At 44.1% G+C, this 72,089-nt stretch overlaps 2 protein-coding genes, 2 long non-coding RNA genes and 1 pseudogene across 7 annotated transcripts; 4 read left to right on the plus strand and 1 right to left on the minus strand.

Annotated features, from left to right (window-relative positions):
* Positions 1-24,341: 24,341 nt before the first annotated feature.
* Positions 24,342-27,728, plus strand: LOC123428437 (methylthioribose kinase 1). The gene is made up of 6 exons (XM_045112649.1): positions 24,342-24,678; positions 24,752-25,061; positions 25,185-25,359; positions 25,442-25,643; positions 26,548-26,762; positions 27,228-27,728. Exons 1-6 carry the CDS (start codon positions 24,490-24,492, stop codon positions 27,400-27,402), a joined length of 1,266 nt encoding a protein of 421 aa, XP_044968584.1. The 5' UTR covers positions 24,342-24,489; the 3' UTR covers positions 27,403-27,728.
* Positions 27,729-29,565: 1,837 nt separating this feature from the next.
* LOC123428920 lies at positions 29,566-40,763 on the plus strand (annotated as a pseudogene).
* On the plus strand, positions 40,763-41,237 carry LOC123431240. Its single transcript, XR_006623068.1, has 2 exons — positions 40,763-40,842; positions 40,964-41,237. It is a non-coding gene; the product is annotated as an uncharacterized LOC123431240 (long non-coding RNA).
* A 1,237-nt stretch (positions 41,238-42,474) lies between these two features.
* On the plus strand, positions 42,475-44,967 carry LOC123431241. 4 transcript variants are annotated; one of them, XR_006623072.1, is made up of 5 exons: positions 42,475-42,518; positions 42,745-42,820; positions 42,913-43,028; positions 44,299-44,486; positions 44,587-44,967. It is a non-coding gene; the product is annotated as an uncharacterized LOC123431241 (long non-coding RNA). The 4 variants fall into 4 exon arrangements; XR_006623071.1 differs by having other exon boundaries at positions 44,590-44,967; XR_006623070.1 differs by having other exon boundaries at positions 42,913-43,041; positions 44,299-44,967.
* A 2,261-nt stretch (positions 44,968-47,228) lies between these two features.
* Positions 47,229-50,247, minus strand: LOC123431242 (GDSL esterase/lipase At1g28610-like). The gene is made up of 5 exons (XM_045115066.1): positions 49,917-50,247; positions 49,576-49,791; positions 49,314-49,462; positions 47,824-48,100; positions 47,229-47,732 (listed from the first exon to the last, which is right to left on the minus strand). The coding sequence occupies exons 1-5, from the start codon at positions 50,182-50,184 to the stop codon at positions 47,443-47,445; spliced, it is 1,200 nt and encodes a 399-aa protein (XP_044971001.1). The 5' UTR covers positions 50,185-50,247; the 3' UTR covers positions 47,229-47,442.
* Positions 50,248-72,089: the final 21,842 nt, after the last annotated feature.

The following is a 72,089-nucleotide window of genomic DNA, read 5'->3' on the forward strand; positions in this document are numbered from 1 at the left end:
TATTTGGTGGCTAACTTACGAGTACAAGAAATAAGAGGGGGGAGATCTACGCATAACGGACGTGAACTACTGATGATCAAATGAATGATCCTGAACCCCTACCTACGTCAGACATAACCCCACCGTGTCCTCGATCGGAGAAGGAACTCACGAAAGAGACAGTCACGGTTACGCACACAGTTGGCATATTTTAATTAAGTTGACTTCAAGTTATCTAGAACTAGTGTTAAACAAAGCTTCCACGTTGCCACATAACCGCGGGCACGACTTTCCGAAAGATTTAACCCTGCAGGGGTGCTCCAACTAGTCCATCACAAATTACCACAAGCCGCATAGAAATCCTCGATCACGAAGCTCGCAATCTTGTCGAATTCCTTAGTGGAAAACCTCAACTCTGAGATTACTCAAAGCATCACCGGAATCCCGATGCACAAGATATCTCGTCAAAGGTAAAACTAATCCAGCAAGGCCGCCCGACGTGTCGACGATCCCGATAGGAGTCGCGTACCTCGTTCTCAGGACACGACAGATGAGCTATGGTTACCACACCAAACGCCGAGTTGCCCCGGGTAGCGTTAATAAGCTGCTCTATTTTGGACCAACACTCATGAGGAGCACTGGCCCGGGGGTTGATTAAAATAGTCCGCGGGTGCCCGCGAGTCCCTATGCATTATTATTAGGTGATTAGACAAATGTAGTACCAAAGTTGGGCCTCGCCAGACCAGCTTCAATCTAAAACGAATTATCAAGGGGGTCCCCATAACAACCCCGATCGTGTTAGGAGCGCTCAATTACGGAACATAACACTGGTAGCCGAAAACTAAGGGGGCAAAGGTGGAACAAAACACCAGGCTAGAAAGGCCGAGCCTTCCACCTTTTACCAAGTATATAGGTGCATTAAATTAAATAGCATTAATATGATGATATAACAAGGAACCCATGCTTTCGCATGGAAACATCTGCACCTGCAACTAACAACGCTAACAACAGGGTTAAGCAGCAGTAACATAGCCAATCAGTGGTTTGCTAGGTTGAACAGGTTGATGGTTTTCATGGCATTGTTGAGAGGCTCATATTTAACATGTGGTAGGCAACGAGACATAATCGATAGAAGTGATAAAACTAGCATGGCAATGATAGTAATGGTATGTGGGGAAATGATCATCTTGCCTGAGATCCCGCTTGGAAGAAGAACAACTCGGTGAAGCAGACGAACCAACGTGGACGAACGAGTCCTCACATTCCGACACGCTTGCGGAACTCTATCGAGACGGAAGGAAACGGAAACAAGCATCAACACATGATATACACCACACGATGCACAACACATATGATGCATGAACGGACTAATGCAAGGCATGACAAACACCACAACCAAACACTACACATTAAGTGAAGCTCGATATGCAACGAGTTGCATATCGACGAAACTCCACGTCTAATTATTTAGTTCACTCCCGTTCAGGTACACGGATATATTAAATGTTGTTAAACATGGCACGAGGGTGAAGCACAAATTAATCTACCTAGCTAGGCATTTTAAATGAGATCGGAAACGACATATAGCATCTCCGAAATGACCCCATGTGTTAAATCTTAATTCTGTCCAGATTTGTCCTAATCACATTTTAGGTTTGTTAAACGGCAAAACAAAGTGGTTCACGTGTTTCTACTCGTCGTTCTGGCCCATTTACATATATGGCAGATCTCCAAGAGAGATACGGTTAAATAGTTACGACCCAAACCGTTTATATTACGTCGACATGCAAACCGAAGCAAAACAGCACACCTAACAGTTTTAAATATGCATGGGAGATGGTTATTGTGAAACTACAGAAAATTCTAAGCAACTTACATGTTGAAATCATTTTAAACCGGCGCACGGTTAAATTTATACGAATTTTACAAAAGGGCATTTGAATCTGTCCAAAATAAAAAAATGGAATTGCTAGGATTTGAACCCCAGATCCCTTGGATGGACAGTAATAGCCCTACCACCAGACTAATTAAGTGGTTGTGTCAAAATTGACAAAACAACACATCCACAAGAAAATAATATGCACTCATGGGGATTTGATCCCTGGACCTCTCATTTGAAAATAAGGTTGCTAGCCACTGCACTAAACTCTGTTAATGTATATCAACTAACCAAGACGGGAACAAATATGAGCTGGTGCACAACAAAAGAAAATGAAACATAAAATCTGGGGCGCACGGGAGTCGAACCGAGGACCTCCATCACAGCAGTTGGCTGCGCTAGCCAACTCAGCTAGCCTACAACTCATTGACAGAACCAGTGCCCACTACAGACAACATGTCCTTGCCAGAACGGATCTAGAGGAGACTGAATTCAGATCGGGAGGACTGCTCACAACGGGGATGCAGAGGCCGACGGCGCGATGCTTCGGCGAAGATGGCGGACTCGGAGGCCGGGAATGGATAGGGGGGAATGGTCGGGTGCGGATCCGGCTGGGAGGGCTCCGACGGTGAGGTTCACGGTGACGAGACGGCAGCCATGGGGCTCCTGCAGCTGCTGATTCAGACAAGTTCAGAGAAAAAAAATTCAGAAAGAGGGGGAGAGCAGGGGAGGAAGAAGAAGAGAAGAGCGAGGCATAGGGACCTGCTGCTGCAGCTGGTTGGTTCGTCGGCACATCGGCTGAACGGGTGAGGAGAGCACGGGTCCAACCATTCCCGAAGTCAGTCGGTGGCGGCGTGGTGCAGCTTGAGCATCGGGCCCTGGTTGGAGCTCCTGCAGCACGAGAGGGAGCACAGGGCACGGTCAACAGCAAGTTGACCCAGCCGGCAGCGCGTGACGGCTTGAGAAACGAACGGGAAAGGCTCGGGATGGGCAGATCCGGGCTCGGGCCACCCATTCCCGATGGCGAGGGATCTTGGGGAGGCGCGGACGGCGACCTCCATCAAGGTGGCGACGGGTTCCTCTGCCCTGGTCAATGAGAGAAGAGAGAGCTTAGCAGAGATGGGAGAAGAGAAAAGCGGAGAGGGTAGGGGAAGGAGAGGCTCCGACGTGCCGACCTGGGAGGTGGCCGATGCCCAGGGCGCGGCTGCAGGGAGGCACCTGAGGTGGGGCCTGCCTCACGAGCAGAGGATCTCGAGAAGCTCGTGGTCGATCCCCTGCTAGCGCCGCACGCTGCTTGGACGAGGTCGGGGTCACCGATAGGCGCAGCTGGCGGAAGGGGTGCCGGTGCCCAACCGATACTAGCGGCGAGGTGCACGCAGATGGGGCCGCTGCTGCGTCCATACGCTGCTGGCGGTGCTCCTCCGAAGATGTTGCTGCAGCGCAACAGGGGGAGAGGAATGAGACACAGCGAGCAGGAGGGAAGGGAGCAGAGGAACACAGGGAGGGGGGACGAAGAGGGACATGGCCGACCTGGAGGCTGGCTGCTGCTACTGCACGCGGACGCCTACGGGGAAGCGCCGGCTGCACGCGAGCGCCCTGTTGGGTGCGAACGCGCAACGAGGAGGAAGGGGGGGTTGGTCGGGAGGAGATCCCAAGGAAGATGGTGGCGGCGGCGCTGCGGGAATTGGGGAGGGAATGGATGGGACAAGGATCCTAGATTTTAGGATTTGACTGCTTAAATAGGTAGGTGGGTTTGGATAGGGCTGATCTGGACCCTCCGATTCAATCGGACGGCCGAGAAATAAAGGTTAGGGTATCCAATGGACAAACCGATGATGATTTGCTATAAAACGGGGTTGATCCGGATCCAACGGTCACGACCAACCGGTTCGGGTTTTCGGGAAGTTTTCGGACTGGGCTGCGCGTAGGGTCGATGCACTGTGCAGAGGGGCTAGGCGGAGATGAGAGGGAAAACGGGTGGCGCCGCAACGCGATTTAAAACAACGGGACACGTTCGACGAATAACTGAAGACGGTGCCGCTACGGACGACCGTTCGGGTACCAGACGGTCTCCGATTGCGACAAAACTTGACAGGCGGCCTACCTATATTAAAATACGACCGCACGTCAAATATCAACCCAATCAGAGAAGGTTTTACGCACACTTTTAAAAACAGGGTTTGACGGTGCCGCGGGCGCGTGCGTGTGCGGTCGGGCTCAGGACGGACAACGACGAGAACCGGTAACTAACAACGGATGCAAGTTTTGAAAACTGGCGGCAACGGAGATGCCGATGCAATGCTCATGATGCGCATGATGCGATGATGATGCAACAAATAAAAATACCCACACGAAGGAAACGGAAAGGAAAGGGGAATCTTCTGGAACATCGGTCTCAGGCTGTCACAACTCTCCTACACTACAAGAGGATCTCGCCCCGAGATACAAGAATGAAAGGGGGGAGAGGATGAGAAAGAACAAGAGGTAAAAAAAAACTTAGTCGCTTCTTTGACAAACGAGTGAAACCAATGATCTTTGAAGGTTGCAAAGAGATGAGGAATGATATGAGAAGCAAGCAAGAATTCACAGAAAATTTCGGCAGCACTTCAGTAGGAAAATGGGACAAAAAATTCGATAAGAAGAGAGAATTACACAATATTCATAACAAACAACTAAATAGAGCAAGGGACACCATGATCTTGATAGAACAACATGATAGATCGAAAATATCAACCTCACAATGCCTCCGAAACAATAGAATAGGAACTAGCTCATACGGAAGAAGAGAATAAAGAAAGAAATGACAACTATCATCACGATAGAATTGAAGAGCCTCCGGCTAGAGAATTGACGGAGTAGTTGGAAAATCAACAACGAAAGAACAAGTTAGTAGTGGGCTTACGAAAATCATCTCAACAAATATGAGGTGACAACCAACCACTCAAAGAAACAAGGATAGATTGGGAACAACAAGATAAGAACAATTCTTACACCAAGAGGATATATTGAGAACTTGGATTAAAGACAAGCACCATAATAGCAACAATCCATAGGAAAAGCTTTAGGTGAAATCCAAACCAAGATAGCTCAATGAAGAAATCATGGGTTAAAAATATCTCATGATCACAGAATCGATGGATTTAATTATCTCATTCTTGAAAGGAAAACTCTTCGAGGCTCCTACACTAACAAGAAGGCTATAATACCACCTCAAAGAATAAAGGAAGAAGAAATGCACTGGAGATGCAAGAGAAAGGATACTTGAGGTACTCCAACAAGAATCTTGAAGAATACTTTGAGAAAGAATTGAAATCTTGATGAACCACCATGAAGGACCACCGTATACAAATGAATGATGCAACGATATGAAGGTAGAAAAGAATAAGATTATGACCTTGCCAGGATTTAGATGATGCTTCATAAAGAGATACTAAAAGAACTTGGAACTCTGGAAAAGAAAAATAAGAACACTTGAGAAAAGAATTGATGTCATGAGTCACTCCGGAAGAAGAATTGAAATCCCTTGAAAGAAGGAAGAACAAGAATAAGAATTATGTTATGCTTATCCTTCATCAAGTTAAATTGATGACAACAACGGATTTAACATACAACTTATTATTCTTGAAAGAAACTAGAAGAGATAGATAGATATGCACCACATGAAGCATAATTGAAGGAAGCACCGGTGAGAATTGGATTGAATGGGGATACCAAGAATTAATGGAGATACATGAGAATGAAGATATCATGAGCCACCTCAGAGAAAACTAGAACAAGGCACCCGAATAATTGAGAGACGAACGAAGAGACAACAATGGAGAAGAATTGAGGATGACAGCTAAAAGCTGAGAACGAAGAATCTTCTGAAATGATGGCCTTCGGAGGATCGAGAATTAAAACAACTCAGAGAAGCACCGGGTAGCGAGAAAGGTATTACTCATGATTGGAACAAATAAGATGACGACACCAAGCTGAAATGACAATCTCCACAAGAATGAACCAAGATTTGAGAGAAACACTCCTTCCAATGCAAGATGAGAATGATGACGAGAACAACACCAAGAATTACTGAGACACTCCGGAATAGCGAAGAATGAAAGGTTGAGCCAAATAAGAGAATTAATTCAAATTGATCTTGAAGAAGGAATATGACTGATGAAAATCATACTTACGTCATAGTTGAAAAGATTTAAGGATCTCCGGAAAAGATTAAAGAGCCAGGTAAGATCCTAGGAACAACCTGTGGGTTATGGGCCCACTCAAAGAAAATCAACGTTGAAACAATTGCTAGAACGAGAGATATTGCACCGGAATAAGAAAACTAGATGAGGTTAGCACCCCGAAATAATTGAAAAGATTGGAAACAAGAACTACTCAGATAACTTCAACGCTCCGGATCGAAAAGAGAGGAATTAATAAACAAGATAGGCTAAAGAATTCCCAACGCAGGAAAGAATTACAAGGATGAATAGGATATAATGAACACGGACAACTGAATTAAATTCACCGAAAAAGATGACAAGAATGAACAAATATGACACGAATCTCCTGAGAATCTTCACAATGAATCACCGGCTACGAAAGGAAGAAAAGATAGCGGAAGCACAATGAAATGAATGCGCTTGGATGAAATCCAATCACCGAAGAAAAAGGGCGGGAGGGCGGGGAAAAACAAAGACGACTTGGGACAGATGAGATGAACTCCGGAATAAAATGAGAGAACGACCTTGCAAAATAGGAGAGGATTGAACCCACTTGGAAAGAAACACACCGGTTGAAAAGACTTGACATGACGACTCTCGTTGACAAAATTGATGAGACAATTGAACGAACAAAAGAATTTGCATTCTCACATAAAAATATGAGAACACCTCTTAGGAAAGATCTGAAATCACCATTTGACATCGAAGCAACTTGAATTACCATATTCAGCAAAACAAAGGGTGCGGCTTATGAAACAAGCCAGAACAAACTCATGAGAAAGATTTCCGTTCGATATTTTCATGGACAGGATCGCACGGGCTCGATTTTACAGTGGCCATCAAGTGCAAGGAAGTGCACCCGACATACGAAGCGTCCCCGAGTCGTAGCAAGCTACAAGGACTCTTTAAGACACAACGTGTACCGCTGTAAGTCGACCGTGAACAAACGAATCCACTAGATGTCGAACCCCAACCTAGCATCATGCATTTGTTGGAAGATTATCCTATAAGCAACTACTTGAATTCCCACCTATGAATTCCCGAAATACCTGGTCATGCAATCTGGTACACGAATACAAGGAGTAATAATCACACAACTCCTATACTAACCCATCACCTGTATCACATCTGTCAACACACGACCAGAATCTCGGACCTTCATCTACAACAGGCCCTCGTGATCATAACGATACAAAGTATGGCAGTACACCCGAACAATCTGCACCAGTACTGGGGACATCGGGGTTATCTCGCCACTACTAGTATTGAAGCAATTACGAACATCCTTCATTCCGAGATACTAAGAAATCTGAATGATAACGATGTGCTCAAGAATCCCCTCGAGCTCAACTCCCCGGAAGAAAATCAAGTCAGACAGGAGGCACCAAGACAGAACTCCGTCACATCGGCATCATATAGATTCCAAGAATATCCGCGTGATCCTAAATTTTTTTTTGAGTGGGAAGAGGAGTAGAATTAAATTATTACGTCAAGATTCCTCACCAGAGCATAGAAGAGGAGAAAAAAGAATCCTACTCTTCGATATATAACTAGACTCAAATTAGTTTTTTTAATTAGACTCAACTCGGCCATGTTCGATCAATCAAGGGGGCTCCTAGGTCAGTCCTTGCTCTGATACCAACTTGTCACGCCCAAGATGCGACCCTATCCTCAATTTGGCACGAATGCCTCGTCAGGGATAGAAGCGCATCTCGTCGTGTCGCAAGAATGGATATCGTTACAAGTACATGTACTGAAAGGAAGAGATATATATACAGAGTTGGCTTACACTCGCCACAAGCTACATCAGAGTCACATCAGTACATTACATAATCATCAAGAGTAAGAGCAGGGTCCGACTACGGACGAAAACAAACGAGAAAAAATAAGAACGGCGTCCATCCTTGCTATCCCAGGCTGCCGGCCTGGAACCCATCCTAGATCAAGAAGAAGAAGAAGAAGAAGCAACTCCAAATAACAATCAACGCGCTCACGTCGAGTAACCTTTACCTGTACCTGCAACTGGTGTTGTAGTAATCAGTGAGCCACACGGGACTCAGCAATCTCATTTCCAAAGGTATCAAGACTAGCAAAGCTTAATGGGTGAGACATGGTTAAGTGGTGAGGTTGCAGCAGCGGCTAAGCATATATTTGGTGGCTAACTTACGAGTACAAGAAATAAGAGGGGGAAGATCTACGCATAACGGACGTGAACTACTGATGATCAAATGAATGATCCTGAACCCCTACCTACGTTAGACATAACCCCACCGTGTCCTCGATCGGAGAAGGAACTCACGAAAGAGACAGTCACGGTTACGCACACAGTTGGCATATTTTAATTAAGTTGACTTCAAGTTATCTAGAACCAGTGTTAAACAAAGCTTCCACGTTGCCACATAACCGCGGGCACGACTTTCCGAAAGATTTAACCCTGCAGGGGTGCTCCAACTAGTCCATCACAAATTACCACAAGCCGCATAGAAATCCTCGATCACGAAGCTCGCAATCTCGTCGAATTCCTTAGTGGAAAACCTCAACTCTGAGATTACTCAAAGCATCATCGGAATCCCGATGCACAAGATATCTCGTCAAAGGTAAAACTAATCCAGCAAGGCCGCCCGACGTGTCGACGATCCCGATAGGAGTCGCATACCTCGTTCTCAGGACACGACGGATGAGCTATGGTTACCACACCAAACGCCGAGTTGCCCCGGGTAGCGTTAATAAGCTGCTCTGTTTTGGACCAACACTCATGAGGAGCACTGGCCCGGGGGTTGATTAAAATAGTCCGCGGGTGCCGGCGGGTCCCTATGCATTATTATTAGGTGATTAGACAAATGTAGTACCAAAGTTGGGCCTTGCCAGACCAGCTTTAATCTAAAACGAATTATCAAGGGGGTCCCCATAACAACACCGATCGTGTTAGGAGCGCTCAATTATGGAACATAACACCGGTAGCCGAAAACTAAAGGGGCAAAGGTGGAACAAAACACCAGGCTAGAAAGGCTGAGCCTTCCACCTTTTACCAAGTATATAGGTGCATTAAATTAAATAGCATTAATATGGTGATATAACAAGGAACCCATGCTTTCGCATGGAAACATCTGCACCTGCAACTAACAACGCTAACAACAGGGTTAAGCAGCAGTAACATAGCCAATCATTGGTTTGCTAGGTTGAACAGGTTGATGGTTTTCATGGCATTGTTGAGAGGCTCATATTTAACATGTGGTAGGCAACGAGACATAATCGATAGAAGCGATAAAACTAGCATGGCAATGATAGTAATGGTATCTGGGGAAATGATCATCTTGCCTGAGATCCCGCTTGGAAGAAGAACAACTCGGTGAAGCAGACGAACCAACGTGGACGAACGGGTCCTCACATTCCGACACGCTTGCGGAATTCTATCGAGACGGAGGGAAATGGAAACAAGCATCAACACACGATATACACCACACAATGCACAACACATATGATGCATGAACGGACTAATGCAAGGCATGACAAACACCACAACCAAACACTACACATTAAGTGAAGCTCGATATGCAACGAGTTGCATATCGACGAAACACCGCGTCTAATTATTTAGTTCACTCCGTTCAGGTACACAGATATATTAAATGTTGTTAAACATGGCACGAGGGTGAAGCACAAATTAATCTACCTAGCTAGACATTTTAAATGAGATCGGAAACGACATATAGCATCTCCGAAATGACCCCATGTGTTAAATCTTAATTCTGTCCAGATTTGTCCTAATCACATTTTAGGTTTGTTAAACGGCAAAACAAAGTGGTTCACGTGTTTCTACTCGTTGTTCTGGCCCATTTACATATATGGCACATCTCCAAGAGAGATACGGTTAAATAGTTACGACCCAAACCGTTTACATTACGTCGACATGCAAACCGAAGCAAAACAACACACCTAACAGTTTTAAATATGCATGGGAGATGGTTATTGTGAAACTACAGAAAATTCTAAGCAACTTACATGTTCAAATCATTTTAAACCGGTGCACGGTTAAATTTATACGAATTTTACAAAAGGGCATTTGAATCTGTCCAAAATAAAAAAAATGGAATTGCTAGGATTTGAACCCCAGATCCCTTGGATCGACAGTAATAGCCCTACCACCAGACTAATTAAGTGGTTGTGTCAAAATTGACAAAACAACAAATCCACAAGTATGACAGAAGCTGGTGCGCTGGAGGCAAAATTCCTAAAAAAATAAAAAAAATATGCACTGATGGGGATTTGATCCCTAGACCTCTCATTTGAAAATAAGGTTGCTAGCCACTGCACTAAACTCTGTTAATGTATATCAACTAACCAAGACGGGAACAAAATATGAGCTGGTGCACAACAAAAGAAAATGAAACATAAAATCTGGGGCGCACGGGAGTCGAACCGGGGACCTCCATCACAGCAGTTGGCTACGCTAGCCAACTTAGCTAGCCTACAACTCGTTGACAGAACCAGTGCCCACTACAGACAACATGTCCTTGCCAGAACGGATCTAGAGGAGACTGAATTCAGATCGGGAGGACTGCTCACAACGGGGATGCAGAGGCCGACGGCGCGATGCTTCGGCGAAGATGGCGGACTCGGAGGCCGGGAATGGATAGGGGGGAACGGTCGGGTGCGGAGCTGGCTGGGAGGGCTCCGACGGTGAGGTTCACGGTGACGAGACGGCAGCCATGGGGCTCCTGTAGCTTCTGATTCAGACAAGTTCAGAGAAAAAAAATTCAGAAAGAGGGGGAGAGCAGGGGAGGAAGAAGAAGAGAAGAGCGAGGCATAGGGACCTGCTGCTGCAGCTGGTTGGTTCGTCGGCACATCGGCTGAACGGGTGAGGAGAGCACGGGTCCAACCATTCCCGGAGTCAGTCGGTGGCGGCGTGGTGCAGCTTGAGCACCGGGCCCTGGTTGGAGCTCCTGCAACACGAGAGGGAGCACAGGGCGCGGTCAACAGCAAGTTGACCCAGCCGGCAGCGCGTGACGGCTTGAGAAACAAACGGGAAAGGCTCGGGATGGGCAGATCCGGGCTCGGGCCACCCATTCCCGATGGCGAGGGATCTTGGGGAGGCGCGGACGGCGACCTCCATCAAGGTGGCGACGGGTTCCTCTGCCCTGGTCAACGAGAGAAGAGAGAGCTTAGCAGAGATGGGAGAAGAGAAAAGCGGAGAGGGTAGGGGAAGGAGAGGCTCCGACGTGCCGACCTGGGAGGTGGCCGATGCCCAGGGCGCGGCTGCAGGGAGGCACCTGAGGTGGGGCCTGCCTCGCGAGCAGAGGATCTCGAGAAGCTCGGGGTCGATCCCCTGCTAGCGCCGCACGCTGCTTGGACGAGGTCGGGGTCACCGATAGGCACAGCTGGCGGAAGGGGTGCCGGTGCCCAACCGACACTAGCGGCGAGGTGCGCGCAGATGGGGCCGCTGCTGCGTCCATACGCTGCTGGCGGTGCTCCTTCGAAGATGTTGCTGCAGCGCAACAGAGGGAGAGGAATGAGACACAGCGAGCAGGAGGGAAGGGAGCAGAGGAACACAGGGAGGGGGGACGGAGAGGGACATGGCCGACCTGGAGGCTGGCTGCTGCTATTGCACGCGGACGCCTACGGGGAAGCGGCGGCTGCACGCGAGCGCTCTGTTGGGTGCGAACGCGCAACGCGGCCTCCCACGCGGCCCCAATTCGGCCCACCTCGTCCAGACCGACCCCAGGCCCACCTCGAGCCGGCCCAAGAGGCCTTCGCCCCAATCGTCGGCCTGTGGCCCGAGGTGAGCTATCCCTTGCGCGTGCGCTGTTTTTTTATGTAGCGCCTGCCACTTTCGGCCCGTTTAGGGTTTTTATAATTCTGTGATTTAATTCTTTTCCAGAAAAATAGGCGTATTTTAAAATGTTCGTATCTTTATAACCGTAAGTCGGAACGAGGCGTATCTTATATGGGTTTGGGGTAGTTTTGCGAGTAGAACCCGATTATAAGACTTGCATAATTATTTGAGGTCATTTAGCGTGTCGTATGCCTAGGTTTGCGTGCTGTCCTAATAGGTTTCGAACCGTATCCATTTTTCGTGCAAGTTCGGATTGCTCGAGTGCTGTATTAGAAATGCCTTTGTTTTAGGAACTATTTTTCCGTGTATTTTAGAGCGGTCACTCGTATTTTTGCGTGTAGGATTTGCCGCTAGTTTATTTTCCCGTATATAGGTGATTATATCGCATTTATGTGTGGCATTATTTTGTGTTGCAAACCCCACATATTTTATATATTCCCGGGGTAGAAAAATTCATTGGATTTTTCTGTGCAATTAGTTTTAGCTTTTAAGGAAGTTAGTTCGCGCGATATTTTGCCGTGTTGCCCTTTTGTTTAATTCGTAGGATTTATTCCGTGCCTCGTTTGAATTAGTTGTCAACTAGGGAGTTGTTCTTTGATGTTTTGTCTAGCCCCTGGTATTTTTAGTTGCAATAGAAATACATGTTTAGGTGTGTTTTGATTGCCCTCAAGTTGCTAGAAATAGTGCTGTTTTAGAGGAGCTGAAATATTTCTAAGTCTGGAATCTGTTATATTTTGTTGCTGTCTTGTCTTGCTTGCATCTTGTGATCTGTAGCTCTTTTGAGGTTGGTCCAATGGAGTTAGTTGTACCCTTTGTGTTTCCCTAGCATGCTGTAAAGTTTCATGCTATTTGGAGTCATGTAGCTTAGGATTTTGCTGCTGTCAATATTGCTTCAGATCGAAAACTGCACTTTCATGAGGTGCAATTTTCACTAAGTCTGAAATAGTGAGTGTGATGCCATTTTGTGACTTCTTTCCCTAGTGTTCCTTGCTGCCATGCTAGTGGTTGTTAGTTGTTCGTAGTAGTGCTTCTTGCCCTCTTCCGTGCCATGCCTTGCTTGAGCATATCGGATTTGTGTAGCCGTAGTTGTGGGGCGTAGAAAATACTATGTGGCTGATTTTGGCAGATTGTAGTCATTTCTTGTTTTGCTCGTAGTTTTTGAACCGTAGCTCCGATTTGATCGTGTCCTACATGAAACTTACTTAGAATCTCGTGTAGTTTCATTTTATCTTGCTGGTTGTATGTTTTGAAGTGCTCGTAGCCATCGTTGCACACATATTGCATTCATGCCATCATATCTTGCGGTGCTTGTATCTTTTGATCTGTAGCTCCGTTGGAGATGTTCTCTAAGTGTAGATTGCTTGCCCTGACGCGTAGAATCACGTGAACCTATTTGTTTTTCTGTTTAACAACTAATTAAAAGCATTAGGCCAGATCTGGACAGAATCATAAATTAACTTGTGAGGTCGTTTCGGAGGTGCTATAAGACATTTCCGACCTCATTTAAAATGCCTAGATAGGTAGTTTAATTTCCGCTTCACCTCTTGCATGTTTAATCACATTTAATATTGCCGTGTACCTAATCGGGATAGAACTAAATAAATAGACGTGGAGTATCGTCAATATGCAACTCGTTGCATATTGAACTTCACTTAATATGTAGAGTTTGATTGTGTGATTGGTCATGCCGTGACTTGCATGTATTCAGCTGCTCATGCATCATATGTGTTGTGCATCGTGTGGTGAATATCGTGTGTTGATGCTTGTTTCCGGTTTCCCCGTCTCGATAGAGTTCCGCAAGCGTGTCGGATGTGAGGACCCGTTCGACTACGTTGGTTCGTCTGCTTCACGGAGGCATTCTTCTTCCAAGCGGGATCTCAGGCAAGATGACCATTTCCCCAGATACCATTACTATCATTGCCATGCTAGTTTATCGCTTCTATCGTTTATGTCTCGTTGCCTACCACCTGTTAAATATCAGCCTCTCAACAATGCCATGATTACCTTCAACCTGTTCGACCTAGCAAACCACTGTTTGGCTATGATATTGCTTGCTTAATCCCGTTGATAGCGTTGCTAGTTGCAGGTGCAGTTGCTTCCATGTGAAAGCATGGGTTCCTTGTTATATCACCATATTAATGATATTTAATTTAATGCACCTATATACTTGGTAAAAGGTGGAAGGCTCGGCCTTTCTAGCCTGGTGTTTTGTTCCACCTTTGCCCCCCTTAGTTTCCGGCTACCGGTGTTATGTTCCATAATTGAGCGCTCCTAACACGATCGGGGTTGTTATGGGGACCCCCTTGATAATTCGTTTTAGATTAAAGCTGGTCTGGCAAGGCCCAACATTGGTACTACATTTGCCTAATCACCTAATAAAATTGCATAGGGACTTCCCGGGCCCCGAGGATAATTTAATCAACCCCCGGGCCAGTGCTCCTCATGAGTGTTGGTCCAAAACAGAGCAGCTTATTAACACTACCCGGGGCAACTCGGCGTTTGGCGTGGTAACCATCGCTCATCCGTCGTGTCCTGAGAACGAGGTACGCGACTCCTATCGGGATCGTCGACACGTCGGGCGGCCTTGCTGGATTAGTTTTACCTTTGACGAGATATCTTGTGCATCGGGATTCCGGTGATGCTTTGGGTAATCTCAGAGTAGAGGTTTTCCACTAGGGAATCCGACGAGATCGCGAGCTTCGTGATTGAGGATTTCTATGCGGCTTGTGGTAATTTGTGATGGACTAGTTGGAGCACCCCTGCAGGGTTAAATCTTTCGGAAAGCCGTGCCCGCGGTTATGTGGCAACGTGGAAGCTTTGTTTAACACTGGTTCTAGATAACTTGAAGTTAACTTAATTAAAATATGCCAACTGTGTGCGTAACCGTGACTGTCTCTTTCGTGAGTTCCTTCTCCGATCGAGTACACGGTGGGGTTATGCCTGACGTAGGTAGGTATTCAGGATCATTCATTTGATCATCAGTAGCCACGACCGATATGCGTAGATCTTCCCCCCTCTTATTCTTGTACTCGTAAGTTTAGCCACCAAATATATGCTTAGCCGCTGCTGCAACCTCACCACTTAACCATGCCTCACCCATTAAGCTTTGCTAGTCTTGATACATTTGAAAATGAGATTGCTGAGTCCCCTGTGGCTCACAGATTAATACAACACCAGTTGCAGGTACAGGTAAAGGTTACTTGACGCGAGCGCGTTGATTGTTCATTTGGAGTTGCTTCTTCTTCTTCTTCATTGATCTAGGATGGGTTCCAGGCCGGCAGCCTGGGATAGCAAGGATGGACGTCGTTCTTCTTTTGTCGTTTGTTTTCGTCCTTAGTCGGACCCTGCTCTTACTCTTGATGTTTATGTAATGTACTGGTGTGACTCTGATGTAGCTTGTGGCGAGTGTAAGCCAACTCTTTATATATCTCTTCTTTTCAGTACATGTACTTGTTACGATATCCATTCTTGCGACACGACGAGATGCGCTTCTATCCCTGACGAAGGCCCTCGTGCCAAATTAAGGATAAGGTCGCATCTGGGCGTGACAGGCTCGTCAGATGCTATGTGTATACCAGTGTCCACAAATTCCCTTGTTATGATTTTCAGCAGAGTTTATGTGATTTTAGAAACCGCTTAGGCCTTGTTTGGTACTAGTGTTTTGGAGGAGATTGGTGGGGATAATCCCCCAAGGGATTGGGTGAAACCCCAACCTTCACCCAATCCCCTCAAATCCCCATTTATCCCCAATACACTAGGTAAGGGTAGTGTATTGGGTATTGAAAAAAATGCACTATAATTTGAGGATTTGAGGGGAAATGTGAGGATAAAACATGTCAAATACACTAGAACCAAATGGTGTTATGGGATGTGTGAGGATTGAGGGGTTTGATCGGAATAATCCCCACAAATTCTCTAAAATACACTAGTACCAAACAAGACCTTAAGGGGTTTTTATTAAGGGGATGAAAAAAGGTCAATTTCAGAAAGCGAACTGAGAGACCTTTTTTTGGCAGGGAAATTTAAGATGGACTTGACCGGCCGGGTGAAGTCACCGTATACAAAGTGTGGATTAGAGCACGCAGGCACGCATGACCTGTTGCCTGAATCATGCGCTCCGATCTGGCTTAATTAATTAGCTGTCGCCACCGAAGACGTTGACACCTGTGACTTAATTTATTGGTCGTTTTCATGCCGCTTTTCCTGTTTTCCATGCCGGTTTGTGGCCACAAGGAACGAACGACGCCAACAAGATTAGTTTGTTTGTTCGAGCGCGCACGCATACTGGAAAAACAGCATGAAGCACGCACAGCGGCCCTGTTTGGATACACTAGCCTGGCTAGAGGTTAGAGTTAGTTTCTAACTCTGGACTAACTCTAAACTAGCTCTAGCCTTTGATGGTGTTTGGATGATAGAGTTAGTTTGACAACAAATATACTTTTTTAATCATTTAACTCTTTTAACCAGGATTTGTTGTGGCCGGCTCTTGTGTGGCCTCTTTCCACTCACAAATGATTTTAAAATCATCTTTGCAAATCAAATATCTAAAATATGATAAATTTTATTTTGTTCATACAAATAAGGCGTCCCACTTAAACATACAAGTCATCAATCAGGCTTAAAAAAATAAAATTACATTCCATGAAAGAGAGCATGAGCTAACTCATCACGAAAGGCGTTCATGTTGATATCTTCAACAAAAGGTTCATCTTCTGGCCATGCGGATGCCGAAGAACTAGGCATTGGGTTATAATTTTCATCCGCATCACAGGCATCAAATTCCCTATCCGCAATTCTGCTCTCTCGAATGAAATTATGAAGAGCCATACAAGCAACAATAATTCTAGTTTGCTTGTCTTCTGGAAATTTTGGCATGTCCAACAAAATCCTAAATTTCATCTTCAACACTCCAAAGGATCGCTCAATGACATTCCTAACTTTGGCGTGTGCATGGTTGAAGGTTTCTTTGGCTCACCGGGGGACCTCCGAAGCTCGATAACTCCTCCACATCGTCCTCCAATTCTTCATCATCATTATCGAAGGGAGCACCGTAGCCGGATGCTTGCCCACGGACGGCACTACGTGGAACCCGGGGCGGTACGCGCTGGCCTCCACCGCCGCCCCGGATTGCCGTGCTGTTGCGCTGGTTACGGCGGCCGGGTGCCGCGGCGGCTGAGTTGGCGCGCTGCCGAACGCCGCCTCCAGCCCTCATCGATGACCCGCCAACGAACAAGCTGTCGTTTCCTCCACCACGACCATCTGCCGCCGACGAGGAGCCGCCGAAGTCCAGTTGTCGGACAAATGGCGGCGATGGATTCGCCAATCCGTCTCCTGCTCCGGCACGCGGGCGGCGATAAAGAGGGAGCCCGGAGCTCCTTTCGCGCCCAGGAAGAAGCTCGTCACTGTCGCTTTGGAGGAAAGCTCCATAGAGCCCAAGCCCTGGAAATCCCTCCGAAGGCCACGCTTGCGAGTTGAGGTCAAGGCCGGCCTGGGCAGCAGGGCCGCTTGCCGACGGCTGCGAACCCCAAGCGTCGAAGCTGCCTCCGTCCATCGCAGAGTGGGAGGCGGGACAGGGCCGACAGTGGGAGGCGGGACCGGGGCCGGCGGTGGCACGCGACGGGACCGGCAGTGACAGGCGGGGCGAGAGTGGCCGGCGGTGGCTGTGGTGGCGTCGGCAGGCGGTGGCGGGGGCGGCGTCGGCAGGCGGTGGCGGGCTGGTGGCGGCGTCGGCAGCCGGTGGGGGCGTCGGCAGCCGGTGGCGGGCTGGTGGCGGCGTCGGCAGCCGGTGGCGGGCTGGTGGCGGCGTCGGCAGGCGGTGGCGAGCGCGGCGGCAGGCGGTGGCGAGCAGCGGGCGGCTGGGGAGCGCGGCGAGCAGCGGCGGCCGGGGCGAGCGCGGGCGGCTGGGAGCGCGGCGAGCAGCGGCGGCTGGCGAGCGCGAGCGGCTGGGGCGACCGCAGGCAGCTGGGGCGAGCGCGGGCGACGGGGGCTGGGGCGACGGGGGTGGATGCGGGAGGACGGGAGAGGATAAGATGCGGGAGGATGTGACTTTTTTTTACTGGTATACCCCAACTAGCCCCAATTAGCACCCCTTCTCAGGGATAGTTTTTTTGGTGGGTTAGTTTCCATCTAACCCAAACTAGCACAGCTGTTTGGATACTTTGAGGGTTAGTCCAGCTCCAACTAGCTGCAACTAGCTCTAGCAGTGGGATCCAAACAGGGCCAATGCACAACAACAACCCAATTCAAGAGAACGGATCGAAAGACTGTAGATCATCCATCAAGTCGCCAGAGACGCCTTGTCTTTGGCGCCACTTTTACCTTTGCCCTCCTTTCTTTTTTGTTTGCCCCTTATTGGTGTCTCCGTCACGAGGCAAGCAATCGACCTGCCCAAACCAGATCTAGCAACCTCCACGCTTAAAATGACATTTTTCCCTGTGGGGCCGGGTATCCATGGGGTTTTACCCGCTAAGAAACAGTGATGGGGGGGGGGTCAAAATCCCCCATGGATATAACGGGGCGGGTACCCGAGAAGTAAGCGGGACGGGGATGGGGGAAAACTGGCTCCATGGATACCCGGGACTCCACATGCCAGCCAAAGTAACACCACCATATATATTGACAGCAAACCCTAACCCGATCAACCTCTCCACTTGCAGCTGCCTCGATCGTTCTCCTCCTCTGTTCCCAAATCGCAACCGCCACCAGCCTCCTCCTTTCCTCCCGATCCTTCCCATCAATCACCAGTCCACCACCGGCGTGCCGCGGCGAGCGGCACTGAGCCGACACCTCATCCGGACGCCCCTTCCCGCCTCATCCGTCGGTTGTCGCCCTCTTCTGCGACCTCACCTCCTCCTCTTTCACCTCAAGGCCGGGCAGGTGGCCGTGCATCCACGACAGATCGATGATGACGATGGGGAGCGACGGTCGGGCAAGAAACTGATCGCGGTGGTGGTGTTGACGATGACGACCGGCGCCTCTTTCTCCACCTCAAGCACAAGAAGGTGACATGCGGCATCTGCATCGACCCGAGAGGGTGAGACCATATAGGTAAGCAGCTGACCGACAACATCAAGTTTTTGTAGTTGTTTCTTTCATTTCATGTGTCTGCAATCTGTTGAATGTGTATGCATCTTGTAGTTGTTAGTTTTTATAGTTCTTGTAGTTGTTTTCCCAAGTAATTGATGTTGCAATGTGGTAGCCTGGTAGGATTTGCAATGGCATCAGGTTCAGGTGAATATGTTGAGCAGGGTAAGCCATTTCGTGTGAAGAGAAAGACCACATCTGTGGTTTGGAATGAGTTGATTTGGGTTCTTGTTGATGAAAAATGAAAGGCTGAATATGTATGGTGTCACGAGCTATTGTGTGGAGATCCAAAGTATGGAACCTCACATATGCATGCTCATTTAGCAAGATGTGCGTCTAGGTAGGCCAATGGTAACTTGCCATCCACAACCATCATTTTTATTCATTAATCCCAAGTAATGTTTCCACTTTGCCAATGGTAACTTGCTAATGTTTCGGCTTGACTAATGTTCAGGTTGAGGAAGTGTCGACTTAGGGGCTGTTTGGTTGGAGACTTAAAATGCCATGCCTAAGGTGAGGTGCCAGCCACACCTGTGGCTTGCCCCAATATGTGGCAAAATCAAATTGTTTGGTTGGTAGCCATGCCTTAGGTTAGGTGTGGCAAATTTTGTGTGGTGTCCGTTTGGATTGCTTCCACATATGTTGGCAAAAAACTGTGGTCTGTGTTTGGTTTCCTGCCACATATGGCAAAAAACACATATATATCATGCTCTAATAAATGTAAGAATATTTAGTCACAACAATAATAACAATAAAAAATAGATTCGAGAATTTCTATTAATCCCATCAGCGTAAAAATAAGCAACCCCAATCAGTATAAAGATACAAAATAAGATAGATGCATGCAAGTTTCAAGCATCATTCATAAAGTCGCGAAATGATGTTTTCAAGAACAATGTCACAAAGTAATAGTTCTAGCCATATCACAAGTTTCAGCCAAGTTACAATAAAGTGTTACACTACACATCAAAAGATCCACTTCCCAAAAGCAATGGTCATAGCACAAGTTCAACTCCCAAAAGTAGTGAGCAGACACATCACACGTTATCATGTCCTAATTACCAAAAGTTGTCATCTTCTAAAGTTCACAAGTTGCCATCTTCTAAACATCACAAGTGAGAAACTTGCAAACTTCATAGGTTGCTATCTTCTAAATGTCATCTTTGTTAAAGAACTTCCAGACCCAAGTTTCAAAAGTTTTGTCGCTTGCACTACATAACCAACTACGCAAACCTTCATTGTCCTTGGAAGATAAGTGCACACCAACAGTAATTCTCTGATCAGTGGTAATTGGGAGTACCTCCAACCTCTGCCATAAACTAGCATAAGGGTCAACAACTTGGGGCATTTGGGGAGGAGCAGCGGCAATAAGTGATTGCTCGAGTGACCTCAATGTGGAGTTGATTTCCTCAGCGGACTCCACGAAACGACTCTTGGTTTTTGATGGCTTCTTAGTAGGTGACCTGCTACCTCTTGGGCGCTTCGTACCAACACGACTAGTGCTAGATGAGGAATTATCACCACCTACAGAAATTGGAGGCCTTTTAGGAACATATGTTGTTGGCAAAGTATCAGAATCCTCCTCAAGTGGCCCCTCATATTGTGGATAGCTGTTAAGGTCATACAACCCTTCATCACTGTCCAAGTCATCAGAATCAATTGTGCATGTATGCTGGTCCATGGCCAAAGAACCATCAGCACTAGTGCCTGTGAATAACTCCTGCATCTCATAGTAAAACTTGATAGGCTTGGAAAGCAAGCGCCTTGCTCTATCCTGCATCAAAAGAACAAAGAAATTAAGTTCCTAAATGCAATAATCATAGTAAGTTTCAAAAACAAACTATATTATACATACATTGAGGCAAGACTTTTCTGACTCGGAAATGGTTACCACACATCTAATAGCATCAAAAACATTGCCACTCTTGCTGATTGCTGCGGCAATGTACTTCCAATTTTCTTTGTAGTGCCTGAAGTGACGATCAACTTGAGAAAGTGTCACCCCCATAGCAAATTTTCTATTTAAAGCATCAGCACACTTCATAAGATGATGCTTCCTGAACCTAAATCCTGCATGTTGTTCCTTCATGTATTCAATGCACCAATCTAACATAAACTTGGTCTGATCATCAGCCCAAGAAATAGTCCTCTGTTTCTCATCACCATCAACCTTCACCTTTCCCTTAGCCATCGCTGTTTCTAACGGAGAGAGTCATTTTAATCAAAAAGTGGTGAGGCAAACAGGCATGAAACAACCAACAATTTTACTAAAGTGCAAATAAGTGCAACAAGTTAACAAAGGTACAACCAACATAGTCTCACATATAACAAAATAACACTCATGTTTGATACATAGAAATATGACATATTACATATTCACTTCTTAATCGTCTTGATCTTGATCTGCTAAGTTATCCTCCCACATTTTTTGAGCTAGTACATCCCTTTTGTGTGCCCATGCCTGACTCTCCTGGTAAACGTCACGACGGTTTCTTCTACTCCGCGGAAGAGAAGAGTACCAAGTAGCATCATCATAGACACTCATCCGGACCATCATCTAGGATCCAGTTATGGAGTGCACAGCAAGCAAACACAATCTTCTCCTCCACATGTGGTACAAATAGTAATGCGTGTAATATTGTAAGCATAATATACTTGAACCCATCTATGAAACAATAATACAGTTAATAAAACTATGATGGCATCAGTGTGTATAAGTACATAAAAATTTATCTGAAAATAGTTGAACAGAGGGGAACTTTAATTACTCAAGCAAAGAACCTATGATGCACCAGATCTTTGAGAAAATAACATAGGAAACTCGAAATCTTACATTCACACAACATATTTTACATTGCATTGATTATTTGTTCTGTCACTCGTACACACATGAAGCAAAATACAGAAGGGGGTGTGTTGTTACCTTATCTCTTGACAGAAATTTGACCTCTGAATCTGAGAGAGAAGACAGTAGTATACGCACAATAGGAATACAAACAATCAGCCGAATATATTGGGAAATCCCTCAGATCTTGGTAGATGGTTGTTGTTTTTTCTTGAAAAATAAAGAGGCCCAGATCTGCACATACGTGATGAATATGAGCCAAGGGAGAGATGAGATGGATGAGATGATTGCTGCGGAGGGGAGGAATTTACCGGCTAGTATAATATTGCATCTTATCTTCAACGAGATCAATTAGAGATTCAGGGGAAGCTCTCTGTCATGGGGTTGTAGTGAGGGGGGAGGGGAGCAACGAACTGGAGGATGGGGAAAAAAGGAAGGGGCGACTTTAACGAGGTTGGCGCTTGGGGGGGATTTTTCTCGGCTGCGTTGGCGCGCCGCGGGCGGTGCGGCGGGAAAAATGAGCGCCACACATCTGGCGAAAAATTCTGCGGCAGAATCCCCTCCATGTTGTGGCGAGCCTAATCTCAGCGCAGAACCAAACAGGCGCCTACGGACTTGTGGCTCGCCTAATGTTAGGCGTGGCAAGCTGGGGCTGCCAACCAAACAGCCCCTTAGTGCATGCCTGCACGGAGTAGTGAAGAATGAAGAATAGAAGTCTTAGAACATCTCCAATAGATGGTTCAAATTTTGGTTGTCCAAACTGGTGATGGTTCAAATTTGGAGCACAAAAAAATGCTTTTTACATCTCCGAAAAAGGCTCAACTCCAACAGATGGTCCAAAATAAAGATGTAAAGAAAAAGAGCAACTCCAACAGATGGTCCAAAACGAAGATTAAAACGACCAACTACTACTTCATCTCAACATAGTTCAAACAAATGGCGAGAGCCCAGCCCCAGGGGCCCCTTCCCCGCGCAGGATTTGCGGCGGAGACCGGCCCCCTCCGCCGCCCGCATGGGGAGGCGAGCATGGCATAGAGGACGGACCGGGGGGAGATCTGGATGCCCGGCCCCGAGGCATTGAAGGGAACGCGCCGCGAGCGCGCCGTCTCAGGAGGCGAGCAGAGATGGCATGGCCGTAGGAGGACCCGGGGAGTCAGTGGCAGCCAATGAGCTCGGCAGAGGTGGCCGCCGCGACCGGAGCGGCCAGCGGCGCGGGGGTGGGTGGGAGCGAGAGCGAGAGCCTAGCTCACCTATGCGAATGTATTAGCCGGTGCTTGAGAGAATCTCCACCCGAGCATAGTGATATAGAAGATTTGTTAAGACGAGAGAGTTCTCTTTCTGAATTTGTTAACATCCCTTCATGTTTGTTAAGATAGTTTCTAATATTTTATTCCTCAAATTTTAAATAAAATAGTTGGCATTCCAATAGACTTAACAAGTGTTTGATGGGTAGAAACTGAAGTGATTTGAGTTCTATGGCTACATGTGTTTCATCACATATTTTCACATGCATTCATGCTACATCACAACCAACACCCAACATATATCACATTTGTTAGATTTTGACTGTAGTTTATATTCACATTTTCCAATGACCACCCAAAGAACATACAACATGAATGAATGCTAAACTCACACTTCTACAATGACACCCACATCCTATATATATGTAGGTTCTGAGAAACTTGCATGTAGATTTAGAGAGATAGTCCTTGCCATTGTGTCATGTTGGACTTAGATCTATTTCCCTCTTTTGTTCAATGTACTTGTGAGCTTTGAGATATTAGAGGGTAACAAAGAAAAGGAAGAAATCGCCTCCCTTGCGAATCACGTTAGCGGTGACATCCAACCAGCTACTTGTGTTGCATCGCCGACGTCTTTCTATGAGATTGCGACGATTGTCTCTTCGAGGGGAGATGAGTATAGCATACTAAAGAGCCATAAGAAGTCCATTGTTTTGGATTGCCTAGATACCAAACTATTGGACTGTTCTTTATTGCCGTTATTGTTATTGCATATCTCGCGAGGATTAAGTCATTTTCTCCTCTTCTGTCATTATTAAACCAACACCCTCCGAATGGAATCATCCCCCCTCTGCTGAATATCAATGAAGCAATGGAATCCATGCCGAAGATTTGTAAATTAGTGAACACAAGAGAAATTTAGACGCCTATTATCTATCCATTGTAGCGGAGCAAGGAGAAGGTGCATTTGTAATAAAACTTCCAACGAAAAAATGTACAGGGTTGTTTTGCCACACAAATAAATTTTCATTACTCTTTTTAATCCATAGTCCCTCCGTAACAAAATTCTTGTTTTAGATTTGTCTACATATGAATGTATCTAGTTACGATTTAGTATTTAGATACATTTATTTCTAAACAAATCTAAAATAAAAAATATTTATTACTCAAAGAAATGTTCTTGATCAGAAATTGTATGGGCCAGAGTCGCGGTGTGGTTGCTCTCAACAGTTGCTCTCCTAGTCAACGGGAATCCTGATCCCAATCCAACGCAAGTGGTCACTGTTGCCAGATACCCGTCCAGGTTCAGAGAACGCACTATTAATAGAGAGCGGCAGCGTCTCTGTTCTCGCGCACACCCTCTGCGACAGTGTAAACACCGGCGATTCCCCACTCGCTCATCAGTCCCGGCCCAGCTCGCCGCCATGGCCGCCGGCGACGAGTTCCGCCCGCTGGACGAGGCCTCCCTCGTGGCCTACATCCGGGCGACCCCGGCGCTGGCCGCCAGCCTCGGCGGCCGCGTCGACGCCCTCTCCGTCAAGGAGGTCGGCGACGGCAACCTCAACTTCGTCTACATCGTCACATCCGACGCCGGCTCCGTCGTCGTCAAGCAGGTCCGTCCCCTCTTTCCCCCTCTATCCCATCTCAGCCCGGCTGACTGACTGACGCGCTCCGGATCGGAATCAGGCGCTGCCGTACATCCGGTGCGTGGGGGACTCGTGGCCGATGACGAGGGAGCGGGCCTACTTCGAGGCGTCGGCGCTGCGGGAGCACGGCCGCCTCTGCCCGGACCACGTCCCGGAGGTCTACCACTTCGACCGCGCCATGTCGCTCATCGGGATGCGCTACATCAAGCCGCCCCACATCATCCTCCGCAAGGGCCTCATCGCCGGCGTCCACTACCCGCTCCTCGCCCACCACATGGCCGACTACATGGCCAACACCCTCTTCTTCACCTCCCTCCTCTACAACTCCACCACCCACCACAAGAAACAAGGTTCGCTGCTCTCCTCTGCTCTCCTCTCCTGAATTTCTTCTGCGTGTAAAAGGGGAACAGAGTGAACCTGATGATGACATATCCGATATCTTAGTTCTTACACATGCTGTGATTGAATTGCAGTTGCTCGCTACTGCGAGAACGTGGAGATGTGCAGGCTCACGGAGCAGGTCGTGTTCTCGGACCCATACATGGTCTCCAAATACAATCGCTGGAACTCGCCGTTCCTCGACAAGGACGCCGAAGCAGTTCGGGAGGATGATGGGCTCAAGTTGGAAATTGCTGAACTGAAGTCGATGTAATCAGCTACATCTGAATTTATGCAGATTGGTTGGTGCTGCGTATGTTGTGTTTCTTATTATGTGAATTTTGGACTGCAGGTTTATTGAGAGAGCCCAGGCTCTGATTCATGGGGATCTCCATACTGGTTCCATCATGGTGACCCCAGATTCCACTCAAGTGATCGATCCAGAGTTTGCCTTCTACGCGCCGATGGGTTACGACATTGGGGCTTTCTTGGGGAACCTGATTCTGGCGTACTTTGCACAGGATGGGCATGCTGATCAAGCAAATGACCGTAAAGTATGTACTATGACAGTATTATGGCCTTTTAACCATGTCTTGCTGGTTTTACTTTAATACTCCATGCTGACCAAGCAAATGACAGTAAATGATGCTGGAGTCATGCCGTTTTAGCGGTAGGCCTTTTATGCTATGTTGTTAACTACTCCCTCCGATCCATATTACTCATTGCTCAAACGGATGTATCTAGATGTATTTCAGTGCTAGATACATCCATTTCAGCGGCAAGTAATATGACTTGGAGGGAGTAATATGTTTATTTAATGTGCTCCTGTGTGATTACTGATTACCTTATCCACCATTTACTTTTGTTTTGTTTTGTAAATTCTTTAATTGAATAAATGTTTGGAATATGGCTTTTTTGAAAGAAGGCATATACCCAGCTTAAATGTGATGCTCCTATCTACTAGGAGAATGAATAATTGATGCCGTGCTAGAAGAATGAATAATTGATACCATAGTATGAAGATACTGTAGCTGTCATATAGAGGAGAGTGGTTGGCTGCCTGGAAGAGTATATCACCTCAAATAATTGCCTTGTTTGGAATAACCTGCCTTATTATAAGTCCATAAGCATCTCTGGCATCTTCAGTATTACTCCCTCCGTCCCAAAATAAGTGTCTTAAGCTTAGTACTCCCTCCGTCCGGAAATACTTGTCCTAGAGATGAATGTATCTAGATTTATTTTAGTTATAGATACATTCATTATATTCATTTTTAGGACAAGTATTTCCGGACGGAGGGAGTAGCTAGTACAAAGTTGAGGCAGTTATTTTGGTACGGAGGGAGTACTTACTTGTTGGCAGTTGCAGAAGTGTCTGTTCATGTTATAACACATCCTCAAAGATATATTTCTTGTTGTCCCAGTAATAAAATAAGTGCTTTGACTGCCAACCTATTGCAGGCTTATAAGCAATGGATACTGAAGACCATCGAAGAATCGTGGAATTTGTTCCAGCAGAAATTTTTGGGACTCTGGAATAAACACAAAGATGGGAATGGGGAGGCATACCTGCCTGCCATATACAACAACCCGGAGCTTTTGGGCGTTGTACAGAAGAAGTACATGACAGATTTACTTCATGATAGTCTTGGATTTGGTTCGGCCAAAATGATCAGGTACTTGCTCAATCTCTGAATATATCGGTTATCTGTTGAATGTAATGTACTCTTATACCAGGGTGATACATCAATGCTTCTTTTTAACTGAAATGAATTGACCCGAAGGTGCATTAAGTTAGTCCAATGCATAGGTTTCAGATTTCAGTTCCGATATGGCATCCTGTTTTTACAATGTTATGCAGTGACAAATAAGCACACATAGCTTACAAAATGTACCCTGTAATACCCAGTAATGATCGCAGCACAAAAGAAAAAAATGTTGAAATGTTCTTTAGGATTGCTATGAAGTGAACAAATAAGCATAATAACTTCCAAATGTACCCTGTTCAGAACTAAAAATCACAATAGACATTGATTTCAGACTGCACATATTGTCGTGTCTTATGCATGATTTCCTGATTCTGGACCCTTGACTAAAAATCACTCAACTTTTGTTGCCTATACTTGGTCTTTCCTGTGCAGGAGAATTGTTGGAATTGCCCATGTGGAGGATTTTGACTCAATCGAGGATGCCAGCAAGAGAGCATCATGTGAGCGCCGCGCGCTTGATTGTGCCAAGGCAATCCTGAAGGGCCGACGCCAGTTCGAGAGCATTGAGCAAGTGATTGCGCACGTCCGATCAGTAACTCATGACTGAGAAAACCAGCCCGCCTGTTCGGGGTTTCCGGTTGAGGAGACCTTCCTTTGGTTGTTATCAGGATTGAGCACCCACGCTCAAGTATGGAGATGTGTTGTTCATTGTGAAACATCCTTGGGTCCATGTGGCTTATGTGGGCTGCAGCGATTCCTATACTTGGGTCGAGAACATCCTGTGTGTATTTCTAGTGTAAGGCAGGCGGCCTTGCATCATAGATGTGTGTTGAATAACAGAATGTACAATGTATCTGAACGTTGTACAATTATCAGTAGATACAGGCCTGGTTGCCACCAATAAAACCCTATGTGGGTAGGTTTTGCCAAGCAGATTGTTTGTTTGTACTGTAACACCCGTTGGTTGATGTTAGCCTGCTAAATTACAGATTTATTTTGAGAAATAAAAAAGAAGAGCACAAAAAGTAACCAAGGTGATGATAAATATCAACACATTCACAGGAAGCTGGCATGGATTCATTTAACGTAGGTAGGTCTAGCCAACATAAATTTTGACAAGCCTTACTCATCAACCCCCAAATACCCACTCTGTACCTAAATACTTGTTGTTGGAAAAAACTAAAACAAAGTATTGTGGTACAGAGGGAGTATATGTGAAGACTTCAGGACAAGGCAACATGATCTAAAAGACAGCAGTACAATTCCACATACATACATACATATATAAGCTCTAGCCAGGGGTTCAGACTCTCTGCTTGCCATCAGGTACATATCCCCTGTTCTAACAGAAGAGCTTGATATACTCAATGCAAGCGTCCCTCCACCACACTCTCGGCATCTCGATCCTTGCAGAGGATGCTCTCGCGCATCAGCCTGAGCCTGTCCATGGCGTACCTGTCTGCAGCCACAAGCAGATGCCTCATCAGCTCCCTCTTGTCATGGCTGTCAAGGAGGTCATCCATGGCAGCCAATGAATCTGTGTATATGAAGTGAAGCAATGCTCTGATAGCGGCTGGCTGCATGTCCGTGATCGCAATGCACTGCTTCTCCTTGTCCTACACTGCCATTGGCCCGTAGAGCACCGCGTCGAAGACCGGAAACCACATTGTAAGCACGATCTTGTGTGCGTAGAAGGTCTTCCCATTGACTTTTTTTTGAGAAGCTGCTCTGCTCTAGCTTTTTTTAGGGGTGCTCTGCTCTATAGCTGGGCTAGACATCTCCTCTGCTCTATAAGGTTCATGTGTAGGAGAACAAGAGGAGTTCCTCCAACAAGTTTGGATGTACTAGCGCAGTATGCGTCAAATTACAATGTAATGCTCGGCTTTAATGAACATGGACCTCGCTTCGACTGATTTTCTTGTTGTGGGCCGGCGGCTTCCCTCCTGTAGAACCTACTGAAAACGAGCTAAAAAGAAAGAAAACTAAGTATTTTGGTGATTTGGGGTTTTCTATTTTCTTTGTAGCACAAAGCATTGCTCATAAGTGACAAAACATCCGTCTCTCAAAACATCGGTTTGTCAATCAAAGCACGTGCATAAATAAATAAACCATATCTAGAAGTCTGCAGATTCCAAGATTATAAATAAGGTGTCTGTGAGACAAGATATATATAAAACACAAGTGTGCAGCTCCTAGCTGCCTAGTTAAAATGAGGGAGCCCACTTAAGGTCCTTTGTGAGAACCACAATATTAAGCAACTTTTATCTTAGCAAGGTTCAAATTGGAAAACTGCATATCTGCCGCTTGCAGTTTTAACATGTCAAATCGAAGCAACCAAGCGGCTTATGTGGATATTTATACGGTTGAGACAATATCACATATACATCACCTTATAAGGTCTAAGCCCCTGCATGCGGAAATAAAACGCAAGATAAAAAACATCGATTTCGTATACGAACGACCAAGAAAAGAAAAATAAACATAGGTTGCTACGAGAATTATTGGTTAAAGAGCTTTGAAGGTAATTAATAAAAAATACAGGCCCATTGACCTTAGACGTCGACCATGCAACCGACGTGGTGGCGGTACGACCGACGTGGTCGTATCATGCGTCGTCTTTCTCTCTGGAAGGCCATCACCTGCATCATCCTCTGGTACGACCGTGCTAGCTCCGTCTTAGAATTCGGGGCCTTTTGTTACTCAGTGTTGGCAACATGTATGGGTGGCGGTACCATGCAACGTTGATCGGTCTGTGAAGGTTACCCCCTGCATGGCCGCCTATGATATAGGCACCGGTATGAGTATTGTCTTCGGCCTCGAGCAGGTAGGAGTGGGGCCTCCTATACGCCGCTCGTTGAGGCCGAGCTGACACACAGGCGGGTCGTCCCACTGGGCCAGCCCAGTTTTTTTTATCCTAAGAAAATCTGATAATTTTTTCTTTTCTGTTTATTTCCTTCATATTTTGAAGTTATTAATAATGTTTGAAAAATGACAATTTTTTGAAATTTGGAACATTCTTTAAAAGCAAGAACAATTTTTGAACAAAGTTTTGATATTTAGAACAGTTTTTGAAAATACAAATTTTTTTGGAAAATACCAAGCATTTTCTTAAAATACCGAACATTTTCTTAAAAATAGAACAGTTTTTGAAAATCCCGAATTTTTTTGAAGCTATGAATGTTTTTGAAAAAAAACAGCTATCTAAATTTAGAACATTTACAAAAAAACTGTTTTGTTTTTGAAGTTTTTTTTTTAAAATCTAGAGCATTTTTTGAAAGTCCAGACCATTTTTTGAAACAGGACCAGAAAAGCCAAAAAAGAAAACACCGGTTCAAGGAGTCTTCTAAAATTTTCCCAAAACCGAAAAATGTCGGCTGGGAAAGGTTCCCAAAACGGGGATCAGTGAAACGGACTAATGGGCCAGCCCATTTAAATCGCTCGCCTCCCTCTTGTGCGTTTGTCCGACACTTTGACGCAACAAACGTTGAATAGGATATTCTAGTAGGAGCGATGATACCACCGACACAGTCGTACCCCATGGCGGAGCTTGGGCCAAATCTTAGGAGGGGCAATGGCTAAGGAGGGCCAAAACTATGAGGTTTTGCTTGTTTTTATTGAATATACAACACAAAAACTAACTAGTAGCGTGTGATATTTTTTTTTTGAGCTAGGGAGGCCACCGTCCAGGTTGTCCCGCATGAAGCTCGTCGCCACTGGCCGTACCATACACTATTTCCTTCTTGTGTTGAAGAAATTCATGAAAACAAAGACTGTATTGGGTAGACACTTATGTACTTAAGTAATTAATTTAGAAAAACAAGTCATCTTTGCATGGGTGGTATATAAGACGTGTAGTATTATAAGCTCACGACCATTTCTAAAATATGTGAATATTTAAGGAATCCAGGCATTTAATAAATTTGTGAATATTTTCTGAAAAAAATTAAACACTTCTAAAATGCATGAAGATATCTTTTTCAAGTTTTTTTAACACTTCTCAAAGTTGTGTGAACCTTTTCTTGCAATACTATATTGCTTAATGTCAATATCCAGTAGTCAGTTCTCTGAAACATGGGAGCTGCCAATTTTTCTTAAACTGGTTTTCTTTGGACAGAACATTAGTTGTTTCCTCGAGCGGGGGCTATTGGCTGTGTCAGCAGAGAGTTGTAGCAAGCTCCCGGCCTAACCAAGCAAGTGGTCGCTAATCAAACGGCAAACCCCAGGGGAGGCCCACACTCCAGCCACCGTGAAGCCGCTCGTGGCCTGAGCGATGGCCTAGCCAGCCACACATAAACTAGGAGAAGAGTCTACAATTCTCACACCATTTTCTGACAGAGCGATGGGAGACTCCTTGGAAACGCACAGGCCATATAACACATGAATAAGCTTGCGTGCTATAACTAGCGAGAAACAAAAAACATGAAATGCCATTTTGTGTCGTTGTTTTTCTTCAGTATCTCATATCTAAGAGTTTGCAACTACACTGAGCAGAGAAGGGAAAGAATGCAATCATATATCTCAATCTATGGCAGCTTCGTTCTCAATCGAGTTCTGAAAAGCATATATATATAGGGTGTATGGATGTCATTCTCAAAGTATGAACTTGCATGTGAGTTGGTATTCATTCATTTTGCAAAACATGCATGTACCTACAAGAGTTCATGCGGAAACACCTTGATGCATGCCATACGTGTTCTTTTTGGTGGTCGTTCAAGCAGTGTGAATAAGGGCATCTCCAACGCGAACCTTCAAACTACCTGCATCCAATCGGACCGTGAAGTCTATATATGTTTTGCCATCCAATACAGTTCTGTATCGGTGTGTGGAGTGGTCCCGACATTCTTTTTGCAGCAAATTGAAAGCAAACTAGGGGATGTGGGATTTGCAGGTGTCTAGACCGTCGCCATGTGGAACTCCGACATCCCCGATCCACTCAAATCCTTCCTTCTGGTCCCATTCTCTTCCACTCTACCTCTGCTCCCCCTTGCTTTTCATCTGCATCCTCCTCGTTTGCCGCCGCCTTTGTACTCTTTGGCCGCCGTCCAGGCATTGTCAGACGTCCACAACCTCTACCCAGCCGCTGGCCTTGTACAACGGCGTCGTCTACCCAAGATCCGCCCGCAACCAGGTACCCTCGGCCCACGTGTCGCCGTCGTCCATGGCAGATACCACACCCGACGGGTGGTCGGTCAAATGCCACTGAACTTATTTTCGAACTTCATGTGGATTTTGAGAGTAAGAAAGATGGACGGGTACTCGGTGAAGAAAGATTTGTTTTTGTGTGATGTGTGGTTGGCCATATCTGTGGACTCCATAGGCAGGAGCAAAAGAGGGGGGGGGGTTCTTTTGTGCACATTGCACCCTATGATATGCACGTCATCCATGAACGTATTGCCAAGTCCTTAGCGTATCGATGGTACACCGTCCTGAACTCCGTCCTGAAGTATTATGGTGCAGTTGATCACCTAGAGGCAAGGTGACCATTGTCTGCGACAACCATAGAGATTGTAAGTTTTGCTTCATCTTGATCTACATGTTCATTCATTCATTCACTCATCGTTGCTCCACACGTTGTGCATCATAGGTGTTGCTGTATCTTGAGATCCTAATTGTTATTGTTCCGTGGCATCACAAAGAGCAATTGTGAGGAGTCGACATTCTAATGAACGAAGAATCATTGGAATTTTCCATCTTTTTAAGTTTCACTCCCGAAGAGAAAGCTTGTCATCGGCGTTGGTTCTTTCAACGAAAAACAAGAACAGTCTTTCACGAACTTCCATATGTTACAAAGGAATTTCCATATCTTGTTCAACGAAAAACTGGATGCACTTCGTGTACAAAACGAACAATCTCTTTCGAAGTATCAGGGTTTCATACAGAAACTCGTCTGTTACAAAGGGATTTCATTTTTTTGAACTTATTTGAACTCCATAGTTTTTCTGTGTTCAAAATGCACCATTCAAAACCACACCATCAATTTACAACCCTTTCTAACTTCATTTGTTATTTTTCATGCATTTACTGATTATTTTGAGCTATAAGACCATGAAACTGAAAAGCATTTGAAATGAACTCTGAAAAGGTTTCAAGTTGGCATGGTATCATCATTTCACCCACATAGCATGTGCGAGAAAGTTGAGAGGGTTACGGCAAAAACTGGATGCACTTCGTGTACAAAACGGACAATCTCTTTTGAAGTATCACGGTTTCATACGAAAACTTGTGTGTTACAAAGGGATTTCATTTTTTTGAACTTATTTGAACTCCATAGTTTTTCTGTGTTCAAAATGCACCATTCAAAGCTACACCATCAATTTACAACCCTTTCTGAGTTCATTTGTTATTTTTCATGCATTTACTGATTATTTTGAGCTATAAGACCATGAAACTGAAAAGCATTTCAAATGAACTCTGAAAAGGTTCCAAGTTGGCATGGTATCATCATTTCATCCACATAGCATGTGCGAGAAAGTTGAGAGGGTTACGGCAAAAACTGGATGCACTTCGTGTACAAAACGGACAATCTCTTTCGAAGTATCAGGGTTTCATACGGAAACTTGTGTGTTACAAAGGGATTTCATTTTTTTGAACTTATTTGAACTCCATAGTTTTTCTGTGTTCAAAATGCACCATTCAAAGCAATATCATCAATTTACAACCCTTTCTGACTTCATTTGTTATTTTTCATGCATTAATTGATTATTTTGAGCTATAAGACCATGAAATTAAAAAGCATTTGAAATGAACTCTGAAAAGGTTCCAAGTTGGCATGGTATCATCATTTCACCCACATAGGACGTGCGAGAAAGTTGAGAGGGTTACGGCAAAAACTGGATGCACTTCGTGTACAAAACAGACAATCTCTTTCGAAGTATCAGGGTTTCATACGGAAACTCGTCTGTTACAAAGGGATTTCATTTTTTGAACTTATTTGAACTCCATAGTTTTTTGTGTTCAAAATGCACTATTCAAAGCCACATCATCAATTTACAACCCTTTCTGACTTCATTTGTTATTTTTCATGCATTTAATGATTATTTTGAGCTATAAGACCATGAAATTGAAAAGCATTTGAAATGTACTCTGAAAAGATTTCAAGTTAGCATGGTATCATCATTTCACCCACATAGCATGCGCGAGAAAGTTGAGAGGGTTACGGCAAAAAACTGGATGCACTTTGTGTACAAAACTGACAATCTCTTTCGAAGTATCAGAGTTTCATACGGAAACTCGTCTGTTACAAAGGGATTTAATTTTTTTGAACTTATTTGAACTCCATAGTTTTTTTGTGTTCAAAATGCACCATTCAAAGGCAGATCATCAATTTACAACCCTTTCTGACTTAATTTGTTATTTTTCATGTATTTACTGATTATTATGAGATATAAGACCGTGAAATTGAAAAGCATTTGAAATGAACTCTGAAAAGGTTCCAAGTTGGCATGGTATCATCATTTCACCCACAACATACAACTATGTAAAACATTTAAATGCAACAACAAGCGCGATCAAAATCGCAAGTAAGGTAACAATTGACCCAACAACATAATGATACCAAGCCTCTTTATCAATGGCATATTTTCTAATATTCCTAATCTTCAAGCGCATTTCATCCATCTTCAAGCGCATTGCATCCATCTTCAACCGCATCGCGTCGATCTTCATCTTGCGATCGTCAATGACCTCGACAACATGCAACTCCATTTCCATAGTCTTATCCTCAATTATTTTCAATTTTTCCTTCAAGTATTTGTTTTCTTTTTCAACCAAAGTTAACTTCTCGAGAAGCATTTCTAGGTGGGTTGGAATTTCGGTTCACATACCTCCTAGATTAAAAATATATGTCACGTTGGTCATCATAATTGTCATAAACAATAAATGAACCAAATAGTTATGAAAAGATAATATATACCACATCTGAACCATAGACAAGATGAGGGCCGACGGGGGGCGGATACCAAAACCATCGCCTATATAATAACAAGGAATAATAAAAGTAAGAAAATTAGACAAGTATCTATCTGAAGTCAGAATTTTTTTTCTTTCAGAAAGAAGATAAGAACAAGAGGCTCGCCACGGTGGTGCCGACGACGAGATCGGCGCGGGCGATCGACGGCGGTGAAGACGGGGCGGGGACGGGGCATGACGGACCGCTAAATCTAGACAAGTCTCGTTGAAAATGGAGTTCGGAGGTCGAGTTTCGAGAGTAGAAAGCTTAACTAGTGTGGCTCGGGCATTTCATCGAGCACCTCATGTGCATAGGAGGTGAACTAGAGCACCCAAATGCCCTCCCCTCGCCGGCTCGACAAAAACAGAGCACTGTGGAGTGCTCTGCCGCGGCGGTGGGTATATATGTAGGCAAGTTATTTGTCCCGGTTCGTGGCATGAACCAGGACTAAAGGTTGTGGGCCAGCGGCGAGGACCATTGGTCCTGGTTCGTGGCTCGAACCGGAACAAATGGTTCCACACGAACCGGGACCAATGCCCACGAGGCCCCGGCCGTCCCCCTGGGCTCACGAACCGGGTCTAATACCCCCATTGGTCCCGGTTCTTGAAGAACCGGGACTAATGGGCTGGCCAGGGCCGAACGGTAGCCCTGTTTTCTACTAGTGCTCGGAGCTTGCCATCTGCCGGCAGGCATGGTCCGCCAGCGAATCATGACCTTGGCGATGCTCACTTTGCAGCATGGAGGTCCAAGCACGACACACCACTCGGATTGCTGTTAGCTCACCTCCATACTCGCTGGACGCGAACATGCAGAGGGACCAGGAGATGGAGGACAAGGAGGAGGAACGCGAGGCTAGACCGACACCTCCTGCTGCTAGATTTGGCACGTGCGATACGTTGGCCATGTTCGAAGTGGCCTAGTCGGACGAGGGGACAGTGCAACATGCCATCCTCGACTCCATCCAGTCAAGCTCGAGATCGTGCCTCAGGAGGATGAACACATTTAAGGTAGATGTAAAGTGTGAGGGCTTTGTTTATGCCCATAGGTTACTGATCAAATTAAACCGAGGCCTGCGTCGATGGCACGCCATACTCTCCTCGGAGCCTCGCAGGTGAAGAAGAGATGTTGTTTGTTCTCCTCTCGGTGTGAGCATTTTAGACAGGTCTGATCCTGGATGATGCTCCCTCCACGGTGCACTAGTGGTATGGAGGAACTTGTAAGAAAATTTAATCATAAGGCGAAAGTTCTGTGCATGAATGTTTTTAACACCTAATTAATCCACCAGCCTCTCTGGGGGTACAAAGTTTGTGGCACACCACAAGGCAACTTGAAGCTGAGCACGTATAAGTATTTCACGAGAAGAAGGCTATACTTTTCTTGTCCATGGCATCAATGACATGTTTTGGCAGAAGAAATAATTGCATGAAGCAGGTGGGCAGATTATCCAACCAAAACAGCAGAAAAGTAGGATTAACAAACGGCATGCTGCTTAGCTCGCCCAGGAACGTTGGCGTATATAAAGTTCTAAACAAACCAGTTGAGGGGATCACTCCATGGAAACAAAGTCTCGCTCTTCTTGGGATATGTTTTCGACCAATATTGTACTACCTCGTTCCTAAATATAAGTCTTTGTAGAGATTTTACTAGTGGACTACGTACGGATGTGTATAGACATATTTTAAAGTATAAATTCAATCATTTTGTTTCGTATGTACACCCTTAGTGAAATCGATTAAAAGACTTATATTTAGAAACGGAGGGAGTACTTGATTGCACTCAGTTAGTTAATATTAATTTCCTAAACTAATTCAATGCATGTGAAAGGGGATGTAGCTCAATTGGTAGAGCGCTAATCAATGCGGAATAGAGGCACGGGGTTCGATTCCTCGCATCTCCATCTAGATTTTAATTGCTATTTTTTCCTGCGAAATTAAATTAGCTAGCAAGGAGATAAGGCTATGTGACTATGCATGGGCTGATTCGTGGGCCCATGAATCGGCTGCAAGCCGCATGATAGGCCCAGAATGGCCAACTAATTAGGAGACAGCCAGCAAATGGAGTACGTGAGCTTTGCTCATACCAGATTGTTTTTTCTTTTTTGCAAGTGAGTTTCCCATTTTCTTTTCAAGGGACTTTGCTCTTTCTTGTTGATCTGCACCTTTTGTTGTAAAAAATAATTCTATGTTATGCACTTCACTGAATAATTTTAGGTATTCTATTTTACCACATATTGGTATTGTATATTTTTAGTACCTCCCTTAGGCCTTGTTTGGTTAGGGCCAAATCCACGTGGATCACCAGGGATCGCGGCCCGATCCACGTGGTTCGTTTTGGACGGGTTTTGTTCCACACTGATCCTAATTTACTTGTTTGGTTTGAGGTGTGACGGGGAACTTACTGGCCTAAACCACGTCGATACACGGGGGGCCAGAAGAATTGCCTCCTACCTGTGGAACCAATCCATCAGAGGCGATGCCGAGGCGATGGTGACGCCATGCCTGGGAGAGCTCCTGTTGCTTTCCCCCATCCAAATAAAATATTGCTAAGTGGAATGGAGGGGTTAGAGGGGATTGATCCGCTAGGGGATTAGGTGACAAGCGGGGATCAACCCAATCCTTTATGGATTAGTTTCACTAGAGGATTAGTTTCCCTATAACCAAACAAGGCCTTAATTACTTGTCCAGAAGAATACATGCATGAGGATGGGGTCGGGAATAATATGCAAGTTTTGCTAGGCTGGGTTATAATATGTTTGTACCCTATGCAGTAGTATTGATTATAGTCTTATTTTTTTGTAGGAAGGGCCGCCCTGATTCCTCGGGCTCGGCGACGAACAGGCTCCACACAGGCTAGAACTCTTACTGCCGGCCTCATGGTCGTGATGCGGCATCCCAACGGTGGAGAGATTAGAGCAAGGACAATAGTAGAGCCGGCTGCCGGCTGTAAGCTCATGTCATGTCACCTATACCTCATCTTATAGCTAATATGTACAATAGATGGTTAGAAGAATGCACTACTTATTTATTATATGATCCACCTTTCATTCTCACAAAGTGTCTAGAAGCACGTGCTAGAGCTAACTCTTAACTAAGAGCCCATTTACCTTCTCTCTCCTTCAACTAAGCAAAAATATACTATTTTTTTTTATAGCCAGCTGACTCAGCTCTACTGTACTTGCTCTTAGCTACGGTTGGAGTCGGATGATTGCATGGATGAACGACGGGAGTGAGCTCCATGCCAAGGCGATAGGGAGGGAAAGCCATACTTTTTCGCGGGAAGGGCATGATGCCTGCTGGTGGTCAGCGTTATGCCATCATTAACTGCAGGCACTGGAATCCTCATGGCCACGCGAGGCGATGATGCGACGGCGGTATTACGGGTGAGCAATTGTCTGTCGGACTGTTTCCAAAGGCTGGCCACCTTAATTACACCGTGTGTGTGCCGTTGGAGGAAAACGTCATACTTGTGCATAATTATTTTGTATGATTATTATTTAGGTAGATAGTGCATAATTATTTTGTATGATATCCATTCGTTGCACGGCCCCGGATTTGGTGTGACGGCCGTGACTTGCAGGTGGTTGCTTTGAGCAGCTTGGGCTACTGACGCTAGTTCGTGTGGCACTGCAACTCGTGATGGTCGGTGGCATGTCGAGGCGGCGGTCCTGAAAGGCGGTTTCGATTGACTTCCCGAGGCATGGTAGAGTAGTGGAATGTCGGGGCAGCGGCCCCGAAAGGTGGCGTTGGTTGACTCCATGGGGCTTGGCGGAGCACTGTATGTCGGGGCGGGGGCACTAAGGCAGTGACAGTAAGTTGGCCCCGATGGTGGTGTTGAGATTTCTGTGGCAACAATGATGTAGGGAGCAATGTCGGAGATGTGGCTATGATTGTGAAGTGAAAAAAATGAAAAAAGTGTATACAGTTTTGAAATTCTTAAAAATTCATATACGATGAATATTTCTTAATATACAATAATATTTCCGTAATACACATTAAACAATATTTAAATACACATTGAACATTTCTGTAATATATGCGGATCAATATTTAAATACACATTGAACATTTTTTTCATATACGCTGAACAATATTTAAATACACATTGAACACTTTTGTGACAAACGCTACGCTGAACATTTTTAACTATGCATGAACACTTAAAAATATATTATACATTTTCTTAATATGTGGTGATTTTTTTTAGAATGTATGATAAAGATTTTATTAATACACACGTAAATTCTTTGTATAAATAAACAATAAGATTATAAAAACACAAAAACTCAGTAATGCGGAACAAAATGTTAAATAAATGTACACCGAAGGAATTTCTTCAACATGGTGATTTTATTAACACATGAATAACTTTTTGAAAACGAATAAAACTGGAATTTATAACATTTATTGCAATATGGAATTCTGAACTTTCTTGAAATGTGAATAAATTTGGAATATGAAATAATTAGGAATTCAAGGAACTTCACATTAAAATTCAAAAAGATCACTAGATTTGAAAAGAAAATGTAAAAGACGTTATCAGTTTTGAAAAAAAGTTCGAAAATTCGAAAAAACGTTCATCACAAATTTGGGAAAATGTTCACAATATATTAAAAAGTTCATCCATTTGTAAAAAAGTTTCTTAATTGTAAATAAATTTGATCAATTTCCTAAAAAGATCATACATTTTCAAAGAAGTTCGCGAATTTGAGAAATAGTTCATAAATTTAGAAATAACCTTCATAAATTTCGGGAAAAAGCTCACGGATTTTCTGAATAGTTGACAATTTTAAAAAAATCGTTGTTTGTGAAAAAAATAAGAGTTTTACAAATCGCAAGCATCTAGAAAGGAAAAAAAAGAACAAAAAACGAACAGAGAATAGTGCGCTTCTGCATGCCTTATCTATATCTATACTACTAATAAAAGATCAAACAAAAACTTCTCTAAGTACACACAACTATTACCCCCACAAAAAACAAACACCAATCACCACCACATAATTAGTCAACATATTACAATCTAACGGCCTTCCACCATCCATGCACCACGACGGTGTGCAGTTACCAAATTAACAAAGGATGGCCGTGCTCCACCTCCTCCTACAAGTAGAAAATGCCCCACGTTCTCTTGGCGAAGCGTTCCGAAACCGCACCAACCCTAGCTCCTCTCCCCTTCCCGCCCGTCGCGTGCTCGTCCCGCCCGCCGCCTCCTCTCCCCCGCTCACCCCCGCCTACTCGCCCAGCCCGTCGCCTCTCCCCCACCTCCTCCTCCTCGACCGGCCGAGGGCAGGACCACGCTACTCCGGCTCTTCCAGCTCCACGACCAGCAGGACCGGCACCCGCCCCACGGCCCCGGAGACCAAGATCCGTAGGCCGACCCGCCACCGCCGCCGCTGCAGCGGAAGCGCTCCCTCCGCCAGTCCTGCGAGTGGATCGTCTGCTGCGAGCACGGCCACGACCCCGCCTCCTGGCTCCCCTCCCGCCAGTCCTGGGACGCCAACGACTCCGCCTCCGCCTCCGCCTCAACCTCTGCCGCCGCCGCCACCCCTGCCTCGGCCTCCGCGCTCGTCCTCCACTCCGGCTCCAGCTCCGGCAAGGGCTCGCTCAGGCCGTGGTGGGACCGCACCCGCCGGGCGGCCAACCCGGTGACGGGCTTCCTCAGCAGATCCCTCGGAGGGAGACGGACGCCGGAGCGAGCGCCCGGCCGCAGGGCGGCACCGCGGTCCGGATCAACGGGGGCAGCCACTCCGTGTCCTCGTCCGCCGGCGGCCTCGACTCAGAGGTGTCGCCGGCGGACTCGCTGCACGCGCATGTACATAGCGCCGCCTGCCGACGCCGCGGCGACTCCCTGCTCCGGAGGTTCTACTGGCTCGGCCGCAGCAGCAGCGTCCACTGCCCGTCGCCCCGCCGGTGCCCCGACTCGGGATGCTGCACTTCCACCACGCTCCCTCCACCACCACCAGGAGCAAGACCCAAGGGAGGCGTCTCAACCTCTTTGCCGCTCACAGTCACAGACATCAGTGACAACAACATTAGCCATGGGCAGAGAAATGTTTCTCCTGCTACAAGCTCAAGCACAATGTGTCCTGGTCCTGCTCCTGGTGTAAAGTCCCTTTTCAATCAAGTTAACCAAATGCTGCTCTTCCGTCTTGTCGCAACGATGTTCCAGGTTCACTAGCCTGCCTGTCTGTCTGCCTGCCATATAGGTAATCAATATTTTGCAGTGCGGACGAGCAAGATCGATAGCACTCGACAGCCAATTCAGACTTTGGTGTCTTCATCGTGGTTTGCCGATATTTCGCTGCTGGCGACGGTGATCAGGCTGCCATATTGGAAAGCATCGCGACCACGGTGCCTGGGGAGTGGAAGGTGCACGCTGAAATGTGACCCTCATCGGTAACTTGTAGGTGTTAATAATTCGTCCCTTTCTTTGTACTATGTATGTTATACAATAAACTGCTGGATTCAGAAACTGAAATAGAAGCTGATAATAGCTGATCCTGTTCGTTTATTTTTAGGAGTTATTATGACTGGTGGATGGAAATTCTTCTGCTGTTTTTTTTGCTGTGGGTGGAAATTCTTCTTTCTCTGCTTAAAGTTCATCTTGATTCGTCAATGAATTCCCTTTTGTCCAGCCATGCTACAACTGATAAATATCTATTGCATTAACCTGGTTATGACATTTTCACCTGTTTGTTGGATACAACATGAAACTCAAGGTTCTTTTTTGTAGCGGTAGTGATGGCAGAATCAACTGTCTACTTAAACAAGTCTAATACTGGCTCGCAATGATTTGGTTCATTGTAGCCTATTTTGCCTAATTGTAGCCTATTTTGCCCATAGTGCTCTGCTGTTTTGCTCTGCTATTCTTTTTCTCTGACACTTGTTCATTTGTTTGGATGAGTTTTAGTTAGTTATAGGCTATTGACCAATTTGAGATACCAAAATATAAGCTGATAATTGCTGACAATATTCGTTCATTCTTCAAAATGATGACTGGGGGCGCACGCTATTCTGTTTTGCTCTGGTTGAAATTTCTTCTTCTCTGCTTTTCAGTTGGTCCTGGATGAGTTCCTTTTGTGCAGCCATGCTATGACTAATAAAGATTATGAGATTTCCACCTGTTTGCTGGATACAGTTTGAACCTCAAATTCCTTTTGATTGTCAACTAAAAACTCCAATTCTGACTCATGATAATAAGTTTCAATTAATTGTAGACTATTTCCCAATTAGTCATCTTTGTTTTATTGTCACGTGCAGTCAATAGTTACTTATGAATCATCATCGCTGATCCAACACAAGTCACAACTTCAGTATACATTATTACGATAAAGAATGGATGGTATTATGAATTTTCAGTTTTGAACCTCCGCTCTTCTGAAGAGAGGACAGGAGTGGTCCAATATTCTTTTTTGAAATGTCCATTAGTCTAATTTTTATACAAGAGAGCATTATCTCTGTTTTGACATCAAAATTAATCGGATTGAATTCTTTCATTTCTATTGCTAATTAAAATGTCTCCGTTTTCTGGATATGCATCTGCCTTTGCTTTAATTTTCCATGTTCATGTTTGATTCGAGATCCTACTAATTAGGCTTGTTTGACTATCAGTGCCGGTCCCGCACCCCTGGTTTATTACAAAAGGTGGTTGATCTAAAGCCAAAGGTGAAACAGTGGAGTCCACATAACTTGGATGGCTGAAGCTACAGCAGGCCAGCACCACCTAAAGAGCAAAAGTTGGCCATCCAGAAGTTCAATACACAAGTACCAATTAATAAGGTAACTTGTGCTACAGCCATGAAAAAGAAGTGTGAAGATTTGGACTTGTGCTTACTGCCATGTTTGTAATAAGATACTATATAACTCGCATTTCTTATATGTTCCTTGTTCATTTGTGTGCTTTCATTTTAAAGCTCATATGGTCGTTTCTTGACGCAACTGCATGCACATACTGTCGATATTATACGTATAATTTCTAATGCTAATTTTTTCTACGTCATATCAGGTTACAGAATGGCCGCCAGATGTGTTAAAAATTTGTTCATACATATGAACATGGACGATTACTTGACACATGAATGGTATGGAAATCAGGATCTAGCTCAATTTAATCTGAAAGCAGCAACATGAATGGTATGAAATAGTAAAATTTCATTTCCCTCGTGGCATGCAGCATCTTGTCGCACCATGCCTCTCCTACTCGCTCGCAGGCGCCCCCGGACCAGTTCATCATGAATCGCCAAAGGACAGGGGTCCGACACTCAAAGCATCAGAGCAACCAAATTGATGGTGATTAACTGATGTACTTTTCCTTTAATCATCCAGCAAACCAACCTCTGATGTTGATAGTAAAAAAGAAACTTTTCTATGGTATTATCTTTCTAGCAATAATGGTCAGGCATGACCAAACATAATAAGATAAATGTATAACCCAGATTTTGAAAAAAAAATCTTGCATGATCATTATATTTATAGCAGTAATTTGCGCTTGTGATGATCAGTGAAGTTTTGCATCATACACATATTTCTAGACAGACATTCGGGATTTTGTTGTGTCTTGCATTCATGTGCTCTTATTCCCCAACTTATTTTTGTAACAAGAAGAGGATTAAAGATGAGTCGGGATCATCAACTCACCATCTATGCAGCAGTAATCACTCTTAACTTTGTTTTCTGTTTTGTTTGGTGATCGCATAATAGTCTCCTTTGCTGTTTTTATGGTGCCTTTTTTAACCGGTACAAATTTCAGAGATTCCTCATACATTTGGATGGTTTGCGCTGCTTTGAACTGTAAAATTTATATTTGGATGTTTTTATGGTAACGCGTATGGACGGTCAACAGTCCACCCAAGCATGGCCTTCGACTTACCAAAAGTTAGACCGTGGACGGACTAGCAAGCCAATATCTTCTTTCCAGTTAACTTGCACACCTTTTCTTCTATTTTGTGATGCCATGTGAGAGACTATATTAGACGTGTCATTTAGTTGTCCCAAATTACTAATTCTTTCGCAGATTCAGAAGCCACCACAACTTGGGTCACTATTGAAAGGGCTCTTGGCCTATTTTCTCGTTTACTAATTGGACTAATGACATAAATTATTTTGGTGTCTTATTTCTTATTTAATTTCTGTAGTGATGTTTATGTATAGTTTATTCATAGATGGTAAGACCAAGTAGGCCGATGTCAAATGCATTATAGATCATGACAGAGTTGACACTAATTTCATATCTGCAAGTTTTTTTGATCCTGTACCAAAACTATTGTTGATGCTTTAGTAGCCCTGTGCTTGTAGAGCAGAGGATCACTTCCATGTTATATTTTCAATGCATACTTTGAATTGGTACTTTTACTTTTGGGGTTGCCCTCAATGATCGCCGCTAATTTCCAGCCTACATAATAATGCCAAAAGTAGAAGTATGCACTGCAAAATTTTGGGGAGCAACATGAATCATGGTTTAGGCAAGCATATCTTTGTTCTGGCGTTGTACAGATAGTAAAGCTCTCTAATGTGGCGAAATCATGCTTTGTGGAGTGCTTATTGCTTTCCTGTTTTTCAGGAAACATGATTGTTCCTTTTCCCTATCCAATATGGATGCGGTGAGTTGTTGATTCATATCAAGTACATTGTTTAAGTAAAAGAAAACATGTGTTTGCAAGGTGAAATCAAATGTAGCAGCATTTGGCATTTTTTAATGGTTTGGAACTTTGGAGCCCTGCAAGAGTTGGTCATCATTCTTGGATCAAGGTATGTTTGTGATGCCTAGCTTCGTAAATTTACTCTTTTTTTGTCTAATTGGACGATGTGGGATGATAATTGTTGCCTTGGCATTATCTCTTCATGGAAGAAGTGAAGTGATGGATGTTTACTGAGAGTTCAAGGTCACTTGCTGGGAAGTTATGTTCCTTAAACCCACCGATAGACGCTCGGGAGCACCAACCGTAGGCCTCGGAGTGGCTTGGCCTCTGATAAAAAAAGACCCCATGCTTCTCATGGCTGCTCGCACATGTTTAAATCTATTATATGGGCAATAATTGAGTGTTTGTTTAGTGAGTACAGAATTTAGTTATGACATTTAACATTATACTTTTTTTGCATAATTTGGTCATAATAATAAAGTTAGTCACTCAATTTGCTTCATGACAATGCAAGGGCCATACAATGCATTGGTAAATTCAATTTCGTTTCCTAGATGTTTTCTAGTTATGGTATAGATGTTTGCATGTATGCGGAGATATTTAACAAATTATGAGATCGTGAGGCGCTTATAACTTACATATTCCATCATGTTCTGCAAGAAAATGAAGATGTGCGTTGCACATGCACGCTAACTAGTTAGAATAAACAAAAGCGTACATAGCATGTTAGGTCTTGTTGCCCAGTTGATTAACGCAGCTTTGTTAATTCATAAACGATCACGGCTCGAATCCTGTCGGACAATATAGGAGGTTGTGCGCGTTCATTGACAAAACAAAATATAATTTATACGTGAATATGACCATCATACCTTTTCTAACAAAGAGATATCGGCTAATCTGGATCGTTCCTGAGTAGTATATGATGCTCCGCACTATGACCAGCCTAAGAGTCTCTCTACGATGCAACATACAAATGGAGTTTAAATGCGAGTGCATGTAATTTATGACTTGTTCAACACTTCAACCTTTTGTTTATATTTTATTTTTACTTATTTTTTCTACATAGTTAAAATCCTAAGGATGAGCTTATATTGTGTACAAATATTTAGAATTCAAATATCTAATCCCGCGGCAGCAGGCGGGGTATTCTTGACATGATCCATGCACTTTGTACTAGCTTGTTTATGCAATGTTGTTATGGATTTCTCCAGTCGAGGCTTCTCTTTCTCCTTCATGCACCCCTATGAACTTGAGGAAGACATCTCTGATCATATGCATATGTGCCGCTGCATTGCTCGTCATTGGTCGGTCTCGAGGCTGTCGCTTTGAGCAGGATATGCCATGTCTCTTACCTACTAATAAAGCAAATAGTGCTTCTTCCGTACGTCATCTAAATTGTCCTTAAAGTTGGTTAAAATTACCCACCAATGCCACCTATAAGTCATAAAAAAGTTTCAAACAGGAAAATCTCTGGACTGGGCCGGCCCATGTAGGCACCTCCTATATTACGCTCTGGGCGTTGGAAAAAGATGCAGCACATCTGTTTGGGCCGGCCCATGCGTGGGCGCCTATTTCTTTAGTTTATTTTTTTATTTTTCTTTTCAGTTCCATTTTGTTTTTCTACTTTAAATAATTTAGTACTTCAAACAAATTTTCTCAACTTTAAGAAACTGAGAATTTCGAAATAAAATATTCAAAAAAACATTTTTTTTGAGAATTCAAAAACTACTCAGGAGTTTTGAAAAGTGTTTGCATATAAAAAAATGTATAAACTTTGAGAAAATGTCCATAAAATAAAAAAATCAACGATTTTAAACAAAAGTCCGTCTAAAACTCTTAAAAACAGTTCGTGCCTCTGTTTTTAGTGTCATTTTTTATTTTCATTTTTCTGTTCCATTTTTAGTTTAAATAATTTAGAACTTTGAAAAACTTTTGCAATTTATAAAACTGGGAATTTTGAAATAAAAGTTTGAAGAAAATATATAATGTTTGTGAATTCAAAAAATGCTCAGGATTTTTGTAAAAATGTTGGCATATTCAGAAAAATATTCATAATTTTGAGAACAATGTTGGTGAAAACAATAAAAGTCCATGATTTTGAAAAAAGTTTGTGTGTTATTTTTTGAGTGCATTTGAAAAAAATGTTTGCTAATTCAAAAAATGTTCATGCATTTCAAGAAATGTCCTATACTTTTAAAGACATAATATGATCAACACCATTGGAGATTATAATTGTTTTTCTCACGTTGCAACGCACGGGTCCTTTTGCTAGTAACGACTAAAACCAATAACTCCTAGATTCTAATATTTGTGGTGTTATGCTGTTGTTTGTTGTGCAATCACATTATGTTGGGTCAGTTATCTCCAAACATCTGATACTGATGCAATGGAGAAGAAAAGTACAACCAAAAAAGAGGAGGTCAGAGAATCGTTGCTTTGATACTGATTGGTAGGACTCCAGGCCGGAGAACTGAAGGGAGTAGAATGATTTAATGAAGAAAGGTAGATAATATGATAAAGCTAAAATTGAGCTATATCTACGGTCAAATAGTGTAGCAAAGGAAGCGAAACAGCGGCCACGAATTCAGGATTTACATATAGCCACATCCAATTTAGTGCAAAATCCTAAACCCTAAAAAGTGCTAAAGAAAAGCAGCAAAGAAATAGCTCCGGTTCGTAATACGAACCGGGACTAATACCCCTCCCCCCTCGGTCCCAGCCCCGCCACGTAGAAGGTCATTAGCTCCGGTTCGGGGCTGAACCGGGGCTAGCATTAGTCCCGGTTCGTGAACCGGGACTAATGGCCTAACCGAACCGGAGGTATAGGCCCTTTTTCTACTAGTGAGCGGCCATGAATTCAGGATTTACATATACCATGCTGCTTTAATTTATACCGCGATGGGCCGCGAATATGCCAATGCAACATAATTATTACATTAAGCACACTTTAGCTAGTAAGTGTGGAGTTTATTGAAAGAGTAGCATGCAATGCATGGAGAATGAAGGTTGCTACCGCAGGACAGAGCTTGAAGAAACCTGCGCCGTCCGTTGCAACTAGCTATTACTCATGAGCTAGCGTAGCCGAAGGTGTTCATTTCTAAGATTGAAGGTGTCTTGAGATCCAGAGATCGTGGCATGGCCTTGAGAATAGGCGGTTGCGCGTAAGGGCCCCAGAGCCAACCGGCGGCGATGTACATGTATGCAGTCTCCGTCATGTGGATGCCGTCCCAGTTGATACGTGTGGCGGGGTTAGCGCACGCGCTCGCCCCGGGAAAGCCGCACGCCGCCGTCAAGTTGTAGTTGTACGGCCCGCCGGCGCCGCAGCACACGCGGAGCCTCGACGAAGCACTAAACCCTGCAGCGTCAATCAGGCCATGTATATATCAATTAGAAAGTGCTGAAAATTTGTGTGACCCGATGACATTCATTTATCTTTTGGAGCTTACCGAATCTTGTTGGTGTCCTGAGAAACTCCATCACCGGCGTGTAGTAGTCGCCGTAGATGATGTTGGTCGCGGGGTACTTGATCCGGAGCCGATAGATGGCCTTGGACAGCAGTCTGTTGTGGTAGCGCGTGAGGGCGTTGTATTTTGTCAGGCACCCGGTCCGGGGGTCGTAGTGCTTCTTGTTCGGGCTGGCGTACAAGGTCAGGACGATGGGAAGGCACCCCATTGGCAGCTGCCCCGGCACCACCACGTACCTGCCTCCTTCCTTGATTAACTTCTGCAAAACCAAACAACAAAGGAAAATCACCTCCCTCTCTCAGGCTTACTTAATTATTACAGATTTGCTATTCCATATCTAGCTATCTCACATCTAATCTCTGAGCAGTTGGATCTCGCCTATCTGTAAGATTCGTGCAAACGCAATTGTCTCGCTAGCGCGCTCGTTTGGCCGTGCGTGGCCGAAATCACTAATTATTGAGTATTTCTTTCAAAGATCACTCCCACCCCGTAAGTCGTTACAAGTAGGGCACTGCATTCGTGTCACTTGTTCATTTTTTCATAGATTTATTTTTTCAAAGCGTTTTATCTCCTAAACCGTAACTCTCAACCTCGAACCATTTTCATCGTTGTATTTCTCGCTTTGAGATCTTCAAAACTTGATCCCATGTTGATAGATTTTGACGAACTTTTTTTCACAAAAAAACCAAATCATGCCTCCCGCGATAGAAAAAAAAAACAAAAAACGCTTTTTTTCGTTTTTTCCTTTCCGATAGACATGGCCTTACTTCTCACGGAAGCAAAATCATGTCTTTCACGAAAATAAACGCGTTTTTTTCTTTTTCCAAGATGCATGCGCGTGCCTCTCACAAAGACAAAACCATGCCTCTAGCGGAAGCAAACCCGTGCCTATCACGGAAAAAAAAACAGAAAACATATTTTTTTCCCTTTCCGAAAGGCACGGTCATGCTTCTCGCGAAGGTAAAATCATGCCTCTCGCGGAAACAGAATTATGCCTCTCACAAAAAAAGCCCCGTGCGCACATGTCACTTTTTGTCACGTCTAAACAAACAAACAAATTACAAAAGAAATAAATCCCAAACAAAAAGAAGGTCCAAGGTGGGTGCGGGTAGTTGGGCTGGAAGACACAAACAAACACGCGGAAACAAACAAGTGTCGATTGTGGGTGGGGTCAGCTTAGATGTGAGATATGCATATATAGCAAGCTTAGATTGTGAGTATTATCTCACGTGTACAGGTAACATAGACAGGCCCTAATTATTAATTAGCTTGTGTGAGAACATTAAACCAAGCAGGAAGTTAGTTAATTTGTTTGTTAAGATATATATTTGGTAATTAATATTTGTTATGTGCTTTACATATATATGTACATCTCAGTTATGCAGAAACATGATGTAATGCTTAACTATTAAGTAATAAAGCGTTCCTTTTCAAATGAATATATATATGCTACTACGTAGTACTATATATACCTCAACGCCTGCTGAGATGGCTTGTACGACTTCTGGCACGTATGACGCGACCTGGTCCAAGGTTTTCCCGGCGGCCAAGATGAAGGTGTAGTCGTTCCCTCCGAACTCTCCCATCAAGAAGAGGGATCTCCTGAAATAGTGTCTGCAACCTGAAGATAAAAACACAATTTATCAGCCAATTCGTCATTCGATCCACAGACTACATCGTGCATGACATATAAAAGTGGAGTTGTTATACACTTATACTACGTATAGGTAGTACCTTGTGGTGTTGAGCACAAGGTGGGCTTCAGCTTCTGGAACCAGTCAAGCTGCACGCTCAAGGAGCTCTTGAAAGGGGGCACACTCGTGATGTTGCGCTCGTAGAAGTAGGCTAGATCCAGTGCCGTAGCGCCGACGACGGCAAAGTTTGCTCCATGGGTGAAGTTATGTTCTCCACCGAGAATCGGCGGCACGAAAGGGAGGCCAAACTCATCGGCTGCCAAGTTGATTGATCAATCATCAGTCCACGCATTAGTAGACACTATGTCACTACCTTCTACCTAACAGAAACCTGAAAGGTGTCTAACTCGAGACAAAGGACGGAAGCATATGCATATATACCAATGAAATCCAAAATGATGCGGCCATTGGAGGCTCGGCCGGTGGGGCGACCGAAGAAGGTCTCCCCGTAGGGGAGGTTGCTGAAAGGGATGATCGGAAGCACCGGCGCTGCGAGCTTGACAAAGTTGCCAGTGTCGGCGTACGAGTTGCCGAAGCTGAAGATGGAGTGGATCGAGTTACGACCAGGTTTTGCCTGAGTGTAATGTAGGCTGGCCAGGAGGGTGAGCAGGAAGAAGGCTATACACCTTGGGACTGAGTGATGCTCCATAGTTGTGGTGCACTGCTATGCTATTGCTATGTGGAGGAAATGCCCAGGTACTTTATATAGCAGGGGAATATATATCCGTGTGCACTCGGGCACAGTCCTCCTCATGTCCCATCGCTCAAGTTCTCTTAGATTCGTGCTTTGTCTGTAAGTATCTTCTGTAATCATGTAGCGATAAAGCCATATATATATATATAAGTTTATGATTCAACTGCCATATTAAAAAAAAGTGTAGCGATAAAGCTCTTCCTGCAATTTCATAAAAGTATTATTTCATGCCCATCTTGTACCCTTTGGGTCGACACAGCACGAAAGCTTCATGAGGTGTGCTTCGGTACACCCCTCCTTCACAAAACGTATAAAGGTGAACGTATATCGACCTTGTATTGTATACTATAGGACGTCATACGTATACAATACGAGGTGGGTATACGTACGACGACCTATAGTATACAATACGAGATGGGTATACATTTTTCTTTATATGTTTTGTGGGGGAGGAGGTGTACCGAAGCAAAAGTAAAGGGTCATTTACTGCCACTTCCCAACTCTCACCTGTTACGTACCCATCTCCATCTCCACATGAATCTTTATTTTCCTTCAGCTTTCAAAATCTTTCTGATCATATTTCTAGACCTTTATTTCTTCCTGTTGTAGTCTATGAAACAATATGATGAGTTTATGATTCAACAGCTATAGGCAGTTAGATAATTAAAGCATGAACAGTTACCTACTTTTAAAATGGAAGACTAAAATATACTTTATATTTATTGCCACTGTTAGAAATGATTGAAATGCACGCAGTCTTCTCACTGTATCAATTTATGATTCGACAACTATATGTAGCTAGATAATTAAAGCGTGAAAGCTACATACTTTTAAAATGGAAAGTTAAAATATGTTTTATATTTATCGCCACTGTTAGTAAAGATTGAACGCACACAATCTTCTTACTATATGAGTTATGATTCCACATCCATAGGTGCATGTTAGACAATTAAAGCATGAACAGTTTGTTAGAAATGCTTTTATAAATATCTTCCAGAGACAAGAGACAGAGGCACATTGATAAAATTAGAGGCTTGTTATGTTGGCTTGTTCCTCCGCAGCTGCATATTGCAAATTTTCAAATTGAAATAAAGGAAACACAACGGCAAAATATTCTGGTACTTTTTTTGTGTTAGCTCAGAATATGTAGTTCTGCAAGGATTCCACGTAAATTATATCAGTTTATGATTCAACAACTACATGTAGCTAGATAATTAAAGTATGACAGCTAAATACTTTTAAAATGGAAACTTAGTTAAAATACATTTCATACTTATCGCCACAGTTAGAAAAGATTGAACGCACACAATCTTCAAGTGGAGCATTTTGAAGGCCGGGCTATCAGGAGGCCTTTATCTGAGCCATGCATGCTTATTAGATGGAGCATTATTTGTAGGCCAAAGGACTAGGATGGTCTGGGATTGAGAATTTGAAGGTAAAAAACAGATGTCTGCTCAGTAAATGGTTATTCAGACCGTCTATACAGATAGAAGGCACGTGGATATTTTTTTTACGTAGTATGTATTTATAATCTAAGACCTTGGCTCAAGTCACATTTAGACCTAATGATTCACCCTTTTGAAAAGGCTCGATGAGAATGAAAGCAACCTTCTTTCATAGAGCCAAATTTATCATTAGAAATGGTGAAACGACAAGATTTTGGGAGGATGCATAGTTGAAGGAGATGCCTCTAGCCACACAATATCTATCTCTCTATAATATTGTACAGCGTAAGGAGACTTACATTGCCACAATATTACAGCCTAATCCTCAAAATGTACAATTCTAAAGAGCTTTAGTGGGTGATCGGTGGACAGCATGGCTACACCTAATCAGAAGGTTGATGAATATTTTTTTATCGGATGAGTCCGGCAGGCTTCATTGGAAGTTAACTATGAATGGCTTCTTTTCAATAAAATTGATGTATTTGAACCTTATTGATTCATTACCGATTCCCAAATCGATGCATGGTTGAAAGGTCAAAATATTCTTACGAATCAAAGTCTTCATGTGATTAGTTCACAAGGAGGTGATTCTCACTAAGGATAAGTTGGCAAAACTTAATTGGGAAGGAATTAAAAGATGTAACTTGTGCGATCACCATGAGACAATCAAGCACCTCTTTCTCAACTGTCCGCTCGTCAAAATTCTACGGTGATCCGTTCATAGAGCCTTTCATATCACACTTCCAAATAGTATTGACACGTTATTTGGGACGTGGCTAAATGGAGTAGACGTACAAGTACTGTGAGACATATTTGGATAGGAGTATGCGCTTTACTTTGGGCTATATGAAACTGCATGAATGACATGGTTTTTAACAGGCAAGCTCGTATTAAAAAAATTGTAGGTCATATACATGGCAACTGCTTCGATCCGTATGTGGTCGTAACTAACTGCTTCAGTAATCAGGAAACCTTTGGTTACTGGATCTATCGGATGAAAGATGGTAACTCGGGATATCTACAACCTGTTTGAATGGCGGTCCAGTAATGGGATAGATGGTTAGTCATCTATGCCTATTTTTATTGGTTGTGGCATTTTTATTTATTTTTGGAAGATTTTGCAGCTCTCTCTAAGCTGGTTTTCAACTGCAAACTATTTTGTTGCTTTCATCAATAATAAAGGGGCTGCATGCATCGTTTCGATGTAGTGGCCGGGAGTTTTCCTCCTTTTCAAAAAAAAAAATCTGAACCATGCATTGACACATTGTGATATGTGCAGCGTCCATTTACAATGCATGTACGCTGGCTATTAAATTTTCTTAGGGGAAATGCTAAGTTTTATTGATCGTAGTCCACATGTAATGGTATACAAAAAAGATCATGGGGATGGAGCAACCAAACATGCCTCAATTGATCAAGTGAATTGAAAAACTTAGCTAGTCTATCTGCATCCATATTTGATGAATGACCTTGAAATTTATAAGTACAATTGAACAAACTTGCATGCTGTTTGATCTCGTTTGTGATGGACCCATAGCTGCTATTAATTAGTGCCTCTTTCAATATCCTTCACTGCCGGTTTTGAGTCCGATGCAATAACGAAATTCGGTAGCATCAAGTCATTAGCGAGTGATAGAGCTTCACGGCAAGTTTGTGCTTCAAGAGTAGCAACATGGGTAATACCCTTGACCACAAGAGTGGATCTACCCAGATATATATGTACCCGCATCATTACGACACACTGAGAACTAGGTTGTAGCCTAGTGGCAAGGGAGCGCAGTGGCGTCTTCAGCAACCAGGGTTCGATCCACGTCGGGGACGAATTTCTGGTTTCTCATTAGGGATGCTTCTTCTATATCAATAAACCATGGGTGCTAGTGCCCATGGAGTTTCATTTTTTTTTCATTACGACACACTGCTGCAGCTGGCCCTTCTTCCAATCCAGATCTTGGCAAGCTAGTATCCACGTGAACTTTTGCAAACCCGTGGGCCAAGCTGGCTATTAAGTGGGAATACATAGGTGCCATGGTTGGTGCGTTAGATTTGTACACGGCAGAGATTGCAGGGCCAAGCTGAGCAGATATGAATTTTCCACATGTGGTGCTAGGGCCGGCTTGGTGTGTCTTTAAGTGGTATGGATGGACCAACTGATGATAATCACGTTACATTTACAGGTCGTTCCCTTCATCTAGCATACTGGATATTTAAAAAATAGTCTGTCACACTGGACATCAGCGATTTCGTCATGGATAGGATGGAATTCTTCTTCGAGGAGTGCGATTCAGGCAATCATTTGGCAGATCTGTCAAAATTTGTGCTTCTAGTTTTGGGATTCGGTTGGGTTTGCAGGGAATCTCAGCTACCATGACGCAACAAACCCAAAAACGGTTCTTCGTACAAGTTAATGCAGTGCTAGTTAGAAAATAAAAATAAAAACGGTGATGAACCTGTGGCATGCAATTAATTTAAAAATAGAATATGACCGCACCACATCTTCCTTTATCTGGTTAAAAGAAATAGGAAATATTATTTTTAAAGAAAAAAACAGCATAATCTTTTTCTATGTTCCTCTGAAAAAAATGCCGTCATAAAAAATGATAGAGTGCATCTTAATAAATGGAACACTGGGTAACATCTGTGGTTGGCTAAAAAATTGAAGGGCGCAAATAGTCGAAGGGATTGTATCCATTGCTAGAGGGGGCGACAATAAAATATTATTCCATGTGTGTGGTTTATCTTGTGTCCAAGTGAGCCGCAGTTATGGTATAACATCGAAGAACTAAAGGGGGTGTATGTTTAATTGGCGACAAAATTATTAGTGCTAGGGGAACAATTGCTTTTAAAATAAGCCGTTACTATAAAATGACAAACAATCCGAATGCATTTTTCATTGATAGGGTGTGAAAATTTGATCATAAACTGAATGAGTTATAGCATCCATGGGAGGTTGGCCCGCATATACTTATTTGTGTGTGACGTGAGGATGGTTGTGTTTTACGTGTTAATTTTTTTTTGTAAGTAATTTGGAAAATGCATCTAGACAATTAATGCATGTAGAAAAATGTCACCGAGATCTAACAATCAAAACAATTTGAATTATGTACAATTTATTTTTTCTTTAAACCCGTCAAGCAGGAAATTGTGTTTTCAAGACTCAAAAAGAGAGAGAAAGAAATGTTGTTTTCAGATGATTTCGTGTACTAAAATGGGCATATGAGGTGGTTACACAAAGATGATTTGTCCTAAAAATTAGATACACCAAGTTGGACGAAGTTGCGCAGCTGGTTTTATAATTGGCGGAGGGGCCATGCGATGTGATCTTTCTCAATACTCGCTTGCTAGCTAGAGTCCTATGTAAAACTTAGCTGCGTGTAAGATTTGATGAGGCATAGACATTGACCAAGCAGCACGCAAACATGTGCAATGGCTCTGCGCACGGGATACGTCAGCGAGAAAAATCGGTTGCTGGAATCAGCCAGTGCACGTGTTCATCTATCATTTCGGACGTGTTTGGTAGCCTGCATGGAGAGTGTATAAGCCCAAAAGTTCCCTCCCGGACCCATTTTTCGCTGTTTGGTAGGGTGTATGCGCTGAGGAGAGCATGCATCAACTGATGCAAAAAGGGCCTCAACATAGCTGAGCCCAGCACCCCCGTAGAGGCGAGCTGAGGCGAGCTATGCTGAGCCCATGCACCCTGTCGCCCCGTCGCTCACCCTCGCCCCGTCGCCCCGTCGCTCCCCCCTGCGCCTCGCCCCGTCGCCCCGAGCTTCGGCGGCCCCCCTCCCCCCTGCGCCGAGCCTGAGCTCCGGCGGCCCCCCTCCCCCACTGCGCCGAGCCCGAGCTCCGGCGGCCCCCCTCCCCCCTGCGCCGAGCCCGAGCTCCGGCGGCCCCCCTCCCCCACTGCGCCGAGCCCGAGCTCCGGCGGCCCCCCTCCCCCCTGCGCCGAGCCCGAGTGCACCTCCCTCCTCTTCCTCCCTCGCAGTGCACCTCTTCCTCCTCCCTCTTCCTACCAAACACAGTCTCATCCAAACATGTCACAACACATGCATGACCACCAAACAACTGAAGATGAATGTATTCATCATGTCTATACTTAGCATGCATCAACAGGGAACAACTATGCTAGGGTGAGAACAGCTGCCAAACACACCCTTCGTGCATGATGAGATGACGGGACTTGTTCGGCCGCTGGTTTATACATGTACTACCACTGTGCATAAATGAGAATACGGTGCCGTGTAAGAGCATTGTTAGAGCATGGTTAATAGTACAGCCAGCTGCTGGCTATATTATGTTGACACGTCATCTATAGCCAAGCTTATAGCCCGCAAGTACAATAGGTAGATGTAAATAAGTACTATTTTATTGATACAAGGCCCACCATCCTCTCTAATAAAATGCCTAGGAGCACGTGTTAAAGCCGGCTGTTAGTTTGTAGCCCGCTTCTCTTCTCTCTCCTCTTCTCTCTCTTCCAACTCATCACAAATATATTATTTTAAGTCTTACAGCCCGCCTACATCATCCTATTATACTTGCTCTTAATAGTATAGCCAACCGCTGGCTATAAGCCATCTTATAGCCCATCTTATAGCTAGCTTGTACAATAGTTAGCTATAAAGGTGTAATGCTTGACATCGATTGATGGCGCGTGTGGAGGAAGCGACCGCTCGGGGCGACGCGTGTGGTGATAGTCCACGTACCGCCATTAATGGCTTTCAATTTCCACCGCTTCCCGAGCTGCTCCCCCACCCCATTCCGTCGTCTTCGCGCGGCGACTGCGTCGGGAGAACCCACCAGTCCCCTTCCTGCGCCTCTCCTCTCCCGCTAGCTCCGCTCAGATCTGATGGCAAGCGAGAGATGCAGGTTCCACGTGCGGCGACTCCGCTTGGCGCTGGTGTCGCCACCGAGGGCACCCGTAGCCTCTCCGCCGATGATGCTGCTGCCGACGGCGGAGCTTCACTCCCCGGAGGCCCGCGTCGAGATGCTCCGTGTGGTTCGAGGGAGATTTCCGGACCGTGCGAGCTGGCCAAGGATCATGGTGGAAGTAATCCGCGCGGCGTCCTTTGCGGAGAGAGCGCGCTTCAGCGGCGACGAAGGAGGTATGGACTACGAGCTTGTGTACTGGGCGATGCGGGAGGCGGAGTCTTCAAATCCAGCGGTGGCGACGAAGTGGAGCGGATTCAAATCGGTGGTTCCATTCCTGCGCAACATCAACCCTCCTTCGGTGATGGAACTATCCCAGATCCCCTCCGAGGAGCTGCCGCCGGGGATCGACCTTCCTCGCGCTCCTTGATTCCTCGGGCTCCCGGCAGGCGTACCTCGCGGCGGGATTTCGCGCGGCGAGGTCATCAGGCGGGGAGAGGATTCCATGGCCTCGAACCGCCGCCATGGCCGGGAGATCAAGGTGAAGTACATCGTCTTCATCCTCAGGTACGCACTCACATCTCTGTTGTTAATCGTTCTCGTTTTTATGCCGGTTTTTAGATGGATTTACTGGTGCCGTAGATACTAGTTCTAAGTTGAGTGTGATTCTGACCTTCTGGTTAGCAGAGAATGCAATAACAATAGATTGGCCCGAGTATTATCTGATGTGGGTAATGGAGTTTCTGCTCCTTGTCGTATGATACATCAGGTAGATGGGGAGAAAATAGACGACCTTCTGGTCTGTAGTAACAATAATAGGAATTGCATTGAGTTGAATAATAGCACTGGTATTGGAACTGATCCAGTAGGTCAATCCATTTGTCACGATTCGCCTGATGGAATTGTTTTAGAAATGAACAAAGTGGCAGTAGATACTACTGGGAACAAGTCAGGTGCTGATATCATTGATACAGGTTCAGAGAGATGCAGTTTTATTGATTCAGATCTGCAAGGGTTTCCCCTTAGTAATATGTCCTCTTCTCAGATTAAGAACATGATAGACATAAGACAAATATGTCGAAAACCTAATCTGAATCCAAGGAATATGATATCTGGGACTGTTGTGAATGTGAATGGAGCCTCTGCTCCTCTGTCAGAGAACATTCTGAAGATGGATTATGAACAGGAGTTCCCACCACTTAAAAAGTCATCTATCCAGATAGACAAGATGGAGTTGGTGCATCCAATTATTGGAATAGATTCAAAGAATATAGAAAGCAAGTCCAACCCTGTCAGTAATAGAGATGGGGTTTCTGCCCCTGTATCTGGTACATCCTCTGATGAGAGGGGAGATGTGTACATGTGGATTATTCCAAAAATGCCCCCTGCAGGGTATTCTGGACCCCCCCCATTCCTCCACTAATTCGTGGACATGTGGTCAGGGGGAAAGCACAACTTAAAAAACCGTCTCATGTGTTGGGAAACATATCTGAGGAGGTGGCTGAAGAGTTTTTCGGTCAGCTGTGGGTTGTCCCCTCCCCCAGCCGCCGCCACTCCTATTTAGTCCCCCTCCTCCTCCCTCAAACCCTAATACTGCTCTACCACCCCTCTTTTGGATCAGGAAGGATCTCGTCCGGTCCAAGAAATTCACCAGAGATGACTGCTTCCCTGTGAAGTTCCCCACCCAGTTCGATCCTACTCCCACCTCTTTTCGTCTCCCTGTGGAAGGGATCGGTCCTGGATCCTCATCTTTTGCTGAGATAGTCAAGGGAGCGATAGAGAAGGGTCGGCCACAGCAGCAGCGACCTCCCCGCCGTCAACCTCCCAAGAGGCCTGTCCCTGCCCAAGGAGGGCAAGCTCAACCTGTTCAACCTCCCCCTGCTGTTGTGAAGCCTCGGACCACAAACAAAGGAGCGGCAGGGGGATCTGGAAAGCAAACTAATGGAGCCCAACCTGCTGCAGCTCTGGTGCCTGTCATCCCCACCCCCCTGCTGTCCAAGCTTTGGATCCAAGGTACAAGGACATGATCTGCTTTAATTATAGCTGGCCTGGGCACTATGTTGGCAACTGCATTGAGCCCAAAAAGTGTTTCATCTGTGCTGGGGGTACATAATGTGAACAACTGCGCAACTTGGGCTCGTCAACGCCCTACTTTAACTTACTTTGGAAGTGCTGCAGCTCGAGTAGGTTTTTATCACATTGATGTGCCCATCTCTACTGAATCCAGTTGGATGAATTACAAGAACTGTGCTATTCTTCAGGTTGTTAGAGGAGAAGTTTCTGCCCCTGAACTCTTAATGCAGCTGAATGGGATTTTTTGCAAAAACAAAGAGTGGCCTTGGCAAATCAGAGATTTAGAGGATAAGGAATTTCTTTTAAGATTCCCCCCATGGAAGAATGTGGAGGATTTGATTGAATTCCCCCCTTTTGATCTACCTTTTGATGGTGTGTCTGTCAAGGTGGTGGAATGGCAGGGAATGTTGAATCCTTATGGGGAATTGATTGAAGCATGGGTTCAGATAGAGGGGATTCCACCCAAGTGGTGTGGATGGAAGGTTTTTGCACAAATCACATCCTGTTTTGGCATTCTGGTTAATGTTGATTAGAATGGTATTTTTAAATGTTTCTATGAGATCATTCGTGTGAAGGTTGCTTGTAGAGACCCTGCTAAGATCCCCTTTGAGAGACTGGTGGAGATGAAGAAAAGGTTATATCTGTTATTTTTTACAGTGGAAGGTTATGATCAAGTTGGAGATGAAGATGATGATGATGGGATTGATCCTGATGAGGATGACCCAGACAAGAACAAAAAAGAGGGAGGTGATCTTGAGGATAATCTGGATTCTGAGGATAAAGATATTCTGGAAGAAGATGCCAATCCTATTGATGAACTTGATGAAGCTAACTTTCCCAGGAAAGAGTCTCTTGCTTCTGGTCAAGGAAGTAAACAGAAAAGTGTTGTTTCTGCTATTTCTGCAGAAGATTTCCACCCCATGATGGTGATGAACAAAGTCCACAACAGCTTCATTGAAGAGATCAAAAGTGGTGGTAAACCTGGTTCCTTTGATCATATGGATGAAGATGTGATTTCTCATGTGAAAGTCTTTCCTTCACTTCCAGAAGATGGGGACCCTATGTCTGTCCACATGGAATATTGCTCAGAGCAGTTAAAGAACTTTGATATGGCTGAATCTGATGAGGAGGATGATGCTGAACTACCAGAAATGCAATGCTTACCTCAGGATCTGGTCAAAGCTATTGGTTCCACCAAGAGATCATTGCTGAGCTCCCTGGATAATGCTGATTCAGAGAAAAGAGGGAGGTTTCAGACTGGGGCTCATGTTAAATGGGGCCCAATACTCTCAAGTAGACCTACCACTCGTGCTCATGGAGATATCAATATCATGGACAAGGCCAAAGCTTACCAGAAGAAGAATAACTTGGAGATCCCCATTTCCTTTAAAGGTAATTCTTTCCCCTGTTTAGGAAGAGATAATCTTATGAACCAAGCTAAGAAAATTGATATTTTCATTGGTGATAATGAGTTAGAGCAAGCTTTTATTATTGATGATATCATTGAGAATGAAACAATCAGAGGTTTGCAGTTTGCTGAGCTTAATCCTGAGGTTGTTCTTCCTCACAACCTAGATGAGATTTACTATTCTCAGTCTTCACATGAAAGGGATGCTACTAGAGCTGAGACAGGGGACACTGCTATTTCAGTGAAGGACAGCCCCATTCTGCTTACCAAGAGCAAGCCTTGTGGCTTATCTCATCCATTTAAAATTCCATGATAGGTGCTTTTTGGAATATTAGGGGTCTTGGACAACATGGGAAACTACAGTGCCTTGGATACTTTCTTCATAATCATAATATTGATTTTGTTGGTTTCTTTGAAACCAAGAAGGAAACTATAGATAATCATATTTTGCAGTCTATTTCTCATGGTAGAGATTTTTGTTGGCATACTCTTCCTGCTATAAAAACTGCTGGTGGCATCCTTGTGGGCCTTAAGAATAGTATGTTTGAGATCATTGGCTTTGTTAATAAAAAATACCGTGTGATTACTACCATTAGGAACAAAGAGGACAATTTTGTTTGGCAGTTTATTGCAGTTTATGGCACTGCTTACAATGAACACAAAGTGGAGTTCATTGCTGAGTTGCATGATATCATGCATAATATGTCTTATCTTGTTATTTTTGGTGGTGACTTTAACTTGGTTAGATCTCTAGCTGATAAGAATAATGGTCAGATTAATAACCAAACCACTTTGCTGTTTTATGTTTGGGTCAATAAGTGGGGTTTGATGGAGATTAATATAGCTAATAGGAGTTATACTTGGAGTAATAATCAGGATAATCCTATTTTTGCTGTGATTGATCGTGTTTTTGTCTCTACATCCCGGGATTCCCACTTCCCTCTCACTGTTCTGTCTGCGTTACCGCGGGTTGGTAGTGATCACTGTTTTACTGTTTACACTAAGGCTCGGAGGGTTAGCTCCCCAAAACCTTTTCGTTTTGAGAAATGGTGGCTTGACCAGCCTGACTTTAAAGATTTAGTTCATAAAACCTGGAATAGTTGCTGTTCCGGGGGCACCGCCATAGATGTATGGATGAATAAGACAAGGGTTCTTCGGAAGAAGCTGAAAGGTTGGAGTATCAACATGGAAGCTGACATGAAAAAGAGAAAAAAAAGCTCCTCTACAAGAGTTTGATATATTGGATGTCTTTTCTGAGACTAACCAACTAGATTCCGATGATAGGATTCGGTTAGATGAGATTAAAAAGGAATTAGAGAACATTTGGAAGAAAGAAGAGACTGCTTTGTGGCAGAGATCCAGGGATAGGAGGATTAAAGATGGGGATAAAAACAATAGATACTTCCATGCTTTAGCTAACCACCATCATAGGAAAAACCACCCTTTTGAACTAAATGGCGAGAATGGCCCAGTTTATTCCACTAAGGAGATGCTGGAGGTTGCCACTTCCTTTTGTAAGGAGTTGTTCATGTATGAACACAAACATAACATCTGCCTGGGACCTTCCTTTTGGAAGGAACATGAGAAAGTAACTTTGGAAGAAAATGAGATTCTTCAAAAGAACTTTACTGAAGATGAGATTAAGAAGGCCATCTTTAGTTCTTATGCCCATGGGGCCCCAGGCCCTGATGGTCTTTCTTTCATGTTCTACCAATCCTTTTGGGATTTGATTAAAACTGACTTGATGGCCTTGATCAAAGATTTTGAGGAGGGGAAACTTGATATATATAAGCTGAATTTTGCCATTATTGTCCTCATCCCCAAAGAAGCTGATGCCAAGGAGATGAAAAAATTCAGACCTATTAGTCTTGGCAACTGTGCAGTTAAAATCATTACTAAAGCTATGACTTCTAGATTGTCCCCCATTGGGGATAGATTAATTTCCCCTAACCAAACTGCCTTTATCAAAGGGAGATATACTTTGGAGAGTGTGGTGTTGGCTCATGAGATTATACATGAAGTCAAACGATCCAAAACTCAAGGGCTTGTGCTCAAATTAGGCTATGAAAAGGCTTATGATAGAGTTAGTTGGGATTTCTTATTTGAAATGCTGGAATCAAGGGGTTTCTGACCTAAATGGATTTCATGGATTAAAAGTGTACTGATTAAGAGTACCTTTAGTGTGCGTATTAACGATGTAACTGGCCCATATTTTGTGGGAGGAAAAGGGCTTAAGCAAGGAGACCCTCTCTCTCCCATCCTTTTTAATTTAGTGGCTGATGCTTTTACTAAAATGCTGGCTAAAGCAGCTGATCAGAATCTGATTTCTAGACTTTTGCCACATGTGATTAAGGGGGGTATTACTAGCTTACAATATGTTGATGATACCCTCCTTTTCCTTGAAAATTCTTGTGAGAAAGCAATTTTTTTTAAGTGGATCTTATCTTGCTTTGAAAACCTTTCTGGTATGAAAATCAATTTTCATAAGAGTGACCTGCTTACTATTAACATAGGGGAGGAAGAAACAAAACTCTTTGCCCAGATTTTTAGTTGCAAAATTGGATCTTTCCCTATTAAATTCCTGGGAGTGCCTCTGCATTATAATAAGTTATCTAGGGAGGATCTCCAACCTATCATTGATAGGATCATTACATGCATCTCTGGATGGTTAGGCAAGCATCTCACTTACAAAGGAAAGTTGATTCTTCTCTGTGCTTGCATTATCAGTATACCTGCCTACTTAATGGTTGTGATTAAATTCCCAAAATGGGCCATTGAGGCCATTAACACTCAGATGGCTCACTTTTTTTGGGGGAATGTGGGAGACCAGCACAGGTATCATCTTGCTAGCTGGGGTTTGGTTACTAGGAAGAAAGCTTTTGGGGGCTTGGGGGTGCCTAACCTTAAAGAGTTTAATATGGCTCTTCTGGCCTCTTGGGGGAAAATATTTTTTGACAATCAAACCAAGGACTGGAAAGATATTATTTCCTTCAAATATAATATTGATTCTCCTAATATCTTGTGGTCCAAACCTGAAAATGGTTCTTCTTTTTGGAAGGGTGTAACTTGGGCACTTAATGCCTCCAAGACATTCTATAGATGGAAGACTGGTAATGGTAGAAAAGTTAAATTCTGGACTGATATTTGGGTTGGGGAATGTTCCCTGATGGTTCAGTTTTGGGACCTATTTCACATTTGCAACCAACATGATTGTACCATCTCTCAGGTATGGGATGGAAATGAACTTAAAATATCTTTTAGAAGATGTGTTGACAGTAGAGGACTGGTTAGGTGGAATCTACTGATTGAGACTATTAAAAAAATCCCCCTGATACTCCTATTTGGATGCTGGAACCAAAAGGAATATATTCTGTTAAATCCATTTATAATGCTATTAACTATGGTGGGGTTGATCACAGGGTTGGGGACAAGCTGTGGAAAGTTCTATGCCCCCAAAACATCCATGTTTTCCTTTGGCTTTGTATGAACAACAAAGTGTTGACCAGAGACAACTTAGCTAAGAGGAGAAATGTGGAAGACCCATCGTGCTTATTTTGTTCTGAATTGGAATAAGTTCAACATCTGTTTTTTCATTTTAATGTAGCTAGTTGTATTTGGCAATTATTTGAGGAGGTGTTTCACATTACAATTTCCTGCTTTCATGATATTCATGCCTTGTGGCTGGTGTGCAAAAAGAAACCTATACATAATATGGTTGTGGCTGCCTCCTTATGGAGTATTTGGCGTTTGAGAAATGAATTTTGCTTCCAGGGTCGAACATGGAAAAGTTTGGACTGCGTGCTCATGAAGCTAAGGCTCTTCCTACGACAATGGGATGTTCTCTGCGACGCCACTCAGGAGCTGGTGCTGCGTCAGTTCATCTCTAAGCTGGATAAGAAGAGAGGAGAATTGCTACGTATTGCTTGGTCAAGAACTGTGATAGAATAGACTATGGTTGGAGTTATGTTTTGTCTTAGCTGTAAAAGCTGTTGGAGGTTTATGCTTTTTTAGGCCTGTTTTGGGTATGTCTTTACTTTTTCTCGCTGGGTATGTTAAAAAGGATATTCGCTGGCTGTGTGCTTCATTAATAAAATGGAGCGGGAGAGCCCCTTTCTTTCAAAAAAATAGTTAGCTATAAAAGAGTACTACTTTTATCATATATGGCCCACCTTTCATTCTCACAAAGCACATAGGAGCACGTGCTAGATCTAGTTCTTCACGAAGAGCCCGCTTCCCTTCTCTCTCCTCTTCTCTCTCATCCAACTCAGCAAAAATATAGTATCTTAATCCTTACAGCCTGCTGACTGTACCTTATTGTACTTGCTCTAAAAGCCTGGCTGGTGGAATATATGGGACAAGTACGAAGCTGCGCCTGATCCATGTGAAGACGACGCCCAAGATAGCGAGCACATGGTGCTCAGCCTCCAAAAAGCATTGTCGCACAATCTTCTCACTATATGAGTCATTCATAGGTACACTGGAACTTTTTTATACGCCGAGTGTCTAGCTCGAGAATAACACTTGACAAACACGGGTTCGAAACAACGAGGTTATGCTGGCGACAATTCATCACGAAGAACAAAGCACAGTCGGCAAATGCACCAGATGTCGAGAGCACCACACATCAAAGACTAGTCGCGTGGCATGTCCATTTGCAACCGAAGACACCTTTATCTATACCGAGAGCCCAGAAGGATAGCTTGGCAAACCACCTGCGTCCGAAACATTCTGACCTGACAGGTGGACCTGATGGACCCACCTATCAGTGATACATTCAAACTATTATTAAATTCTTAAAAAGAATAACATGAAACTTTCTCTTTACCGAGACCTATGCTCGACACTCCACCGTTGACAGAAACGTTTGAACCTGACATGTGGGCCCTTGTATCCCACATGGGAGTTGTACCTTTATCGAGTATAAATTTTACGTAATAAGTACTTACAATCTAAGACCTTGGCTGAAGTCACAGTGAGACCCAATGATTCACCCTTTTGGAAAGGGTTGATGAGAATAAAAACAGCCTTCATTCACCGATACTGGGAGGATAAGTGATTGGAGGAGATGCCTCTAGCCACACTGCTATATCCATCTTTTTAAAATATTGTACAGAGTAAGGAGGCTTACGTTGCTATAATATTACAATTTAATCCTCAAAAAATACAATTTCGAAGAGCTTTGGTGGGTGATCGATGGATAACATGGCTAATCCTAGTCAGAAGGTTGATGTATGTTCATTTATCGGATGATTCCGGCAGGCTTCATTGAAAGTTAAGTATGAATGTCATCTTTACAGTAAAATTGATGTATTTATACCTTATTGATTCTGGACCGATTTCCAAATCGATACATATTTGGAAGGTTAATGTATCTTTACGAATAAAAATCTTCATGTGGTTAGTTCACAAGAAGGTGATTATCACTAAGGATAATTTGACAAAACGTAATTGGGAGGGCAATAAAAGACGTAGTTTTTGTGATCATCATGAGACTATCAAGCACCTCTTTCTCAACTGTCTGCTCGCCAAAATTTCATATCACACTTCCAGATAGTATTAACACATTATTTGGAACATGGTTAAATGGAGTAGAGATAAATACTGCGAGACATATTCGAATAGGAGTATGTGTTTTATTTTGAACTATATGGAACAACAGGAATGGCATGGTTTTTAACAGGCAAACACGTATAAAAAAATTGCAGGTCAGATACGGGGCAACTCCTTCAATCCGTACGTGGTTGTTACTCACTCCTTCGGATATCAGGGAGCCTTTGGTTAATGGATCTATCCAATGGGAAATGGTAGTTCAGGATATCTACAACAGGTTTAGATGACGGTCAAGTAATAGGATACGTGGTTAGGCATCTAGTCCTATTTTCGCCGGTTGTGACACTTCTATTTACTTTTGGATGATTTTGCAGCTCTCTTTGAGCTTGTTTTTAAACGTAGACTATCTTGTTGGTTTCATTAATAAAGGGAATGCAAGCATCATTTTCATGCAGAGACCAGGGTATTCCTCCTTTTCTACAAAGAATCTGAACCATGCATTGACACCTTGTGATATGTGCAGTGAACATTTGCAATGCATGTACGTTGGCTATTAAGTTTTTGAAGGAGAAATGCTAAGCTTTATTGATCATAGTCGACATGTAATGGTATAGAAAAAGGATCACGAGGACGGAGCAACCAAATATGCGTCCCTTGGTCAAGAGAATTGGAAAACTTAGCCTGCATCCATATTTGATGCACGACCTTCAAATTTACAAGTACAATTGAACAAACTTGCATGCTGTTTGATCTCGTTTGTGATGGACCCATAGCTGCTATTAGTGCCTCTTTCAATATCCTTCACTGCCGGTTTTGAGTCCGATGCAATAACGAAATTCGGTAGCATCAAGTCATTAGCGAGTGATTGAGCTTCACGGCAAGTTTGTGCTTCAAGAGTAGCAACATGGGTAATACCCTTGACCACGAGAGTGGATCTACCCAGATATATATGTACCCGCATCATTACGACACACTGCTGCAACTGGTCCTTTCAGTCCAGATCTTGCCAAGCTAGCATCCACGTGAACTTTTCCAAACCTCTGGGCCAAGATGACTATTAAGTGGGAACACACACGTGTCCTTGTTGGCGCGTTAGATTTGTACACGGCCAGAGATTGCATGTACTCCCCCGTCACAGTTTAAAAGACACACGTACACTTAGATAGTTAATTTAATTTATATAAAATATATTGTTTAACATAAAAATATATCACTAGAAAATAGAACATCTAAAGTTTTTATTGATATTTCTTTTTGTTATATATGTCTTTCATTAAGTTGGTCAAATTGCCTAGATACATATACCGAACTTGTAAACTGAGACGGATGGAGTACGTGATGTGCCTCAGGGGCAGATATGAATTTTCCACAAGTGGTGTTAGGTCCGGCCTGATGTGTCATTGAATGGTATGGATGGACCAATTAATGATAATTACGCTACATTTACAGGTCGCCCTCTTCATCTGGCACAGTGGATACTTCCTCCGTCACGGTTTAGAAGGCATAGTTAAACTTGCGTGCGTTTTCATAATAGACAAGGTTTAAGGCGCGAAAGCAATTACTCCTATTAATTAGTACTAGTACTACTGATGCATGCGCCCTTCTAATTTGCTGCTCACACATTAGTACTAGTATTTTCTCAGTTGATTAGGCGCATTAGCATTTACACCTGCTACATCTCACAACCAATCGATGACTACCTTGGTCCGAGAGATTTTCCAAACGTGCCTTCTAAACCGTGACGGAGAAAGTACTTCTTTCATTTTTATATAGAAGGCCACAAACTCAGATTACGTGTACTCCCTCCGTTCCAAAATATAAGACCTTTTAGGGATTTCACTAGAAGACTACATACAGAGCAAAATGAGTGAATCTATACTCTAAAATATGTCTATGTACATCCGTATGTAGTTTATAGTACAATCTCTAAAAGGTCTTATATTTAGGAACGGAGGGAGTATCAAAGTAAAATTTAATATGTGCTTTGCATGTCAGATTTTCTTTCCATTTACTACTATCATTAATATGCCACATGTATGCAAGGAAAGTGAGTGGATGAAGTCGGTGACTATCATTATGGATGCATGCATGCAATTATTAAATAGGTTGCTAGTACGAGAAAATATCATTCATTTTGCCTCGATTTCTGTTGGTGGCCATATAAAGGCAAAATGTATATTTTGTAAGGGTTAATTATACTTTTGCCCTGAGTGGTGTCTCTGTGCTCAGTTTTGCCCTCAGTTGCGAATCGTGCTCAGTTTTGCCCCTAGTCTGTCCGCACCGACTCGTCCCGTGAAAATTGCCGTCTCCATCAGGTCAACCTTTTGACTTGGCCCTTACAGGTGGGACCAGGCGATAGAGACGCGCTAGACTTGTGGGACCTGGCAAATAGTTGTTGAGCAGAGAGCCTTTGCGGGTGTGCGATATAAGCGGGCGACAGAGAGCGGCGGTGACCACGGCGATAGAGAGAGCGCGGCGGTGACCACGGCGACAGAGAGAGCGCGGCGGTGACCACGGCGACAGAAAGAGGGCGGCGATGACCACGGCGATAGAGAAAGCGCGGCGGTGACCACGGTGACAGAGAGAGCGGCGGTGACCACGACGACACAGAGAGCGGCGGTGGGAAGATAGTTGTGGAGGGCGCGACGGCGTTGAGATCCCCTTCGGCTCCGAGCTCAATGTCTTCTTCAAGCTCCCGCGCCACCTCGCGGATGCAGAGCCCGGCGCACGTGGAGATACCGATCTTCGTCTGTCTGCGGTGTCGGGCGGGCGTTGATCGGAGGGTTTCTCACACACCGAAGAACCATAATCGTCTGTTCTACGTGTGCTACGAGAATGGGGTAAGAATTGGGGCAATTGCACCATTTTCGTGGTTGGGATCTTTGAGCAATGGGTTGATCTGTTTGGCGTCATGCAGGTGAAATGTTTCTACCTTTGGGTCGATGCTCTGGCCAAGACTCTGATGAATGAACTGCAAGAAGAGCGTGAAAAATGGTTGCCCATGCTGCCACGAACGGCAATGGCCGCAGCACGAGGTACGAAAGAAGAGACGGAGGGCGAAGCACGCAATGACAGAGTGCTAGCTGTTGAGCTTAGGATGTTGAAGAAAAAAGTTAGGAAACTTGAACATCAAGCACAAATACCCATTTGCAATTACTTTTGGGCATTTGTAGGTACGGTAATCGCACTGGGTGTAATGTTGAAATTGTATGGAAAGGCATGAATTAGGACCCCATGAACTATGGAGGAATTTGTAAGCTTGAAATTGTATGAGAAATTCACCTTGTTTAAATGATTGGTCAAAGTTGTTTCAATGTTGAAAAAAGGAGAAGAAATGACCAACATTTAAATATGTTGAAAAAAGGGAGAAGAAATGAGAAATTCAGAAACTTTGATCAATGGAATGCAGCTCTCTGCTCTGCCTTTGTGTAAAAAAAAGGTTTCTCCGTGGGCCAAATTCAGAGCGGAGATGCAAGTGTCAGCTAGGGTAATGGGCCAACTGCATCCAATTAGGCCCATTCGAGGGTGGGCAAATGAGATCTCTTGCATGTTTTTCTGTTTTCTGTTCTGATTTAGTTTATGTAGTAAAATCCTTTATTTAATACTGAAACTATTTGTGGAAGCTAATTGAATTATTCCAGAGCCAAACAATTAAGTTTAGAATTTTTTTGTAGCTATTAACTCAAATTCAAACACATCATGATTTAAATCGAAGACCAAAATGTCATGGTAGAGGTTTACACCTTGTGCAAAAATTAATGAACATTTTTTAAGGGCATTACATTGAGAAAAAATTAATTTGTCCAAAAAAATGAAGGGTGGAAAATGCACAAAAAATTGGTGCAGTTGGGACTCGAACCCAGGACCGCGTGGGTTTGTGGCGTTTACGGCTGCGCTGGTGACTGCTAGGGCAGATGTAAAGACTTTGACATGGTTAGGGAAGGAAGCTATACATAGTGAGACCGTGACTTCGTTTAGGGTTTAAAAATAGATGTTTGTACTGAATGTTTGCACACGCGTGAGAGTTGTTTTCCTTTGTTTTCCAGTGAACTGTTGGAGGGTTGGAAACGTATGTTGGCACTGCCACATGATTCTGGTTAGAGTGACACTTGGTTTAGGGTTTAAAGGGAATAAATGTGCATGTTAGTTCATGACTTGGTTTAGGGAAGAAATGATATCTTTGGACATGGACATTTTTGAACACACATACTCCCTTCGGTCCGATGTGTAGGGCTCCTTATCAAAATCTATTTTTTTCCATTTTGCAACAGGACTAAGGCCCATTTGGGTAATTAATTGCTAGTTAGTCCTCGTGAGTTACTCCTCCACAACCATTACGCTCGGTGGAAACCTCTTTGCATGCACATGTGTGAAAAGGATTTGCATGCAGGGAGTGGAAAAGCTTGTGTAACAAACTAATGCATGCTCGTTTGGATCTTCCATGATTGGTTGAACATATCCAGCTCACGTGGGGAGACTGCTCGCTCCAGGCGTTCTTCGACCGTTCGCATGGCCTAATTAGCCCGGGTATTAAATATGGGGTTGTTAGACGTTAGAAATTCAAGCGATGATTGGAGGAAAAATCGACAGAGGACCAATTTTAACGCCCAATAAGTTGTTGCCTTGGTCGCGATGACTCTCCTAGCGAGCCCAATACACCGGACCAGAGGGAGTAATAACTTAGATACTCTACATAGATAGATAAGATGCAACCCACCATACCCTTACATAGATGGGTACCCTACATAGATAGATAAGTCAAGTGACACAACACGACACGGTACGTACAACATGGAAAAGCAACAAAATAAAAACGATAAAACTAAAACATGACGAGCTTGACGAACAACTTCACTCCGGGCTCGCACCCCCTCTTGAACATCTTCATCTTGACCTTTCTTCCACCTTGGCCGCACCCCTTCAACACCACCTTCAACTTCAATACTCCTACTCCTCGTCGTAGGGAAGGGAGTGCATCTGGTTTTCGGTGGGGAAGATGCACTCATAGTTGGTGAAGATGTTGTACACCGTGAAGAAGATGAACTCGCAACTACACCAATACACTCGGTCGAGGAGCTCTCGCGCATCAAACTGGTTGGCAAAGGTGACCGTCAGCAGTAGGAGGGTGCCGACACGGTCACGAACCTCGTTGAGGGTGAACATCCTAAGCGAGCCCCATGGGAGGTGGGCATAGCCGGCTCTGAGGAAGGCGCGAGTGAGCTTGATGGACCCCCTGCACCTGGAAGTCGCCCACACACGGAGCTCCCTCTCCACGAGCACGTCCGGTGGGTAGAGGAGCTCCGGCACGACAGGCGGACAATTGAAGGTCGCCTCGTTGTATTGCATCTTCACTTGGTGCTTGGGGTTATCGAGGAGGATGGAGGGATCGGTCGCTTGGGTGTTTGAAGTGGGAGAGAATGGGTCTGGCTTGGGTGGTGAGTGTGAGAGGAAGAGAGGCAAATAAATAGGCATGTGGGTGGATGAGAACGGTGCGTGTGCGAATCCGGACGCGTGTGTGTATTGTTGGAAATATGCCCTAGAGGCAATAATAAATTGATTATTATTATATTTCCTTGTTCAAAATAATCGTTTATTATCCATGCTGGAATTGTATTGATTGGAAACTCAAATACATGTGTGGATACATAGACAACACACTGTCCCTAGTGAGCCTCTAGTTGACTAGCTCGTTGATCAAAGATGGTCAAGGTTTCCTGGCCATGGACTAGTGTTGTCACTTGACAATGGGATCACATCATTAGGAGAATGATGTGACGGACAAGATCCAAACTATAAACATAGCATATGATCGTGTCAGTTTATTGCTACTGTTTTGTGCATGTCAATGTATCTGTTCCTATGACCATGAGATCATCCAACTCCCAGACACCGGAGGAATACCTTCTATGTATCAAACGTCGCAATGTTAGTGGGTGACTATAAAGGTGATCTACAGGTATCTCGGAAGGTGTCTGTTGGGTTGGCATGGATCAAGACTGGGATTTGTCACTCCGTGTGACGGAGAGGTATCTCGGGGCCCACTCGGTAATACAACATCACAAACAAGCCTTGCAAGCAATGTGACTAAAGAGTTAGCCATGGGATATTATATTACGGAACAAGTAAAGAGACTTGATCGTAACGAGATTGAATTAGGTATGGAGATACCGATGATCGCATCTCGGGCAAGTAACATACCGAAGGACAAAGGGAACACATACGGGATTAATTGAATCCTTGACATAGAGGTTCAACCGATAGAGATCTTCGTAGAATATGTAGGAGCTAATACGTACATCCAGGTCCCGCTGATGGCAACTACTTAATGTGTGCCTTGCTGCCCCTACTGTCACTGGGAAAGGTCACCACATGGTAGAACCCAAAACCAAGCACTTCTCCCATTGCAAGAATCATAGATCTAGTTGGCCAAACAAAACCCAAGACTCGGAGAGACTTACAAGGATATCAAATCATGCATATAAGAAATCAGCAAAGACTCAAATATATATCATAGATAATCT

The sequence above is a fragment of the Hordeum vulgare genome, chromosome 2H (assembly GCF_904849725.1).
Source record: "Hordeum vulgare subsp. vulgare chromosome 2H, MorexV3_pseudomolecules_assembly, whole genome shotgun sequence".
In the NCBI taxonomy this organism is placed as follows: Eukaryota; Viridiplantae; Streptophyta; class Magnoliopsida; order Poales; family Poaceae; genus Hordeum; species Hordeum vulgare.

Bases quoted from the DNA above. Each gene is read 5' to 3' on its own strand.
- LOC123428437 (XM_045112649.1), top strand. From the start codon at position 24,490: ATGGCCGCCGGCGACGAGTTCCGCCCGCTGGACGAGGCCTCCCTCGTG. The intron at 24,679-24,751 runs GTCCGTCCCCTC...GATCGGAATCAG, and splicing joins GCTCCGTCGTCGTCAAGCAG to GCGCTGCCGTACATCCGGTG. The intron at 25,360-25,441 runs GTAATCAGCTAC...TTTGGACTGCAG, and splicing joins ATTGCTGAACTGAAGTCGAT to GTTTATTGAGAGAGCCCAGG.
- LOC123431242 (XM_045115066.1), bottom strand. From the start codon at position 50,184: ATGGAGCATCACTCAGTCCCAAGGTGTATAGCCTTCTTCCTGCTCACC. The intron at 49,463-49,575 runs GTACTACCTATA...TTTTATCTTCAG, and splicing joins CTTGTGCTCAACACCACAAG to GTTGCAGACACTATTTCAGG. The intron at 48,101-49,313 runs GTATATATAGTA...TTGGTTTTGCAG, and splicing joins CCATCTCAGCAGGCGTTGAG to AAGTTAATCAAGGAAGGAGG.